The sequence below is a fragment of the Rattus norvegicus genome, chromosome 4 (assembly GCF_021556685.1).
Source record: "Rattus norvegicus strain SHRSP/BbbUtx chromosome 4, alternate assembly SHRSP_T2T, whole genome shotgun sequence".
In the NCBI taxonomy this organism is placed as follows: Eukaryota; Metazoa; Chordata; class Mammalia; order Rodentia; family Muridae; genus Rattus; species Rattus norvegicus.
Genome location: NC_141537.1, coordinates 19,035,931 through 19,108,019, shown reverse-complemented (window position 1 = coordinate 19,108,019; position 72,089 = coordinate 19,035,931). Strand labels below are relative to the sequence as shown.

Sequence of the window (72,089 nt, the reverse complement as noted above, 5' to 3'; positions counted from 1 at the left end):
ACCTTCATTGTTTGGGATTAAAGTGGGTACTAAGGGTGTGTCTATAATCCAGGCAGAGGGATTAAAGATATATCACTGCAGCGGGATGACACAGACTTACAAATTCTTTGGATGTGATACCTTGCTAGAGAAGCCATATTGCAGGAATAAAATTCCACTAGATGGAATCCCAACTACCAAAAATAAACATACAAATAAAACAAAAACCAATAACTTGTAGTTAATAAGTAAAAATTAGACAAAGAGAATGAGAGGAAATAAGACAGCAAATCATACTTCTCCATATCCTCTTTCCAAGATGGTTATAATGGACTTCAAATACATGTTCCACTAAAAATGTTATCAACATTAAGAATGCCACTACTATTTTAAAGTAAAACTATTAATATTCATCTTCTTGATTGTATCAGTTACTTTCCTTGCTTCTGTGACTAAAATCATACAAGAGGAAGGAATTTAAAAAAGGAATTCTTTGTTGTAGCTTACAGCGTGAGGAAGTGGATGGAGAAGGGGTGGACGTAGGGATGAGGCCATTGGTTACCCATTCAGGAAGTGGGATACTTAACTTATAGTCTGGCTAACCCCAAGAGGCAAGGCACCTCTGTAGAAGCTATTTCATAAAATTCCAAAACCTTCCAAAACACTGCCAGTACTAGGGGATCAAGTGTTTAAACACATGACTGTATAAGTAATGTTTAACATTCAAACCAAAATAACTGTTTTAAGATCAGTTCTAATAGAATGGGATCATAAGCCATTATAAGAAAATAGGTGCAGGGTTGGCAAAGTGACTCAGAGTGTAAAGGTACTTGCTTCCCGACTAATAACTTGAATTTGATACCTGCAACCTACATAACGGGAAAAGAGAATTAACTGTTTTCTGACCACTCACATGTTGTAGCCTATTGCTGTGTATAACTACACACACACACACACACACACACACACACACACACACAGCCACAGCCCCCACCAACACACACATGTAAATAAATGTAAAAACAAATTAAAATATTTAAAAAGAAGTTACAGATAACATTACCATTATTTTGAATACAACAAACTTAAATATTCAAATGTAGACTACAACTAGTTCACAGAGTGATATACACTAAGTATACAGAAAGTAATATGGTATAGTCAGTGTCTTTGTATGTTTACACATATGCATATTTGTGTACGTGTGACTTATATAGGTGAGTTTGAGTGTGAATCACAGAGGCTGATATAAGGTATAGATAGTCTTTAGTCACTCTTTTTCTTGTTTTACTTTTGAAAGTGGGTCTAGACTGACTTAATGTTTACATTGCTGTGAAGACCAAGGCAACTCTTATAAAGGACAACATTTAATTAGAACTACATTACAGGTTCAGAGGTTCAGTTCGTTATCATCAAGGCAGGAAACATGGCACCGTACAGGCAGGAGAAAGAACTGAGAGTTCTACATTTTGTTCCAAAGGGGACCAGGAAAAAACTCACATTCGGGCAGCTAGAAGGAAGGTCTCAAGGCCCCAATACTGACACACTTCCTCTAATAAGGCCACAACTACTCCAAAAAAGTCATACTTCTTAATAATTCCACTCCCTGGACCAAACATATTCAAATCACTACACTCTGCTCCTGGCATTCACAGACTTGTTCAAATATATGAGTCTATGGAAAACACATTAATCCAACTTCAAAAGTCCCATACATTAATCTAACTTCAAAGTCTCCTGGACTAAGCAAAAAAAAAAAGGAAAAAAAAAAGAAAGAAAGAAAGAAAGAAAGAAAGAAAGAAAGAAAGAAAGAAAGAAAGAAAGGAAAAAGCCCAAAGCTCAATGTTTTTTCCAAGATTCATCCAACCACTTAACTGTATTCCCCTGTAAAATCAAAATTAAAAAGCAGATCACATACCCTTAATATCACAGAATATATATTATCATTCCAAAATGTCATAGTGAGGAAATATTTAACCAAAACAAGAGCAAAAACTAGCTGGGCAAATCCCAAACTCTGCATTTCCACTTCTTTTTCTTACTGGTTATTTTATTTACTTACAATTCAAATATTAGCCCCCTTCCCAATTTCCCCTCCACAAATCCCCTACCCTGTGACCCCTTAACCTCCTTTTATGAGGGTGTCCCCCCTTCCTACCTCTGCCCTAGCATTCTTCTATATTGGGTCTTCGAGCTACAAAGGAACAAGTAACACCCTTTCCATTGATGCCATATAAGGCAGTCCTCTGCTACATATGCAGCAAAAGTCATGGTTTTTTCCATGTGTACTCTTGGTTGGTGGTTTAGTTCCTGGAAGCTTTGTGGGGTCTTGTTGTTTGATATTGTTGTTTTTCTTTTGGGGTTGCAAACCTCTTCAGCTCCTTCATTCCTTCCCCTAACTCCTCCATTGGAGTCCATGGGCTCAGTCTGATGGTTGGGTACAAGTCTCTGCATCTGTCTTGGTCAGGTTCAGGCACAGCCTCTCAGATGACAGCTACACCAGGCTCTTGTCAGCAAGAACTCCATGGTGCCAACAATGCTGTCTGGGTTTGGTGTCTGCATATGGGATGGATCCCTAGGTGGCGCAGCCTCTGAATGGCCTTTCCTTTAGTCACCTCTCTACTCTCTTTCTCTGCATTTCCTTTCGATTGGAACAATTCTGGATTCATATTTTTGAGATAAGTGGGTGGCCCCACCCTCAACCAGGGGCCATACCTATTCACTGAATATGGTCTCTACAGGTTATTTCTCCCCTTTGTTGGGTATTTCAGCTAATGGCATCTGGAACTTTCTAGTGGCTAACCCCCAGTTCCACATCTCTCACTGCTCCACACATCCTTTCAAATTTCTGACTCTATGTACTTCTCCCCTGTCTCCTATTGCATCTGATCATGCCCCCTTTTCCTCCTTCCCCTCCTCTCTCCCCCCATGATCCCTTCCTCCCTCCACCTCCCATGATTATTTTCTTCCCCCTTCTGAGTAGAACTGAAACATCTACACTTTTGTCTTCCTTCTTCTTGGATTTCACATGATCCGTGAGTTGTGTACCATGGGCATTCTGAGCTCTTTTGGCTAATATTCACTTATCAGTGAATACATACCATGTGTGTTCTTTTGTGACTGGGTCACCTCACTCAAGATGATATTTTCTAGTTCCATCCATTTACCTGTGAACATATCAGCACAGCAGAAAATTTCTTGAACAGAACACCAGTGACTTATCAACAATTGACAAATGGGACGCGATGGGTAGGTGGGGGAGCACCCTCATAGAAGCAGGGGCTGGGGGGGAAGGGATAATGGGTCTCCAGAGGGAAACCTGGAAGGGAATAACATTTGAAATGTAAATAAAAAAATATCCAATAAAATTATTTGAAATCTCTTTATCATCATGTAGACCTTCAGACATTTTTCAAATTATTACAAAAACAATCTCTAGGCCACATACTGAAATTCTTCTCCTCTGAAACCTCTGGAGCTAGAAGGTAGGGCCCCACATTTCAGAATACCATGGGAAACACTATCTTCCATGCTTGTACTAGTATGGCTTTTTTGGTCCCACTTAAAGAATGCTGCTGCTTTACAAAGTCCCAAGATACCCATTCCTTCAAACGATAGCTTGGCCAGGCCTATCACAACTATACCCCAGTCCCCCGTACCAACTTCTGTCTTAGATAGGGTTTCTGTTGCTGTGTAGAAATACCATGACCAAGACAACTCTTATAAGAGACAACATTTAATTGGGGCTAGTTTCAGAGGTTTACTCTATTACCATCAAGCCAGAAAGCACTAGCAGTTGGATCTCAGGGATAGGCTGTCAGCTAAAATTTTTGTGGACCCAAGGAATCCAAACAAGATCTTCAGGCTTGAGCCATGTACAGAAATCGTTGTACTGAGTAAGTTGACTCCTTAAGTCTTGTGCTTTATATATCAGACACAGAATTTTCCCTTGGATTTACATGATGGTTTTGACAATGATAGTATGAGACAAAGAGAGAAGATTAATCTGTCCATTTAGAAATAATAGGTTGTACCTTCCATTCAGCTTATAAATACAGCTTTCCTTTCTTAATTCTTTTTTCCCAACTTGGGTAATAAAGTAATTAGAATAATGTCTAAGAGGCTTTATTAGTGTATATTTTGTTATTGTGATTGGAAAATCATAAAATTGGGATCCAAGTATTATAAACATACAGCATATGCATCCTTACTTTAACATTAATGTTAACCATGTCATTACCAAGTTCGAGTACTTAATATTAAAACATAGTATGTCCTGTTCTTTGAGTTAAAAACCTGTTTCACACATACTTGAGAAAGAAAAGCTTCATATTTTTCAATATTTTGGAGAAAAAATAGTAGAACCCTTTTTTATAGTTTGTTAGTTTTAAAGAGATACATTTTAATAAACAAATAATTGACTATTGATTGATTACTGCAAGAGTTACTAATCATACTTTCACTAGGATTCCAAGTTTCACTTACAATATTATCAAATTTCTTGCTTTTCTAAGATACCGTATGTATGTTCACTACTAAAAAATGTTTAAATTTGTTATAATATTTTGAAATAACAGTTGTAATATTAGTAAATGATGAAATCATAATTGGTATAATAAAATATTCAACATACAAAAATTTATAAATTCTCAATTTCTTTTCCTAAAAGAAAATAAATATAATGTTTATAAGTTTAATAGTTTGTCATAAATATATCAAAATGATGAAGAACATGTTTATTATGTATTCACAAATACAGTCATTAAACTTTTTAATATTAGAATTACTTAAGATTTACGTAGTTAATATAAAGATACACAAAGAATTTCCACACAGACCACCCTCAAATGCCTTTTTGATTAGTATTTTCTATTTGTTGTGTAATTTGGATTTACAATGTTCCCCAAAGGCTTAAATTGAAGGTGTGGTGGTAAATTTGGCAGTAGAAAAATATTAAGACCTTTAGGAGATAGGGCCTAGTGGAATTTTAGGTTATTATGGGAATTGACTTGAAAGGAATAATGAGATTCCAGTCTCTTTTCTTTGTATCCTGTACACCAGGAAGTAATCAGAGGCTTTCCCTAGAATGATATCTTGTTTTGATTTAAGTAACAAGGCCAACTGAACATGAATTTGAATTCTCAAGAATGTGCACCAAAATAAATCTTCCTTCTCTTTTTAGTTGGTTATTTCAAGTATTTTGTTATATGCAATAAGAGAGTATTAACCAACACAATTTAGATCATTTGACACTAGTAATGAATCAATGCTCTCATTGTTAATTAAAGTCAATCCTATGTGCACATTTCTTCTTTCTTATATAACCTTCTTTATTTTTGGTTCAAGAATCCTCACAATAGTCCTACACTCATCAGTTGGACCATCTTAGGTTGTTCTAGTCTATAAAATGCTTCATGCTTGTGTTTACCTGGAGTGTTTGGAGAACTACATATCAGATATTTTCTTCAGTGTCCCCCAATATGAGCATGTAACATTCTCATTTCTCATAATAATACAGATAGAACATTTTCACATGTTTAAAATGTTTTTTGTTTTATAATATACCAATGTATGGTTCTATAATTTTGAAAATTTTATTTATGAAAACCATTACTCTGTTTCCTTCTCCCCTCCAATGAGCCTCACCCCAAATTCATGCTCTCTTTTTCATTATCATTGTTATATCTGTATATCTACTCATATACATAGACAATCTATAAAGCCCATTTAGCATAGCTCATATGCACATGTTCAGGCTTTGCCACTTGGAATTTGATATCCATTCAGGGGCTCTTCCCCAGAGAAAACTATTTCTTCCTCTCTCATTGACCCATTGACTCTTTTCTAGATTTGAGAATATCACACGCACACATTAAATGTGTTTATTTTTCCCTTGTGGCTATATTATTGTTGAATTATTGATATAGTTTATGACCATATATATGTTTCTATCTTATGTTTTATGCACCAATGCACATCTTTTATCTTGTTTGTGCACAGAATCCAGTGTTTATCACAAACTCTTAATTCTGATAGCAAGTTTCTAACCTGCTACCATGGCTCTGTATGGAACCTTTGTTCAGCCCCATCTCCAAGCTACTGAAAGTGGCAAATCATTCTCGTGTTCTTTGCACTTGACATTTTAGAGTAAAATTGTGTTTCCTCTATACTCAGATATACTCAGAAAACAAATGATAATACATTTTCCAGATTCTATTGACATGAACCATGATACCAAGGTACTTATGCGATCTACTAATAGAGAGAAGCAACTTTAATTTCAGTGAAGATCACACAAAACCAATACCAATGTACTTATGTGATCTACTAATAGAGAGAAGCAACTTTAATTTCAGTGAAGATCACACAAAACACTTGTTTGCAGATATCCTTTCATGAATAGCTTTCTAAGGAGTTGAGCAGACCACAGTATGAATGGTACTAGCTAATTTTAACTTTTTAAATGATACTGTGGAATTAAATAAATTCAATGTGAATGCTTTTACTAACCCAGAGAAAGAAGAAATTTGTTGTGTAATGTTACCTTTCCAAGTATTTAATCCTTTGCACCTAAAGATTAAATTTAAAAATGACTTTTATATCATTAATATGCAAGCATGTGTATTCTGAATAAAATTGCTCAGAATCATAGAAATCAATGTGACCATATATGTGACCATATATAATGTGATATATCTATATCTATATCTATATCTATATCTATATCTATATCTATATCTATATCTATATCTATATCTATATCTATATCTATATCTATATCTATATCTATATCTATATCTATATCTATATCTATATCATCTATCTATCTATCTATATATCTATATCTATCTATATATCAGTCACATTTTCATAATTTTCCTGATGGTAGAATGTTATTATTTATAGAAGTATAGTGTCCATAAAATTTAAATTCCTTGATATTGCAGTTTGACTCAGTTCTAAAGAGCTCGCTTAGCATGTACAATGCCCTGGGTTCAATCGCTAGCAATAATCCTACACACCGACCACAACAAACACAACAACAGACACAATAACAACAACAAACATGTTCTCAAGCTCTTAAATCTAAAAGGGAGTTCACTAAGTTTTCAGTAATGTGGAATTTTCCAGCATTCTGATTAATAGCATATAATGTTCTTTGAAAGCTTTGCCCTCATAATTAAAGAAATTTTGATTACATAAAAAACAATAAATGAAATAAATTTAAGGTAGTATAGAAAATATTTGATGTATACATTGGAAGCAGTGAAGTCAGATCAAATTAAAATTTAATAGTACCTGATGAGGGGGAATAAAGTATGAGAACATGAAAGGGCATCTCTTATAGCTCCTCATGAGCAAAGTCCTATCCTGGGAGTAAGCATTCCTGTGCACCTGCCTTAAGAATTCTAGAAGTTTGTTAATTCGATCATTCTTGTTGTACAATAATTGTTACTATGGTAACAGGTAATTACCAGGTCATAATTTTAACAAGTCATATGATGGATGGTTAAACAAATGTATTCGTGTCTGTTGTATGATTACCTCATTGTTTAGTCACAGCTCAATTTATTTTACAATGGCTATCTCCCAAATGGAGAGTTTAAGACCTGAGAAAAATAATGGGATTAATCTCATGGCAATTGATTTAAATAGACTTTTCAGTAATGCCTTTTTTTATAATAATAATCAAACTTGAGGGCCAATCTTCTAAGTTGTTTAATCTGTTCCTTATTCATTCCTTCAGCGGCCCCCAGTACATGGAATTTCAGAGGTCTATTATTAGGTCATAGACCTTCTTAAACTACAGACATTGTCTTGTCAGACTTATCTACATTTCCTTCTTTAAGCAAAAATTTCAAAGTTTACTCTCTGCAAGCATTTGCAAATATTGACTCCCGTCTTTGATAATTTCCTGTAATTACATGCTGTCAGAGAATGGAAAAAATAAAATCTTGGAAACATATTTTGTACAGAAATCATCTTCAGTATTCATTTGAGAGGTGTCAATCCTGACCAGTATTATGCAGAAGAGAAATGCCATTAATCAAATTTCTTGTACTTCATGTAGTGATATTGTCAATTGTACCATTTTAATCCTTGAGGTTTATATATCAAGCAAAGCCAAAAACCTTACAGACCAACCCTCTTAGGCCTGCATCCTTCAAACTGCAAAGAAACTGATCTGAGAATGTTCTTACATCAGAACTATAACTTAACAAATTTGAGTTTCAAAATGATCTAAAAATATATACAGTCATAAATGAAGTTTTTATAAATATTCACAAGTAGTGAATGTTTATAAAATTCACAAGTAGTACAGGGAAATGAAGAAGATAAAAGCAATATAAGCAAGTACATGAGACACAGAGGTCATGTATGTAAATGGCAAGTTATACCATGTGAAGGCTTCTGATCATTGGCATTTAGTTTTTTCCATTTAACACACATCCTATGGAAGTGTGCAATAAACTTTCCAAAAATAAAAAAAAAATAAATATTTTATTTGGGAAGTATGGAGTATATGAAAAATGGAGGAGAAATAGCCAATAATATATTCAACAATACTTGAATTTGACTAAGCCAAAAAGGCTTTTGCCAACATATGATGATTTAGGATCTGCTAAGGTTGTTGCATTTCAGTGTTTTCTCTGAACTGGACTAGGTAGTCCTTGGTTAGTATACAAGAGAGCTAGAGTATAGAGTCATATCTGCCAGGGAAGTTATTTGGCTTAAATTAACAGGGGAAAAAAGAAACGTGAACACATACTTAAGATTTAAAATTTAGAAAATTTCCTTACAATATGAAACATTCTTCAATGTTATTTAAATTATTTTATATATACTCTTCACTACACCCATCAATAAAATATATTCTACCAAATCTATATGGAGTCCAATATTCCATATAAAGTAAAATGGAGCATGTTTTAAAAGCAGATAACTACTGATAAACACAGTAGATAATAAATTAATAAATATATACAATCTAATTATATACTAATAACTAAAGAACAAATAATATAATTTTTCAAGCTTTTAACTGTTAGAGTTCTGTAAAAACTTTGTGTATTAATAATAAAGTCAGAAGGTATGTTCTTTTTCAAACTTTGAAGATCTCTATTCATTATTTTTGAAGAAAGTTCCAGTAACATTAAAAAAGATGTTTGGAAAATTTGGTGAAAAGTTAATTGCAGGAAAAAGATATTTCATCACTCAAGGTTAATATTGTTTGTAAATATAAACACTTTATATTTATTAAAATTGTTTTTAGTAAGTAACTAACAAATATAACCAGACAGAAATTTGTTTTTCCTAAGTGATAATCAACTTAATTGACTTCTTTAATATCACTTTGCAATTACTTCTTTACAAGAGAGCATTGTCCTTCCCCAGTCCTTGCCCCCGTACTTGGAAAAGTGTTCCGTGCACAAGCAATGTTCAGGAAGATTGCAACAGTGTTGGCTTTTCCCATCCATGATCTTCTGTCAGCAACTGCCACCAAGTCCAGATGCAGATTATTGGTTTCTGGTGAACCAAGCACCCAAGAGGTTTCCTAACATAAGTATTTATGTGTGGAACAAAATATTTATTTGCTGTAGTTAATTTACTGTAAAGCAAATCAGAGGCAAGGACTGCCATGCTCAAATGCCAGTGTGAAGCAGTAGGGAGAGAGAATGAGAAGCACAGAAGAGAGAGTTAGAAAGACTGCAAGTGGTCTGGTGGTGTTCTAGTTTCCAGGAGCAGTTGCTATACTGTTAGTAATTCTAAGGTATTGCTAAGTCTTCACATCCTTAAAGTAAGACTATTTTACTCACTAAATGAGTTCTCTTGGCCCCTGTACCTGAACTACAGCTAAATTAACAAGCAAGGCTACTCGACTGTGGGAGGTTCATTTCTGAACTGATTGCCTGTAGTTTTATACTCTGTAGAAAATTGAAACTTAACCTCCCTGTAGACTGTATAATATTAGTGGAAGCAAATCTTTCTTTTGATTAAAAACATTTAAAGAATTTTCTTTATTTAAATGAGGAATTTCTAGTAAGACATTCTGGAGAAATAAAATTAAAGACAAAAATTACATATGAACCACACATATTATAGCACTATTCACAATTTGTATCTTAAGTGACTCACTATAAGTACTCAGACCCCCTAGAACCACCTTACTTCCACAGGCCTCAGCCTTCTTTTGGGGTACCATTGGAGCCAGGCACTCTTCAGGAGCCTCCGTCAGCACACAGAAGTGACACTCTTAGTCTCTTAGTCTTGTGCATGCCCCGAATGATCTCTAGGTATGAATAAGCAATGCTGACAGCCCTCTTTTAGTCCTTTCCTGACACTTCCTTGCCAGTAAACTTATGTCAAAACTCTGTTAAGCACATCCATGATCATTAGGTATGTTTGGCTAAATCTTGCTTTGGCCCTTCCAGAGTTTGGGTTCTTCCATGTTTCTTGCTACTTTTCCCTTAAGCAAAGCTGACAAATGATCAAGATTCTTTTATTGCAGTGTTCTGCCATATCAGTAACCCAGTCCAGTGCCTTACCATACCTTCATGCTGCCATTCATATCACAGCTCTCTCACTTCAGTCTAGCTCCTATGACCTAAAGCAATCCAGTGAAGATTTGTAGCTATGCAAACCTTGGCCATACATACACACACAAATGGCTCCTAATAGTTGTTCAAAAATAACCTAAAGTCACCTTGTATGTATAAACCTTGTATGTATAAATATTAAATTTAATTGCTTCTTCAGATAACAGAAAAAGATAATCCAGAGAAATACAGATTAACATGTTATAAAAATTATTGCTAAACCACATTAAACTATCAACAGATTTTACATTTCATTCCTAGAACAAAATATTTCTGCTGAAACTCTGTGGATACTCAACTTTTTATAACAATTTTATAAAACTAGGCTGACACAATGGTATTTGTACACCTTTTACTGGTTATAACAGGAAAGCAACATGCTCTGTGTCAACACCTCTCTTTTTCTTTTGCATTGCACTAAAATAAATGTGATTGGTTATTAACATAATTACAAGTTTTATGTAGAGTTAGAGAGGTCTGCAGTGTTGATCTGATACTGGATGCTATTGTGTGAGAGCTGATATTCCCTGTTAGGAAGCACATTTTGTCATGATACCATGTATTGGTAAATAACTATTTTGACTATTAAAATATAAATGTAGATATGAAACACAGATCAGCTTCTTAAATCACAACTATAGATAATGCCTTGACTTTCTTATATTTGTTTATTATGCTGAGGGGAGGAGGGATTGTTCTGAGACAGTGTTTCCCTGTGTAGCAGAGGCTGTCCTATAACATGCTATATAGACCAGGTTGGCCTTGAACTCAGATCTGTGTGTCTCTGTGCCAAAGGGCCAAGGACCAGCCTTGACTTGGAGAGGAGTTCTGAAGAAGGGGTGTCTGGGAGTGGTGAAACAAATGAGTCAAAGTCAAATCAAGGGTCTAAGGTGGTGGCCTATGTTCTGCTATAGAAAGATTTTCATCCTGTTTCTCTTTGTTCTGCTTGCTCAGGAGATCTCTAGACAGGTATTACACCATGGTCTGTTCGAGACAGTTTTCTAAGTTTTTCTCTCTTGCTATTTGAAACAATTTTCCAGGAAGCTTATCTTTCTATGTATTCTGCTTGAGACAGTTCTCCAAGCATTTTTCTCTTGCTATTCTAAAAACTTTCTATGAATAGCTCTTCTCCTGTTGATCATAAGCCCAGTCTTTTGTTTTATATATCAGCCTGGTCATTTATGTCAAGGGTCCTTTTGATTATCCTAAGAATCGCCATCTCACTACTCCAGCCCCTTAGTTCTCAGGAGGCAGGAAGCACACATTTTCTTTCAACCTTGCAAAAGAATTTAGAGATCTGACTCCCTCTGATAAGCACAGCTGCAAGGGACCCCTCCTGAATTACCATTTCTACCACACATGAGCCTGGACTCACCCTGTCCCAGGCTGACCTTGAACTCAATAATCTGACTGCTTTTGTATCTTTCTGACAAACTGCTTATAATATAGCTGCCTTTGTTCCTTTAGATTTGTGAAGCCTTTCATAATGCATACTGCATCTTTATATATATATATATATATATATATATATATATATATATATATATATATATCATGCTTTTAGAGTTCTTTCCACAGCCTTAAGGGCTATTCTGATGGTCCCAGCATTTACTACTTTGCTAAGACATTAAACAGAGCTTCACTTCCTAGACTGGTGCTGTCTCCTTATCCTGGAGTCATTTTCTTAACAGGGAGGACCTTCCTCAAAGGAAGAATGTAAAATATGAACATTATTATACAAACAAGCCTTATGCCCAGGTCCCCACCAATCACAGAAGGGGTGTACCATGGTTACATAGCTATTTGTTTATTATTCTATTTGCATCCATAATATTTTAGTAACATGTATATTCAAGAGAAAGTCAGATGTGTTTGCAAATTATTCAAATTATGTTTCATTAGGATGGTAATTAATCTTGTTAGTATAAATGAAATTCTGAATATTTGAATTTTAAATAAAGAAGGCAGACAGTTATCCTCACTCATGGGAGTTGACTGTCAATCTTAACCTTGACTTTAGAATGTTTTCTAGAGAACAGATTCTATGAAAATATGCAATATGATGTCACTTTCCTTAGGGCATAGGTTGTTGATAACTACATTGGAGAACTACATTGGAGAACAAAGAAACAAAAAAACCATTTTTGTAACATGATTTGTATATTGAAATAATTATCCTAACACTAGAATTATTTAGTAGAAAAAGTCATTATAAATAAAATACATTTATTTACTCATAAATACAAACTAAACCAAAATTGTGGTTGTTGTCACAACCAATAGAGGGTGCAATGTTAGACATGAGATGGCATAAGTTTTCTAAGTAAAACTATTATAATTAAAGAAAACTTAACCATTTAACTCCTGGCATGAACAGCTAAAATACATTGTGTTCATAATGATTTTAAGAGGAACTGTTAGTTACTAAATCTCCCCTAAATCTCTTTTTGGATGAAAAAAAACCCTAAATTGCTTATTTATGTTCAATGCTTATTTTCTATTCTACAGGGGATAGGAGGAAACATTTCAAAGCATGAACAGCAAAAAATTAGAGTATAAGATATATTTAGCTCTTTCCATTTTCACATGTTGTAGTGCCTTCTTTAAATTTCTCTACTATTTTATTCTTTAAAAATTCATTTAAGTGATATAAATGAAAGAAATCTATTGTTTTATGTAACCATGCTTATGTCAAGTAATTTATTAAAATTATTTTGTCACACAAAGGAAAGAGATTTATAGTATGATCAAGATTCTAAGATTCTAAGTGGAGGTCTCCTTAAAATGAAAAAGTAGTGAAGATGAATGCTTAGTAAGTCCTAGAAACTAACTAAGATAAGTAAGATAAGAATGACTTGGTACAATATTCACTCTGACTTATGCTAGACACTTAATTCTTTCTAATGATTCAAGCTCAACATAATTTCTCTCTAAACATTATTATTTTGAAATGGCTGGTGACTTGAAAAGGTTTATTATATTATGCATTTCAGCATAGTTTAAATATCAGATTTCTCTTCATTTCCAAAAAACAATCTTTTTCATTGGAGAGTCATGCATTTTTTATAAATATTTCATTTATTTATTATATATGAGTACACCGTAGCTGTCTTCAGACACACCAGAAGAGGGCATCAGATCTCATTACAGATGGTTGTGAGCCACCATGTGGTTGCTGGGATTTGCACTCAGGACCTTTGGAAGAGCAGTTGGTGCTCTTAACCACTGAGTCATCTCTCCAGCTTGAGAGTCATACTTATAATAAATTGTTAATGGTCTAATCTGAACTTGCACATTCTTAAGATTTAAATACGTTTTGTCTAAATAACCCTTTGAAAACTACATTTGACAAACTAAAGTATTTTTGAATCTGGGAAGTAATAGTGTTTTCCCAGAACAAATGATGATTTATGATAATTGAATATAAACAATTAAGATTTTCAACTTGTAATTCATGCCCTTAGAATATTGTTTCTGCACTGAGCTCACTGCTAGGTGAATAGTCACACTTAGCAGGTTATCCCTAGCTACGTGCAATCTAATTCATCCCAGAGTCCAAAGAATTCAGTGTGTTATATACTTTGATTGAAGCATTTCTTTAAATATTGAATTTCCAATGTTAAGAAAAATGTAATGTATGCATATAGTACCAGCTTCCCAGATGTACATTCAGAATTAATCTTCGCTGAAACACTTTAATTTTTAGACAAGTATAAAATACAATTATAAGCTTGATACTATTTAGCTTGTAATGATGTACAATTCTGACAATTACTTCTACCAATTGAATCATTTATACAAGTGAGAACACTAAACAAGTTTTAATTATAAGAGTAAGTGAAGTACTCCTTCAACAAGTATCAAAGTTCGAGAAGTTTATTAAAAGCAAACTGAATCTAGATACATTTCAAATGTCTTAATTCTAACACGAAAGGAGAAGAATTATTTAAAACTTCATGTTTTCTGAATGGCTTCATGGCAGAATTTTTTTCCTTTTGAGAATCTACTATGCTACTGAATCATGGTGTGGCAAGGAGCAAAGATGACCTCATTATACCACACCAAAAGTATATCTGGAAAATACTGAGGTTTTAAGAGTTGTGATTAGATAGCATGAATAAAAAAATCATAAAATTATCATCATCAAACATGACTCACAAGTCTACTATGAATTTTGAAAGAATAAAGACAATAGGTGGAAACACTCAAATGCACAGTCATTCCGTATGCCCAAACACTTGACATATGGGCACATTTGTCTCTGACACTGTTCCAACTGTGTGTTTAAGAAGTTTGTTTTTAAAGTTTTCCAAAATTACTGTGTAGTCAGGTAAATATAAATATAGCTCTATTAATTTTATTTTTGTCAAATAGTTACAGAGTAGTACACTTGGCACTCCTTACTATCTTAAAACTTGCTTTTCTTTGCATTTTTACATACAAGTCAATCTTGGAGATGACAGATTTTCTGGAATACAGGAGACCATTTTATGAGGGACTGAAGAATCTATTTCATAGACACCCCCAACTAAGGAGTAACAGGAAGCAACAAACAGCTGAATTGATTGAAATACATGCTATTCCACAGGAGTCTGATTCCAAGCAGAGAATGACAAGTATAAACAACAGTTATATGGAAAACTGCTTCAGATTTCTGTTGTCAAGAGAAGTAGTATTTGGACAACTTTAGCATGTGGGTCATGCTAATCCCCAAGCCTCAACTGTCAGTTTAGGTTTATTAAATTTATTAAAATGATTTTAAAATCAGAAAGGCTGAATCTAAGGCATTCCAAGTTATTTTGCCATGACTGCATAGCTAGCCATGTATCTGTTTCTAGAATTATGGCCACCTTCTTTTGAGGACTGTGACTGTCTTTCATGTCTCAGCCCTTATTAAGTAGAAAACAGACTTAAGTTCAATGAAGTCAGATTGATGGTGGCTGTCGTGAATTTGTATATTGTTTGATGTCATGAACAACTTAGGAAACACAGTTTGAGATTGTGCTATTATTTTGTATTTAAAGATGTTTTGACAACCAGGCAAAAAACCCATCTCTTATTTCATATAACCAAACTATCTCAGTAGATTATAGTCCTTGTCCTCTCTGCTTACACTCTAAGTTTTTACATTTGAAACTCTCTGTCTTCATTTTTAGTCTCATACTACATTTAGTTTTATTTAGTGGTGGTGGAATAACATTCTGCCACATGATTACCCTATGTCTCCCTATAACACATACTTCAGTAGTATGATTCATTAAAAGAAAGAAATTTCTTAGAATCAGGTGTGAGTTTCTCACCAATAGTAACTAAATATCTCTCTAACACATACTTCAAAAGATTGATAAGTAGAAAGATCCATTCATTAGGCAAGATTTCCATCAATTCTCAGAGAGTATTCACAAAGAGGTTTTTACTCAACTATGCCTCGATTCCCTTCTTGAAGTCTCTTTGTCTCAACAGTAAGGCTACTGATGCATCAATTCTAAGTTCTCCTGCTACAAATTCTAGAACAAATAATAAGACTGATAACCCCTCTGGTTCCCGAAATGTCCTCCATTTCCAGTTTTCTCTCTAAGTACTCTCTCCCTCCACCACCGTCCCAACTAATCCCTCCTGTTCCTACCACACACTGCCCACATTTCTCTGATAATATCTAATCTACTTCCTCTTCGGAGGGTGGTCCTCGTGTTATTGAGCCTCTCTGAGTCTGGAGACTGTAGCATGGTTATGTAGCTCAACCATTTTTCATAGTAACTTTATTCATGATATCCAGAAACTGGAACCCACCTAGACGTCCCTCAGCCAAAGAATGGATAAAGAAAATGTGATACATAGTTGAGCATATTTGACCATAGGTGACCACCTATTTGTGATAGGATGAAGGATTTTTGAATGAGCACAAGAGTGGTATAGCTGAGTCAAGAGGTAGATCAATTCTTGATTTTATGAAGTACTGTCAAACTAATTTCCAAAGGAACTGTACAAGTTCACACTCCCACTAACAATGGATGGGTGTTCCCCTTGCTCAAAACTTCCTCAGCACAAGCCATCCCTTGTGTTTTTGACCTTAGCCATTCTGACAAGGTCCTAGATTTCTTAAAACATTTGATTCATCATAAAATGACTATTTTATAGAGTAATATCTATACATTTTCAAAAGACTGTTTTCAAATGTTATAACTAGGTTTTAAGAATGGAAGAGTCAAAGATAAGTGATACTGAAACATAAGCACATTTTAAATGATAGGCTAATGCAACAATATAGCTATCATATATTGAAATGTAGTAAGACGAGGTATACTATATATTCAAGATGTTCCTGAGGAAGATCCTGGAGTGGAGATTCAAAGGCAAAGGATCGTGGAAGACGTGCAACCACAGAGGAAGACTTCTAATCCTGGAGACTTCAATGTACATGGTTTCTGTCCATCATATCCCCAGTAGGAGATTCAGATTTAAAAATAAGCAAGCACTACAGTTTATTCTTGAGTTCCACATTGCATTTTAAAAACATTTGATTTTCATTCAGGAGTAGTTATCTAAGCTTATTATGTACCCAGTGGATGATACCGTCAACTCCTGACCATTTCTGTCTTCACACCAGTGAGTTTCTCTCTGTGCACAGATCTCAAGAGACTCCTCAATCAGGTATTTAACAATGCCTCAGATGTCCTGATTTTCATTCCTTAACTATGATAAAAGTGTGAAGTGATGTTCTCCGAAGGAACTACATTTCTATGCAAAATGCTTGACCTTGGTTGCTTAAAACACCATGGCTACAGAGGTAGAATGCTGAAATTCAACAGCTGAAATTATGGTGGACCCTTTAATAACCATTTACTTTAACTTTGGTATCTGACCTGCTGACTGATAGATAAATTTTGGAATGCATCACTCAGCTTCACAGACCCTTTCTAACTCAGAACATCTGAAACATGTAGACTCCTCTGCTTTGCTTTGGTCTCATTAGTCAATGCTTCAGCCAATGGAACTTGTATGTTGTTTTATGACTTTCGTTTGGTTGATTAGACTCTGAGTTTGTTTCATCTTCTACAGTGGAACATGCTAGCCAAGGTAACTTTTATCCATAGTCTGTGCCTGTGTTTATGTTACTTGGCTCAGAATAAACATTTTTTCTATTTTCTTTTAAGGTCCATAATCATAAAAACTAAGAATGTGTTTTGGATAAACATTTATGTGAGTTCAGTCATAGCACCGTTAATAAATATGTGTGTCTTATCAAATCTCTGTATTTCTATAGACAAAGAAATGAGTTATGTAAAATAGGAGAAAGCTGGTGGTGCAGGCAACCTTAAAACTCACTTCACAAAACAAAATGAATTACTATGCATTGGGTATATGTGGCATTGGGGACACCCAGTCTTGCTAAGACTATAGATAAGACTAACTTTGCTCTTCAGATTATCCTCATTTTTCAAGCAATAGCCATAATTCTCTTGTCTATGTATGTACAAAACCTGCATGGGACATGTTTATTTTGCATTTACTTCATCATCTAAGTTATCTACTATCTACTTTTCAATGATTGTCATAAGTTCCCTAACAGTGGAAATAGTGCATAAGAATGATACATATTAAATATAGAAAAAGTACTGGGATCAAGAGGCTCAGAAAAGAAGAAAGGGTTCTATTAAAAAAACAGAACTGGATAGTGCCCTAACTGAGACTTTCCTCTTGCTGATGGTGAACACATATATAAAAGAAGATACTGCTTCTTTACTTGAGCAAATATTTTTAAATTTCTTTTTCTTTACTTTTTTAAAAACATTTTGCACAGTTCCCACTCAAGGTCAGAGAGGCCATCCAGAGAACTACTTAACCTGATAAATAACTTCAACAAAGTGTCAGGGTATAAATTTAACTCAAACAAATCACTAGCCTTCCTCTACTCAAAGGATAAACAGTCTCAGAAAGAAATTAGGGAAATGACACCCTTCACAATAGTCCCAAATAATATAAAATATCTTGGTGTGACTTTAACCAAGCAAGTGAAAGATCTGTATGACAAGAACTTCAAGTCTCTGAAGAACGAAATTGAGGAAGATCTCAGAAGATGGAAAGATCTTCCATGCTCATGGATTGGCAGGATCAATATAGTAAAGATGACCATTTTGCCAAAAGCAATCTACAGATTCAATGCAATCCCCATGAAAATTCCTACTCAATTCTTTTAGAGAAAGAAAGAGCAATTTGAAAATTCATTTGGAATAACAAAAAACTCAGGATAATGAAAACTATACTCAACAATAAAAGAACATCTGAGGGAATCACCATCCTTGACTTCAAGCAGTATTACTGAGCAATAATCATAAGTACTGTATGGTATTGGTACAGGCAGATAGATAAGTGGAACAGAACTGAAGACCCAGAAATGAACCCACACACCTATGGTTACTTGATCTTTGACAAAGGAGCAAAAACCATCCAGTGGAAGAATGATAGTATTTTCAACAAATGGTAGTGGGTCAACTGGAGGTCAGCATGTAGAAAAATGTAAATCAATCCATTCTTATCACCCTGTACAAGATCAAGTACCTCCAGATACACTCAAACTAATAGAAGAAAAAGTGAGGAAGAGTCTTGAACACATGGGCACTGGGGAAAATGTCCTGAACAAAACACAAATGGCTTATGCTCTAAGGTCAAGAATCAAAAAATGGGACCTCATAAAACTGCAAAGCTTCTGCAAGGCAAAAGACACTGTCATTAGGACAAAACGACAACCAACAGATTGGGAAAAGATCTTTACCAATCCTACATCTGATAGAGGGCTAATATCCAAAATATACAAAGAACTCAAGAAGTTTGCCTCCAGAGAGCCAAATCACCCTTTTAAAAATGGTGTACAGAGCTAAAAAAAAACATTCTCAGCTGAGGAATATCGAATGGACAAAAAGCACCTAAAGAAATGTTCAACATCCTGAGTCATCAGAGAAATGCAAATCAAAACAACCCTGAGATTCCACCTCATACCAGTCAGAATGGCTAAGATAAAAAACTCAGGTGACAGCAGATGCTGTTGAGGATGTGGAGAAAGAGGAACACTCCTTCATTGCTGGTGGAATTGCAAGCTGGTACAACCACTCTGGAAATCAGTCTGGTGGTTCCTCAGAAAATTGGACATTGAACTGCCTGAGGACCCAGCTATACCTCTCCTGGGCATATACCCAAAAGATGCTCCAACATACAACAAAGACACATGCTCCACTATGTTCATAGCAGCCTTATTTATAATAGCCAGATGCTGGAAAAAACCCAGATGCCCTTCATCAGAGGAATGGATACAGAAAGTGTGGTACATCTATACAATGGAATACTACTCAGCTATCAAAACAATGACTTCATGAAATTCATAGGCAAATGGAATGAACTAGAAAATATCATGTGTGAGGTAACCCAATCACAGAAAAACACACTTGGTATGCACTCATTGATGAGTAAATATTACCCTAAAAGCTCAAATTACCCAAGATGCAATCCACAGACCACAGGAAGCTCACAAAGAAGGATGACCAAAATGTGGATGGTACCATTCCTTTTTGAAAGGGAAAAAATATCCATGGAAGCAAAGTTTAGAGCAGCGACCGAGGGAACGGCCATTCAGAGCCTGCCCCACATATGATATATTAATTAAAACTAATGTCCACAATTGCTAACCTTTAAAATATATATGCATGATTGAAATATAATAGCATATATATTAAATTAATGCACAATGTCCAGAAACTAATCACTATTGTATTTGAATATCATTATAACCTATGTAACATTTTTTCCTTTTTTTTTTGCAATGTCTTCTTTACACATCTTTTTTGACTTTTACATTTTAATCATATTCTATGAAAAGAGGCACAAGGACAAAAATGAAAATAGTATTTATTATGTATAAGAAAGAATCATAATCTAAATTCTAGGCTCTACACTGAAAAAATGTGAAATACATAGCACTATGATTTGAAAATGAAAACTACAGTTTTACTTTGTCAGAGAATGTACTAGGGCCTCATTAAAATTTAAAATTAGAAATAAAATAGTCAGATACACTGTCTATATTACAGTGTTAGAGAATTTTAGAATGGAAAATTATATTATTGTCTAACATTAAAAAACATTAACTGTCACAGGCCTCTGTGGTGATACTGATTTCCAATGGTGGGGAGCGAAATTACTTACTCCACGTATTTATTTAAAAACCATAAAGCATTTTGATCATAGATTTACTGAGATGCTTTTACTTCTCAGTGTTGAGATCATAGATGTGCACCACCTTGAACTGATATCTTGAATCTGTGATCAAAGACAAGGTCCTAGGAATAGATAGAATGCCATTTTAAACCTATAGTCTACTACTCTTCTCTAAACCTAAGCACACCCAGTAATAGGCACAATTCAGTGTCAAGCTTTTGTATTTGTCTAATGTGGTTAAAATTAGTATGAAGAGCAAGGCCCCCTTTTAAATAAATTTTGTTTCTGAACAGCATTGGATCTTAGGCAGAACTTGTTTTTTTTCCTATTAAACTTGTATTTTTCAAGGCCTCAAAATGAAGATTATTTTAAATGTAAAAGACAATATTCCTGTTACTATGTTTACACATAAATGTGCATAGCATTAGCCAGGGCTACAACTTTGTATGAGTCATGATGAGAGCTCTTTTTTTCTTTTGAAGCTATCTGCACGTCTTTTGGCTTAGCTTTCCTATGGCTTTCAGTAATTGGCTATTCCATTTATCTATTATTTATTTATTTAGCTTTTATGTTTCTTATTAGAATTACCTCATAAAACACAAAATTAAACCTCTTAAATTATCTGTGCACACACGACTTAGGTGTATAAGAATGGTTCTGTTTCTAATAAGCAATGTTAGGAAAATATCTCACAGCTATCTAGAAAATATGTCCTCACAGTAGTTGTTGTTTTAGAAATAACATGTGGGAGGGAGATAACTACTTTTAATTTTTCATTATTCCAGTTTGCTGAAATACTGTGCGTCCCATAACTATGGAAGTGTAAAGAGTTCTTTGGAGATTTCTATCACATTGAATGAAGTTAAAGTATTTATTTTAGCATCCTATATTTATTGTGTCAAAATTGAGTGAGTGATTATGAGCATTAGCATTAACAACCAGGAGAGAGGAAAATAGGAAACGCCAAGCTTGTCTTTGAAAAAACATAGTTAAATGGGAACAGTGGAATCAATAGACTTCTAGAAATCGGTTCACTAAACTCAGAGAAAAATTCTTTAAGGGAAAACATTGAGTTTTTTTTTTAAAGAATGTTTACTACATTGTCACTTACTGTACAGTTCCATTATGCACTCTTGTCTTTCCTGGTATTTTTAATGACAACATGCCATAGTCTTTGTGCAAGAGAAATCAAGACCATATGCACTATTGGACTTCATTTCCAAAGAAACTGTTGCTCAGGTCTCGTTCTTGTTTATTAGAAGAACAAAGCTAAGGTTATTCTTTGTTTAATGCAGAACTATACAGTACCATAAAACTGGGTCTATGGGAGTGGGCAAGAGTACTGGTCCCACAGTGTAGGATGCTTTCTCCTGTGATGATAGGTGATACAGCTCAAACAAACAATAGGACACTTGCACATTTGAGGCTGTTTACATGGTCAAGAAATCCCTTATAAAGCTCTGAATTTTCATCTCTTGTTGGCTTTGAAGGTCCAAAGAGCCAACAAATTTGATAATGTAGAAGAATCACAATTCAATAAACACAAAAGCAATCAAACTGATTCACAGAGAATTAAAGTTCAGGGTCGAATCAATGCTACAATAAAATTAATTAGGCAAAACTAAAATAAATCTAAGATCATATGGGCCTATGGGTAAATTCTTCTGAATACATAAAAAATAATACCAATTCCTATCAAACTTATCTCCAGTGAAAAGAGAATATTTCCTCAATTCACGATGCGAGGTTATCTTATTGTAAGTCCAGTCAATAAGATTTTTAGACTTAAGACACCATAGTGGTTGGATAATAAAGAACCCCAAAGTTTGTTGGCTATTTGGTCCCCCATGCTTGTTGAATGCTTGCTTCCTAGTTGGTGGAACTATTGAAAAGAATTTGGAGGTGTGGCCTTTGGAGGAGATATAATTATTCATGAGGGAAGAGTAAAGCTGCATATGCAAATCCATCCTCACTCCTTGCTAGTGAGCGAATATAACATTACTTGTTCACATTACACTAGCATCAAACCGAATTTCTCAAGCCTTCCAACTTTAACTAAAACCTCTAGTTCTTGTAAGGATCTTTAAAGCCTTAAGCTTAGGTTGGGAATGCTGAAGAATTGCTCTAGTCTTCTGAATAGCTACTGAGCTCTCAGCTGTTAGAACAGCTGTTCTCAGCTGATTATTGGGCAAATCAGACCTCATAGTGTAGGCCAAATCAATTTGTAATATGTATTATATTGGTAGATTCCATTCCTGTAGATTACTCCAACTAATCCAGCATTTAAGGGACAATAAGTACATAAGCAATCTCCTCAACCACTGTGGAAAAAAAAATCTCAAATTACAATGAGACACCTCTCAACACCCACCAGAATAAAAATGATAATGCTAATAATGAATAGGAATTATGATAGTAGTAATAGAAAATAAGCTTCGATGACAAAGGAATCTCTTACATATTGTCAATGCGGGCAGTAAATGGTGCTGCCACTGTGGAAACCAGTTTTGCCATCCCTTAAAATGTCATTCATATATTTACTTAGCGACCACGTCTTTCAAACCCTGGTTGCATATGTGAGGTGATTAAAGGTATGTTCATGAAAAGCACTTACACACAAGTATTCACAGCAGTATTGTTCAGGTCCATAAAATAACTACATGGGAGAAACATGAACACACACTCTGTAATATAGAGATTTAAAGGTGGTATATCCATACATTGTGCTGAATCATCCTGATGCATAGGTTACAGTGATGGTCCTGGAAACTCTAGGCTAAGCAAAAGAAAAACATCATGGAAGGGCATTATGCTGGAAAAGTCTACTCATATAACATTTCCAGAAGGTGCAGGTGTGTGCATGCAGAAAAGAGATGTATCTGAAGGGAGTGGTAATTTCCTGGAATTAAATGAGAGTAAGAATGGAGGAAAACAGTTACCTACAAAGGGCCACCAACTCAAGTAGTTGTATTGCAATGGCTTATTTTGTGTTTTGGTAAATAGATTTTAATTTTAAAATCCTAAAATGAGTTAAATTGGATGGACAAAGTGCACGATAAAATCTATACTTATGGTAGTGCGTGATGAATGTTATAATACAATTCCAAGAAAAGCCAAGAACAGAACAGCTAAGCCAGAGGAGTCATCAAGGTTAAGTGGACTTGATACTGGAGTCATTATAGATAAACAGTAAGATAAGCTAGATGAAGAGGAAGTGCTCATTTTTCTATTCTTTACTTTAAAAAATATTTATTCTCTCTCCGTGTGTGTGTGTGTGTGTGTGTGTGTGTGTGTGTGTGTGTGTGTGTGTGTATGTGTAGTGGTGGCTGGGGTTGAGGGATGGGGTATGTGTGTTGGGGAAAGGTGTTCCTGCAGAGGCTGAAATAGGATGTTGGATCACTTAGAATCAGAGGTAGTGAATCTAAGCTGCCTATATGTTTGCTGGGAACTGACCTGGGTCATCTGCAAGAGCAGTACTTGTAACTGCTAAGATTTCTCTCCAAGCTCTTCATTGTTGATTTTTATATATACTTTTTAAAGTACAGTAAGCAGGTCTTATCACTGTATAGTTAAATAGTAACCAATAATAAGGTTAGCAAAGGGTGTAATCACAAATCTAAGACTTCCTATTAAAGCAAAGATAAGTTTATCAGTCAGAGACTGAAAATCACTCCTGTTATCTTGTGGGGTTCCTTTTAACTGAACAATTAATGAGGATATATATTTGCAGTATGGGGACCTGGGACTCTGACATGCCATATGAAGCGAGCTGGATTTTATTCTAGATACTTTCCAGGTTCTATTTTATTGGGGACAGTGAGCCTACTAAGTTACAAGGCTGAATATCTTGAAACAGAGTTCATCAAAGTGGAGAAAGCATGCTCTTGCCCGAAGTCCAGGCATCAGAGATCCCCAAACATGCTGGCAGGCGCTCCAGATAAAACAGAGATGAGCATCAGGAAGTGGGCATTTTTCAGAGCTGCTGTATGAGGAAGTCCCGAGAGACCCGTTTTGAGACTGTTCCCAAGTATTATATTGGACATTATCATGGTGTTTATATAGAAATGCTTCCAGTTGTGCTAGTTTGATCTCCTATGAACATTGCATGTGTTTATCCAAGGATATGTTTCTTATTATTCATGAGTGTTTGCATATGGTGTTTCCTGATCAGCCTTCTTCATTTGTCTGCTTTGCACACGTGATTCACACTGTACTTTCGGCTTTAATTCATTTTGAACTCCAAGGAACAAAGCATTAGTAAAAGCTAATTAAGTTAGTAATATTGTTATATGGAGAAAAAAAGTTGTTAGTGAAATCCTGAAGTGGGACTTTCTGTTTACATTTCTCCAAAATAGACTTAATAGCAAGAATGAAAAATGTAGAAGCTACCCTCGACAGTTATGTGTATAAGTGTTTTACCTGCGTATGTTTTTCTTTTGCCATCAGAGGTCATAAAAGAGCACTGTAGTCTAGAAATGGGGCTACCTATGCTGGACACTGTCATGTGGGTTCTGGGAATAGACCACGTTTCTCTGGAATAGCAGCAAACACCCTATTTACTGAGCTATCTCTCCAGCCCAGATATCAATATTTTAAAGTACAAATTTTAATGTGTTACAGAAAGAATTTATGTAACACTTTGGGCAATTTCACAGCACTTTGGATTTGTACAAAATACCTTTACCCACAACATGGATACACTTTCAGATTTTAAGCGTCAAGCTCTACCACCGAACAATATTAATCCTAACCTTAGGGGGCTGGGTTTTTGTTGTTGTTGTTATTGTTGTTGTTGTTTGTTTTTTTTTTTTTTGCTTGTCTTTCAGGAGTTTATGTTGTTCCAGCCTGCCAAAACTTTACTCCTTTTTAAAATCCATTAGCCTACACTGGTTAATATTTGATAATGTATTCACTATGGGAGCACACAAGGGCTTTGCAGATTCCTCATTGCAATGACCAGAATCTCTCCTACTCACAGAACATGTGTCCCTATGCTTAGTATTTTAAAAAAATATATTACTTTCCAGGTTAATTACTATTTTTATCCCTTTTCATGTTTATTCAGAAATGTTTATTTATATGCTTAGCACCACACTGCAAAAACATAAGAATATGCTGAGTGCACTGCTATGTAGCTTTCTCTCATTTGCTTTGTTTTGTGTCTGTCCCCCAAGGTCACACTTACTTCTCCTTTTTTTCCATCTTTATTAACTTGAATATTTCTTATTTACACTTCGATTGTTATTCCCTTTCCCAGTTTCCGGGCCAACATCCCCCTCCCCTTCTACATGGGCTTCCCCTCCCCATCCTTCCCCCATTACCACTCTCCCCCCAACAATCCCGTTCACTGGGGGTTCAGTCTTGGCAGGACCAATGGCTTCCCCTTCCACTGGTGCTCTTACTAGGCCATTCATTGCTACCTATGAGGTTGGAGCCCAGGGTCAGTCCATGTATAGTCTTTGGGTAGGTCACACTTACTTCTAATTATTACCTTGGCAGATTACTTGCCCATCTTCCTACGATACCAATGGCCAGTTAACTACTGGATAGATTGTTGCCCTAATTTGCAGAGATGAGAAAAATCAATAAGACTTGTTCATCTGTATATCACAAATCCTTAAGGAACATTGTCTCAGACAGAATAAACAAATATACTTGTTAAAAATAAAATGAATAGATTTAAGCTGGTATAATGCTAACTTTTATACAGTTTCCATGCTACAATCAATGTTATTATCCTTTCTGGTGGGTATTATGGTACTATCATCAAATGTAGCATACTTAATTTTTGGATTTAGCAATTACCTCTAAAAATTTACTGTAAAAAAGCATGCACCTACATTCTTATGTTCAAGTTGTGTATGTAGATATGTAGGTGCACACACTTGTGCATGCCATGTATAGGTAAAAGTCAAAGAAGAAGAGAAGGAGGAGGAGGAAGAAGAGGAGGAAAAGGAGGAAGAGGAGACGTTTCTGTTTTCTTTTTATCTTTGCCATACCTCTTAAAATGGATTTTATTTACTGAACCAGAAATTGCCATTTCACAAGAATGGCTGCAAGTAAGCTCATAGGAATGGCCTATATCCATCCCATGTTTCTGGGGTTATTGATATTCACAAATATGCTTGGTCTTTTTATGAGTATTAAAGATCCAAATTCTCATACAGACCAAGATCTACTACACACTGAACTGTCTGTCCACAGTACTATTCTGAGTAATTGCTTCAGAATTTTGAATGGTTTAAAAGCTAAATTAAATAGTTACCATCAAAAATGATTTGATAAGAAATGCTAATGTTTAATATCTACCGATGTTCTAACCATGTATGGACTATAGAGAACATATGGGCACATGATACTGAAATGTGTATAGATATTACATTTCCCATAGTTGTCATTTATACTTTCTGCAGTGGTCACATCCAGCTTGATTTTGACAGTTTGGCTTAAGAAGTATCAACAATCTGTTTGACAAGCTGATATCAGAAGACAAAACCAGTTCAGTCAAGTTCAACCTTTCCCTCTACTGCGAGTTACTGGAAGACGTGGAAGAGCTAGTCATCGTTTCTATCAATTGGCCTATTCTCATTCAAACTGAATGCTTGTTAGCTCACAAGGCAATTAAGTGTTGTTCTTTTTAGCACAATCAACTGATGAATAAATTTTAGAAGGCTCACACTTTAAAAATCTTGTACTATGAATCAAGTAAAGGAGCAAGAGCTATGTAATAACATGAAAAGATAAAAAGAGATGCTTAGTAAGACATAGTTTTGCACACCATTTCTTAGAAAAAGTCCAGTTGTAACTACGTACCACAACCAAATAAACCAGAGAATGTTTATTCGGCTTACAGGTTAAAGTCAATCTTTGAGAAAAGGCAGGGAAGAACTCCAGAGACAGAATGGAAACAAAGACCATGTTAGTGACCTGTCCCTCCTGATGTGTTCACATAGTTTTCTTAAACAGTCTAAGGGAGGCCATTACCTTCAGTGAACTAGGCCACCCTACATTAATTAGCAATTAAGAGATGCCTCATCATGTGGAACTCAAGAAGAAGGAAGACCAAAATGTGCATGTTTCAGTCCTTCTTAGAAAGGAAAACAAAATATTCAGAGGAGGAAATACAGGGACAAAGAGTGGAGCAGGCACTGAAGGAACGGCCATCCAGAGACTGCCCCACCTGGAGATCTATCTCATATACAGTCATCAAACCCAGTCACTATTGGTGATGTCAGAAGTGCTTGCTGACAGGCGCCCGATATGGATGTCTTCTGAGAGGCTTTACCAGAACTCTACTGATACAGATGAGAATGCTTGCAGCTAACCATTGGACTGAGCATGGGGACCCAAATGGAGAAGTTAGAGAAAGTACTGAAGAAGCTGAAGGGGTTTGTAAGAGCAATATCAACCAACCATAACCCCCAGAACTCCCAGGGACTAAACCGCCAACCAAAGAGTATATGTGGAGGGTCTCATATTTCCAGCCACATATGTAGCAGAGGATGGCATTGTCTGGCATCAATAGGAGGAGAAGCCCTTGATCCTATGAAGGCTTAATTTCCCAGTGAATGCCGGTGGGAGGAGGGAATGGGTGACTGGGAATAGGAGCATCTTCAAAGAAACAAGAGGAGTGGGAAAGGGGCTAACATTTGAAATGTAGATACATAAAATATCCAATAAAAAATAAAAAAATAAATGCCTCAAAGAGATGGAAACAAGCATAAGTGACAGAGGCAGTTTTTCAATTTTGTCTTCTAAGTATGTCAGTTGACATCTGAAGCCAGGTATAATAACACCTATAATTGGAGAAATTGGTGATCAAGATAGAAGGACACAACATTGTAGGATAGCGAGGGATATAGAGAGCCAAAATATCTAAACTAAAACAAATAATGAACATTTTTAAGTTAAAAATGGATGGTTGAATGAGATGGTAATGTACATAAACTTTTATATGAAAAGCACTTGAATATTTGAATATAAAATGATGCTAAAACAATAATATTTATGCCAATTAACTAACAATAAATTCCTTTAAGAGCACTGTAGAATTGCAATTAAATACAGTTGAATAGAATTTAAGTTGTTCTCATACTTTGCATTATTTAAATAGTTTTAAAGTATTCAAAATGACCAGATTTTATGAAACTGGAATAATGAAATTATTTGAAGGAATAAATATTCACCTAAATGACAGTGGGTTCTACTAGAGAAATATTTCACTGGCTAATATATGTAAAGCATTCACAAGTTTCAGTGAAAATCTCAGTGGCTAATCATCACCCTATTTATTAAATTTAGGACAAACTGTTGATTCAGGTGCTTTTCAGAACCATGTCAATTTGTGTCACATCATGTAGCCATGGAGACAGACTGACTCTGTCTTTTCTAATAAGTATGCTGTTGCAGTGCCAATAAACCCAACTAATGATCCATATAAATCAGAGGATGGCTAGACCTGAATTGTAGATTCACAATGAGACCAATTGTTCTGTCTTCACAGGTGGGGAAAGTGAGTTGTCTCGAGGTTGAGGAGATGGCTCATTCAGTGAAGCGCTTGCCTCGTACCATGAGCACCTTCATTAAATCCCCCTACTCTCATACTAATCTGGCAGTGCCTTGAATACCAGTAGGTAGGAGACAGCAGGATTTCTGACATTTCCTGACTAGTCAGACTGGCTGATCTTTGACTTCCCGATGCAGTGAGCACCTGTGTTTCCAAAAACAAGGTAGAGAGTGGACTGAGGAAGACACACACACACAGACTTCTGGCTGCCACACTTATTCATACGTGTGAACGTGTTCACAAACACGCAAACAGATACACAAAGACACATGCATGCCACACAAGGACACACATCAAAAAATTGTGAAAACACAGTGGAAAGGGAGAGACACTTCTACCTACCCACCAAATTACACCAAGCTTCTCCTTTCTTGGTCAGTACCTAGGAACTCAGTTCTTATTTGAAATGTTGATGAAATAACAATAGAAATGTGTAGAAAATCTAGGAAGCTTTTTTTTTTAATGAGGGAAATGGTAACAAGTGAGGTATCAGACTCTGACTAGAATTACAGAAGACTACAAGAGATATACTGCATGTTGATCAACATATCATCATATAGGACAAAACAGAGGACTGAGTTCTGACAGTGTGGTTATTCCAAGAAAAATCAAAGCTTCAGTTAAAAGATATTCTTCACACAAAGACAGAAAAGCTAAGTTCTTGCCCAGACATCCCCTAAATTAAGTGGTAAGAAGTAATTGTGTGAGGAAGCAGACGTCAGACAAGCTGTCAGAACGCTGTCCCTTTGAATATCCAAAAGACCATGTTGATTCTCGGGGTGTAGAGGCAACTTAATATTACACTGTGGCTCATTTGAAGCTCAGAGTAATTTAATCACTTAAAAAAACTTCTGATAATGTAAGTATAATTCATAACATGCAGAAATTAGTGACACCCAGCACAGTATTAAGAAAACATCTTGAATATCTATTGGTGACTGTTCAAGGTTCTGTTGTGTCATAAGATGATGGAGACTGAGCAAGAAGTTGACACATTAACAGCTGTGCAGACAGAAGTCTACCCTTGTAGTTTATTAGAACGGGAGAATCATCTACAAATACTTTCTCAGTTAATTTCTGTCACCTTCCAGAGGAGGGAGCAGAAGGGCTTATAGATGATGAGAGCGAAAAGGGCAGACAGTGAAAGAGCTTTTGTTGTAACAAAGAGTCCAAGTGAGAACCTCTGACGAGCGTCAGAAAAGCAGCTGGAAAAATCTACACACCGCCAAAGTAGCAAGAATATTGCATGTGCCCAGGGCTCAATCTACAGAAGTCTCAGCAATTTAAAGCAGCCCCTTAGGCTCTCGGCGTAGCACACATTTTAACTTCTTTACTGTGCTATTTAACACAGCTATTTAAAAATCGAGGTAAGCTTTACTTGAGCACTTGATGCAGTCCAGCTGTCTTAGTCTGTTTCTATATTGAATGTCCTTTGCTGAAAGTCCAGGACCAACCCTTGAGTGTTCTCCAGTCTTATTTGCAACCTGCTTAGCCCAATAGGAAGCCGTCCTTTGAATTTAGCTAAAGAATAGGATTATGTTCTTTTTTTTTTTTAAAGTATTTTCCTAGAACCACCCAACTCTCTCTGTTTATCCTGGTTTTCCTGATACTGGTTACTATTAGTTTTCTTAGACCACAGATCTGGTAACATCCACTGGGTTATAGCAACCCTTGGGGTTACAAGCTGTAATTGCGTGTATGTCTCCTGCTTGAATTTAACCTGGACCTACTCTTATCAGAAATGAATAGTTAATGTTTGAAGACTGACGTAACATAAAATATGTCATAAACTATCATCAGGTAAAAAAACATGTCAATCAAATTTAAGGGTTACTGAGTTTTTATGTGTGGGAAGCAATCAAATTTGAAGTTTGTGGAAAGAAATAAATTATTTGCACCTGAAATATATTGTCAACATCTATGTCTATGTTTGTTGATTAATTATGGTAAATTCATTAAGATTCATTTTACATTGAAGAACTTCAATTAGTTTGAGTTCTTAAGTCAATGGAAAGATATTAATTCCTTTTCAAGTACATGTAACACTATATGTATTTCCAAGTCTACTTCAAACGTAAAATTTAATCAAATAAATATGAAAGGGTGGAAGTTTGGAGCTTAAGTTTTTAATTTCCATAAAATAAAGATATTAAATATGTTTCCAGTAGCAACTTGCATGGCTCATGTTTATTTTTTTATTTCCATATTGAAAGTAATGTCTGAGTCAAACATGTTCTCTTTTTTATGGTTCTCTTTATTTTTATGTATGTATGTATGTATGCTTCCCATGTGCAAGTGCACACAGAAACCGGAAGATGTTGAACAAACCCCTGGAGCTGCAGTTACAACAGCTCCTATGCATTAGGAACAACATGAGCATTTAAATTTGGGTCCTTTGGCTGAATAGTGCTTACTCCTTTGTTTAAAACAAAATTTTTATTAATTATTTGATAATTTCATCTGATGAATTTTAATTAGTATTTCCTCCCCAAACTCTTCTTCTTCTTCTTTTTTTTGATGGTTTAGAACTTAAATTCTTCTTATAGTCATCATCTTCATTATAATCTCCCTGCCAATTCAATTTTAAGGTCCCCCACCATCACCCCGTGGAGTTCATACGTGTTAACCAGGCACTGTTGGGATGGAGCCTTGTTTGAAATATTGTTATCGCACCAAGGGCCACATCATTAAAGGCTACTGATTCTCCTTCTTCTAGTAGCTGTTAAATAGCTTCTCAGCTAGTAGTGGGATTTTCTGCCTATCAGCCCCCATCCATCCTGGGATTTTTTTTTTTTCTGATTTGAGTTCGGACTTATCTTATGGTTGAGATCATAGTCAATGTGAGTTCATATATGAAAGTGGTTGGAAAACATCATTTTCCTTATCTACCAACTCTAGCTCTTAAAATCTTTCTACTCTGGTTCCAGGAGGATTCCTGAGCCTTTTGGGGGAAGGGTACATGACTGCCCTATTTATGTCTGCCCTATTTATGGTTGAATGCTGACTCTTAACTGGTGAACTCTCTAGTTTCAGAAATAAATATTCTTTATATTTAATGGAAACTATTAAGAGTACATATTTTATAATATCGATTAACTAGTAGTGCTACAAAAATGTTCTTTCCTATAATATTATAAAGTCCCTATATCCTGTAGTTTTCTGAAGCTATAACTTATGACTCATTAAAGGTTTAAAAAGAACAGTATAGTGGTATTGTACAGAGAATAAATCACTTTCAGTATGTGTCCTGAATTCCTTTACATCCTCAAAGGTATTAAAATTAATCCCATGACAAAAGAGTGGGAGATATGTACTGCAGGAGTGGTGAGATATGTCTCTGCTCAGAACAGATTATGAAAATGTTGCATCCTCATTTTCATTTTATTCCAAGATCAATCTTTCTGAGCAGAGCCACCCTCTTAAGAAATAGTTTAAGGCAAGCATGCCAGGAAGAATCTGAGGACTGAGCTAGTCAGTGCCCAAAGGATCAACCCCAGAAGAGCTTGGAAGCACTTGCTCCAGAGTTAGGTGCATCTGTAAATAACCGCTAAATTGCCCCCTCCCATGAGCCCCTAAGCCAGAAGAAAAGGCTAAAATTGCTCCCAGATTTTGAACCCAAGGAAGTTCTGAGATAACCTCTTGGTGCAAATGCTGGTGCAACTCTGACACTCCTGGAGGGAGATGAATTACTCTTTTAAAGCCATGGGGTATGCAACCAAACACTTCCATTTATCAAAGTCTATGGAGCAATAGAGAAGATCACCTCTCACCCCCCCTCTCTCTCTTTCCTTCTTCCCTCCCTCCCTCCCTCCCTCATCCAATCACTTGTAATAACTAATTGGTTAGCTTGAGCCAAACAAAAAATAAAGGAAAAAAGATTAATCAATGAATCAATGTATAATTGTGTGCATGTTATTTTATTCAGATTGGTTTTAATGCAAAAAATTTATGAGATGGCACATTAAGAATTTAAAACAAAAACAAAGCACAAATGAGCCTCATAACAAAATCCTTTTTTTTAAACTAGACCCATAATAACAAATTTCTGTCAATTGCAGGCCAAGGATAACAGATTGGATGAGGAGACAGAAGGTGATTATTTATGTGAAAGATAGACTAAGCATCCAGAATGTATCATGTGTTCACAAATTAAACACAGTGGCCACCATACCACACAGAGCATTTATTCATACTATACTGGATTTTGTTTTACCTCATTTAAAGCATGCTTCAAAACTTTGATCTTCACAATGCGAATTATCCTTATACTTTTAAAGAAGAAGGAAATTCTACTGGTGTTTTGTTTAACCAGTGCCCTAGCTTTCATACATGAGCTAATTCTTTTTCCTAGTAGTTTGCTATTACAAGCTACTTCAGAGCTCCTTATTGAAAATGTGCCACTTTGGAATATATTCCACAGGCAAATCTCCAGCTGTGATATTACTGTGACCAAATGTGCAAACATACTTTATACAGTTTGATGAATGGTGTCAAAAAGCCATACAGAAAGATCGCATCAATTCACACCTTCCACACACTGTGAGTGGCCATTTCTTCCTATAGTTTCAGTTACTCATTATGAAAAGTTCTGCATGTACTTAGTCGCTTGACAAAGGAACACATTTTCTAATTAATTACAAGTAGTTTCTAGTGTCTTCATAAGAGTACATGTATTAGCTATCTGAATTTTTGTTCTCTTAAGGGCCACAGTGTTATTTTGCACATTTATTCTTTTATGTCATTTTTCTTTTGTTATCTTCAGTTCTATGAGACATGTTTGTGCAATAGTGAAAGCTAGTAAGCAAGTTTTATATAAGTTTTCTAGGTTTTTTGTCCATCTTAATTATCATTCTAATTAATTCCTTTTAATTGGTTTTACTTTAATAAAACTACCAACATTTTTCCAAAGATTTGTCTGCATTTTGATAGTTAGTTTTGAAAAACTTCCAAGACTAAGAAGTCATTAATAAATAGTTAAAAGAATGGTTAAATCTAGGAAAGTGTGGAAATCTGACCTGAAATTGTCATATGGGTAGGTATGATGTCAATATGCAGAAATTCTGTAATCTTCTTCAAAGTAAACTTTATTGTCTGGCCCAAGTGAAGTTTTTCCAGAGCCTGCCAAATATTTACTAAGCAGGAAGTGAGCATCTCCCCTTCGCAGTGTCACTGAGTGTGATAGTCCTTCCATAGCCCTCAGTAGAGAAGCCCCTCCCAGCAGCAGGGCCCCAGTGATTTAGCAAAAGGAGTCAGATTTTCCACTGGCCAAGTTCTTTCCCAGTTCATGAAAATTATAATTGGTAGACAGCCATCTTTTATAATAGTCTAGAAATTCACACTTTCCAAAGTTTCACTGCAGAGAACAAGCAGTCGTATCTAGCAAGACAATGAAGGCTTTATAAAGAAGGGATCATGGCCAGAGTGAGTGTGTACTGCATGAAACCAGACCATGATGTTATGACCATTAAATCAGCATGTAGTAGAACACACTTTTTCCTAAAATATTTCAAAATAGCAAATGTGTTAAAAGAAATAATTTCAACTTTCTTTTCCTCTAGCCATATACTTTTATCCCTCAAAGATTGCAAAATAACAAATGTGTTTAAAGAACAATTTTCATCCCCCTTCTTTTCCTCTGTCCCCCATCTTTTCAGATTCTTTTTATGAGGCAGGATATTACAGCAGAAGACTTGAGTTATAGAAGCAGGCATCTTGAATTCTGTTAGTTTTCATCTTTGTGGCTTGTATTAGTCAGTTTTCTCTAGAGTAACAGAAGTTATAGAATAAGCCTCTCCATCTAACTACTATTTACCTATCTATAATATACACACACAGACACACACAGACACAGACGCACAGACACAAACACACACAGACCTACACACACACACACACACACACACACACACACACACACACACATACACACACACGAGATAATATTTGTTACAGTGACTTTTTGGCTGTGGTCCAGCTAATCCAATATTGGCTGGCTGTGAACAGAAAGTTTAAGCGTCCACTTGTTCAGTCCAAGAGGCTGGTTGTCTCAACTAGTTTTTGGTATACTCTGAAATCCCCAAGAAATAGAGTCTCAGTGCCACGCCCAACCTCGACCAGCAAGGAAGACACGACCACAGGAGATCTTCTTCAAGCAGTTTTACTCAGGAAGCTTTATACAACCTTCTGACTCTCTTTCTCTTCTGGCTCTCTCTCCTCGGGGAACGCCCTGCACCACACTTAAATGGCTAGCACTGGCCAGTCCTAGCAAGCCACGTGGGTCATGTAGATAGGCTGTCACTATGCGGAAGCTAGCAGGCGAGGCAGACATAGCCAAATAAGGACTTGTTTACTGCAAGGAGCGCTCACCGTTGGGAGGGTGGAAGGCGGAAGCCAGCGCTATCTTTGAGGCGTGGCACGTCGCAGCTCTCTACAGTTCCCCCTTTTTGTTTAATTAATCAAGCAGGCAAAGGCACTGCTGAGCGTGGCGACCCCCCCTGTCTTAGGATCATCCCTTCATTAAACCCGTTGTAGGACACCTTGTCGCCCACAAGGTTCGATGCCTTAGGTAGAAGGGATGTTGCCTGTCGCTGGGCAAGGTCACTCACATATACTCAGGGGCGAGGTGCAACTAGGTCTTCTGAATGACCGTAAGCCAGGCTTGAGGGGACTGTCCTGCTTCAATGGCTGTAAATGTCTGTACCACCATAGCCATGTGCCGCCTCTGAACAAACCTCATTCTACAGAGACAGCACAGGTTCACTAGGGAGACCAGCAGCAAGAGTCCAGCCAGGGCTCCCATACCCACCCACTCTCTAAGAGGATTCATAGCAGCAGCAATCCAAGATGACAATCCCGTAGCCAGTCCAGCATTCGCACGTGTGGAGTTCACCGTCACGATGGCTACATGTAGCTGATCCATTAAGAAATCAAATTCTTCCGTCCAATTACCTAAAAGATAACTTGACAACTGTTTAGACAAATTAGAGGAGTGGGCTTAAAGGTCATGACATATCGGCATGAGTCTCGGGAACACCGAAAATTGGCAGCAGCCTGTTCATTGGCATATTCAGCTATAAAAGCTTTCTAGTCCAAATACTGTCCTAGACTATGACAGGCCCAAGATAGGTTAATCACTAGGAGTCATGCAAAATCTGTGTAAGGCCTCAACCTGAGCTATGGTAAATGAGGCCGTAATGTCATATGTCCTGACTGATTTCGCCAGGGACTTGATCACCTTAAAGTCTACAGGCTCATGATACCTTTGTTGATTAGCATCCACATAAACAGCATAGGCCAGATGTAGTTCTGTGCGGACTGCCTTCCACACTTCTGGGCAGAATGTACTATCCGAAACTCTACTTCCTCCCTCTACAACATTGGCAGGGAGGAGGAGCCGAGGGGAACCGCCCAGGAGGTTCCTCCACCATTTTAAGCTTTTTCCTATTCTTCTTCTGTCTGTTCCTTAGAGACTGTTTCCACATTTGATCTATCAACTCTTGTAACTCTTCTTCTGAATCTGTTTCATCTGTTTCTTCGTCTGTATCTGTCTTTTCTGAGTCTGTCTCCTTTGCGCTTCCCTGCTTTTCTGACCTCTCCTCTTGAAGCATTTCTAGGGCAGCTTGCCCCTTCTCTATAGCTGCCGGACAACATTTCTGATCCTCAAGGCAGCTACGCACTAAGCGCCATACTGGACAGACCCCAGGTCTTAGAATCCCCTGTTCCTGGGCAAAATCAAGGTCTTTCCCTAACTTGTCCCAGCTCGCCACCGTGAGATTACCAGAGGCTGCGAACCAGGGTGTAATGGCATCACATTCACTCAAAAATCTCTCTATGGTGCTTCTTTTTATTTTTAGTTTCTTTCGCTCAAACAGCTCTTGAAGAGCCAGAAAAATTGGACGACACTGTGAGGTCCCCATGACAAAAACTTTCTATGCTGCTACGGCTAAATTCACCGCGCGTCTTGCTACTTTCGGTTCGCTGCTACCGCAAACTTTACTTTCGGTTCGATGTTACCGCGAACTTTACTTGCTCACTACCCTGAGACTTTATAGCCACTTATTTGTCATGGTCCTTATTGTCCCACCTGACCTTGGGAACTTCCAGCGTTGCCCTGACTGCAAGAATTTCTGATCTCGGAGAGAGTTGAGTCCCTTTATGGTGGATTCGAGTAGTTCCTTGTACGGGCCACCACTTGCCGCGCCCAACCTTGACCAGCAAGGAAGACACGACCACAGGAGATCTTCTTCAAGCAGTTTTACTCTGGAACCTTGATACAACCTTCTGACTCTCTTTCTCTTCTGGCTCTCTCTCCCCGGAGAATGCCCTGCACCACACTTAAATAGCTAGCACTGGCCAGTCCTAGCAAGCCACGTGGGTCATGTTGATAGGCTGTCACTATGCGGAAGCTAGCGGGCCAGGCAGACATAGCCAAATAAGGACTTGTTTATTGCAAGGAGCGCTCACCGTTGGGAGGGTGGAAGGCGAAAACGAGCGCTATCTTTGAGGCATGGCATGTCGAAGCTCTCTACATCTCAGGACAGTGAAGAAATGGATTTGGTAACAAGGAAGTGCAAGGAGGTAAAGAGAAAAGACTTCCTTCTTTTATGTCCTTCCGCTGGCTTCAAGGAAAAAGTATTACCCAAATTAGATCTGGATTAAGAATCTGGACTAAAGGTGTGTCTTACGACCTCAATGTTGCAGACTAGAAGTACATCTTCTTACTTTGAATTAATCAGAAATCTGTCTTAGTTGTGCCCTAATCAATTCCAGTTGATAAGCAAGATTGGCAGTAAGTGTGGTCCACCATCTTCTTTTACAAAAAGTGGCTCCATAGGTCTTGGTTTTTTCTTGTTTCGTTTGTGTTTAAAGCAAAAATAACAAGCAAGGAAGAGATCTGATGGAGGTAGAGATGGGAAACACAATAGAGTATTGGCAGTTATAATACAAAAGCAGAATTACCGATAGTAGAAAGATGGAAAATAAAACAAAATGATACCTACATTGTCTTAGTTAGGATTTCATTGTTGTGAAGAGATACTATGACCATAGCAACTCTTATAAGAAAGAATATTTAATTGAGACTAGCCTACAGGTTCCGAGGTTTAGTTCATTATTATCATGGCAAGAAGCATGGCCTTACACAGGCAGACTTGGTATTGGAGGAGCTAAGAATTATATATCTTGATCCATAAGGATCAAAGAAGAGGCTGGCTTACACTGGGCGAAGCTTGAACATATATATGAGACCTCAAAGTCAGCTCCACAGTGACACACTTTTACTCACACTGCTTTGACTTGTATTACCATGCACATACATACATACTTAAATACATAAACCTATTGGTATTTTATTTACTTTTCAATTATTGTGAGGAAACACCGTGGCAGAGGCAATTTATAGAAAGCAGAGACTATGTAAGGATTACTCTTTCAGATGGATAAAAAGCCATTAATATTATGGAAGAGTGGCAGCAGACAGGCATCTAAACAAGAGCTGAGAGTTGAGAGCTGAAGGCTCATATACTGACCTGCAAACAGTAAGCCAAAAGACAAAATTGGGAATACACTGTAGCTTCAAAATTCTCAAAACTTGCCACCTGCACAATTCCTCCAACAAAGCAACATCTCCTGCACTTTTCCAGACGATACCACCCTGGGAATCAATTATTCAACTTCCAGAGTATATGGAAAGGTATCTATCATTCAAATCATCACATGGCTATCTATAGAGACATACGTGTATACAAATATAAAATATATTGCAAAAAAAGTGAAACCAACGGCTGAAAGTGGTATTAAATACTAAAGCGATCCTTTGGGCTACTTGTTAGTTACATATGAACTACTATGGATGGACACTTATTAAGACAAAAGAAAATAATATTTAAATCAAGCCTCAGTGCTGCACATGTATAAATATGAAAGAAGATACACATTCTTTTTATTAGACAGAGGTATTACTGTTCTCCTGACCTTTTATATACCTTCAACTTCAAGTGCCAAATAGAACCATATGCAGGAATATAACATGATCAAAGCTTAAAGAAACAGAAGTTTCAAATAATATTCACAATTAAAGATAGAACCCAGCTGTATGCTATTGCAAAAACCTGAGGTGGCAAGAAGAGTTTTCACTTTTACTTCTATTATTATTAACCCACTTAAATTGGATTCACTTTTCCACCTTAATATTTATTTTCTTGCCGAAAGTGGAACAGATGGGAGAATTTTGAGTAATTGAAAACACTTATTGGTATGTCTTTCTGCTAAGATACATTATCACCAGTATAATTGTGACCTCTTAGCAAATGTTATTCTTTTTCTTCTCATGTCAAACATGTGATCATTTTTTCCATCTATTATTATTATGTCCTGCTATATAACCTTTCAGAACAGCCCTTCTGTACACTGTAGCACACCTATGAGTCATATGATGACACCACATACCAAAAAGATTAAGCTCCAAGGTAGCCACACAACTAATTTGTCAAGCAAGAAGTGAAGAAACAATAAGCTGAGAAAAGTCTGTATTGTTTCTATGTAAAACAAAAAACAAAAACAAAAAACAAAAAACAAAAAAAAACAGAAAACAAAAATAAAAGCAAACAAACAAACAAAAAACCCACCTACAGAAAACAATTAGGAGCAGAAAGAGGCCATAATGTTGGAAGGAGAGCTAGAAGAAGACACCGATCTTATGATGTGTGGGCCTCTGTGCATGAACTCAGGAGTGCAGAAAAGGGTTTACATATGGGAGTATCTCATGAAGCAAAAATGCAGAACCACAAATCACAGCTTCTTTAAGCTTCAAATGTGATCGCAGAACTAAAATATACTCAGCAGTGTTGATAGACCCTCTGGGTACACCCCATCTTTTAGATGATATTTGGATACAAGGATAGCAAATGGCAAAGGATTCACATACATGTGCGTCATTATGGACAGCTGTAGGGAAAGTATATTAAAGCCTCTAGTCTGCCATACTTCCCACCAATATTTTCCAATAGTCACATTACATTACGTTTAATATTAACAAAAAGAAACAGAGAATGTGTGCAGCACTAATGGTGGCCAGGGCTCAGGCCGTCAGAGTACGTGCTATATGATAATCAATTATATTTGTGTTCCGTTTTCATGTCTCTGTCTCTGCATTCAGCAGGCTTCCTCTATTGTGTGACAAAGAAATATTACAAGTAAACACAAAAGCTAAACTCACCCATGTTAAATCGCAGCTAGTTTCAATCCTGTTACCCAAGCACATGCATGTATGACTAGATTCTCTTGCATGTTTCAATGTGCGCAAACATGTATTGTTTCATATATGAGCATAGTACACATTTAATAGTTAAAAATAAACAGGAAAGCATTCATATATTTCCCTTATCTTAAAATTGCCAGTATATTTTCCTTATTGATAATTATAAACTATCCTGTATTCATAGGATTGCAGCTGTGAATCTCTGTCTTGGCAAGATCACCTGACATTGCTTTTACATGCTAATTTTTAGCGTTAAGCATCATGCAGGCTTTAATTGGTTCCTTGAAAGAGTGAGCACCAAGTAGTGTTCTCACCGAGCAATGAGGAAGGAGGATGTTTTCTGCATCCTTATTTAGTACTAACAATTCTACATTTAGTTGTTCTCCCTTTAGTTGTGAAGTACATTAAAATTTCACTTTACAGATGAGAAGTGTGTAATCAAGTCAGGCATCTTGATCGTCAAATGAGATAATTGATTTTTATAATTACATTTTGATAGTGTTATGCCAGGAAACATTCATGAACACCAAAAGACCACCAAGGAGCCATTTCCAATGTAATCGCATTAGAGTGTCTTTACGTTAAACTCAAGATTGGGCTTACTAACCGCAGACCTATAGGATGGTTTTGTGAAGCAGCCCCCAACACTCATCTGGACAAAGGTTTACAGGAAATAGAAATAAATGGGGGGTGGGGTTTGTTCAGCCTGGCAGGGGTCTAACTCAATGCCTATTGTAAGCGGACAGGTGGGTGCTCTGAAGCAAGACTGTATATACTCATGAGCAGTCTGAAAGTACATATGAAACAACCTGACGAATATTTGATTAGCTGTTGCTAGGGAGTAGCCAGGGAGTAACTCTGGCCAAGGACAAGCTGTGGGGTCCTTCCTGGTACTTGTGTGTATCTTGGGTTCAGCTGTGGGCCAAGTTCTCAGGCTTAATTTTTTTCTCTTAAGATGGAGGCCAGCTCCAAGATGGAGTAGGTTTGGCCTCTCAATAGCACTATTAGATTGTACTTTTTAAAGTGCTTTGAATGCTTTTGAAATCTAGTCTGTAAAGGTATACGCAAGAAAGTAAAATAATTATAACAATGTACATTACGGTTTATTGAAGAAATCGCTATGTTTTTATAGACTTAACACTAATTCTTCACAAAGAATTAGCTTAGGTCCCATAAACCTCCAATTCTAGAAGAGTCTTACATATATCAAGTAAATAAATCTGCCAAAAATTAGCCGTTATCTTAGCACAATTTATGAAATATTATTTTATGACCTACAATTGTGAATTATTATTTACAAGGTAGGCAAATTATGTAAAATAAATGTCTTGCTATGCAGCTCAGCCTGGCCTGAAGCCATGATCTTTCTACCTCAGCTTTTCAACTGCTGAAGTTATAGGTATGCAGCACTAAGTGGTCAATAGACAAGGCCATTTTCTAAGGCATCTATTATACAATGCACATAAAGGCACTATGGAAACAAGGTTAGCTGTGGAGTAATGCCTCAGTACACCAAGCACTTGCTGCATGTATCTGAGAATCAGAGTTCAGAGTCTCAGAATCTACATAGCCACTTGGCAGGCATGACTGTTTCCAGCCACCTCAACACCCTGGAGACAGGGGACATCCTCCAAATGCCTGTCTGCAATAGGTAGAAATGCTGAACTGTGGATTCAGTGAAATATCATGTCTTTGTAAATAAACTGGTCAGCAAGGAATGAAGATGTATATCTACCCACCAACACACACATACACACATACCTGATGTACACAGGCACATGGTCATAAAAGCAAGCAGAAAAAGGAAACAAGGTTTGCCTAATCAAAACTATAGAAGAACAAGTGGCCTCCAGCAGTCATGATTCAGGGAAAACTAAGTTTAATTTCAATTTTACCTTCACCGTAGAGAGGTACGTCTTTAATAGGTCAATTTAAATAATTGCATACTAACAGTGAGAAATTCTGTGTTCCTAATGATGCAGTAAAGATTCAATCATTTCTCCTTTGCATCTGCAAAGCACCACTTAGCCCCCTTTATAGCCAACATCAAGTAAACAGCTCATGTGCAGGGATCTGCAGTAACAAGGAACAGATGAGACTAGGCCCCATGAGGACTCGCCATGAGCAAAAAAAGTGCCATGCTGTTCAGAAAAATCTTGGCTTAGGAATGCTAAAATGACTAAATTTGATCATAAAAGGAAAGAAAAACACTAAACAATCTTATCTCATCACTATTTAAACTTAAAATAATGTCACAGCATTGATGTTTCCTACAAAGCTCCAGAAGAAGAAGAGAAGTAGATTCAAAACAGTTATTACTTTTCTTTCTTTCCTTCTTTCTTTCCTTCTTTCTTTCTTTCTTTCTTTCTTTCTTTCTTTCTCTCTTTCTTTCCTATTGTGTGTGTGTGTATGTGTGCGTGTGTCTGTGTGTGCGTGCGTGTGTGTGTGTGTGTGTGTGTGTGTGTGTGTGTGTGTAGCATACCTGTCTACTCAATGTACATACCAGTGGATTCATATGGTCATTTTTATGCCACGTTGGATGTCAGAGGACAGTTGTGGAATTCAGTTCTCTCTTTCTACCATGGGGCTTCCAGAGTGACCTCCGGGCTTCAAGCTTGGCAGCAAATTTTCTCACTTCCTGAAACACGTTGCCAACTCTGGCTCTTCATAGCCTCCTATTTAGTATTAGCCCTACAATAATATAATGGTTTTGCATGCATCCTTAAAACACTCTATTTTGCAGATGCTTCAGGTAAACAAAACCTTAGGTCTAATCTTGAACTTCAGGTAAATGCACAGAACAAAGGGTAGGAACTAAGAATCATCTTCACTGAGTAGATTGTTGTAAGATGTTAAAAACGTGCAGGCGCAATAATAACAATTGATGAGTGTTAAAGGATCTTTTGCCCTTAAACTGTTGACTTTATGCTCTTTTACATCATATAGTTGGGTTCTTATGAAGGTCACATAAGGAATGATATATTCAGCAATCATGTACTTGTGTGTAGTTCTCATAGAGCCAGGGACAAATATTCCAGCTGTAATGTAATTTTACTCATGAACATAATTCAATTGATAAGATCGTTTCTGGACTAGTTGATAAAGTTTTAGGCAGGTATCCCGCCCTTTTTTTTCTAATAAGCAAAGCACCAATGACCACATGATATTTTTAATGATCATGAAATAATGTAGATGAATAGTGTGGAAATGTGAAATGTTCAGCCCATACTATTATTTAATACTTAATGCTCATTACATAGAAATTTAAATCCCAGAAATTGTGCAAAATGTAAGCCATGACTGGCATCAACCTGCAACCCCAATGCTATGCAAACAGGAGGATTACTAGGGCCGGTTGCCATCCAGCCTAACTCTAGGTTCAATGGGTGACTTTGCTCTAGGGGAGTAAGTGGCAGAGTGAAGGGACCAAGATATTTGACATCCCCCTCTACTCAAGCCTTTGTTGTACACAGGCAAGTATGTGCATACACACATGAACATAAATTATGCATATCTACACACAGAGGGGTGAAGTATACATCATCATTCTAGGTAAATGAACATGGAAGAGATAAAATACTTAGACTATAATGATAATGTAATCATATAGTATATAGAGTGTATTAAATCCATATGTTCTTTGGAAAGTTTAATAGTGAAAATGAGTAGCTAGTGAACTAGACATTATAAACTCCTCATGCGTGCTCTTTCAGAGGCGGGCAATCATCTCCAAGGCCCCGCCCCCATGCGCCATAGAAATGTCCAGCCACATACTGGGGCCTAGCTGTGTACATCAGTTCTTGGCTGCCTTGGGAAGCTCGGTACTTAATATCTTCCCCCATTGAGCACCATTCGGGAGATCACTAAGTTGTTCGGACTGTAAGCGGTGAAATAACTTTCTCAGAATTTTCTCCTGAGCTTGAGGCCGACAGACAGAATTGTAAGGAAAGCTGGCAATCTAGCAGATGCTTATGTTTACGAAGTGGGACCCAGGCGCGGGGGAACCACAAGATTCGTATTCAATGCTGATATTGCTGAATGGTTGAAAAGACACAGTTCATGGAGATGTGCTGACATATAAGGTAGAAAAGGTTTTTCCAGACGACATTAGAAGACAATGGGAAAATGATCCTCCAAATGTACATATTATTGGAAATCTGCCTTTTAGTGTTTCAACTCCACTGATTTTCAAGGGGCTTGAAAATATCTCTCTTAAAGATGGTTCTTTTCCCAGCTCCGAAAAAAAGAACCAAAAAAAAAAAAAAAGATGGTTCTTTCATTTACGGCAGAACTAAGATGATGTTACCATTTCCAAAGGAAATGCCTGAGAGACTTGTAGACACTAGAGGAAGCAAACAGCGCACAGTCATCTTTCCATTATGGCCCAGTACCTCTTCAGTACCTCTTGAACATTTCTTTACCACAATTCCAGGAAAGACTTTTTTTTTTCCAAAGCAGAGGTTGATGTAGGAATGGTACACCTTATGCTCTTGACACAGCCTAACATCAAGCATCCATTCAAGCTGGTAGAAAAAAACTTGTCCAGAGTGTGTTTCAGTTTCGAAGCAAATATTGCCACTGAGGGCTTGGAATGTTATTCCCTGAAGTGCAACACCTAGAAAGCACTGGAAGGCTATCACAGTTGGCCGACATCGATCCAACTCTCTGTCCCGCTCAGCTCTCCCTCATGCATTTTATGAGTTTGTGTGATAGATACAGAAAAGGGTGTGGTGAAGACCCACACCTCTTTGCTTATAACTGCAGAGAAGAGCTCAAACAAAAGAAAAGGAGAGGCCAAAAAAAAAAAAAAAGATGTGGACTCTGAAAGCTGCGGGTTCTAACTGGTGACTTAGGGCTCCCACCTGACAGTCCCTATCCACAGTACAGATCTCCACTTAAGTATGTACTTCCCTACCACTCTGTAAAGACAAACACCGATGACCTCATGCCATTTACTAGTCAGCTTGGTAAGAAAATAAATACCAAGTAGATCCAGGGGGGAAGAATAACTAAATAGAATACAATATACAAATGAAAATTACCAAGATATATACTCCCAAGTCCGAAGCAGCGCTGTGAATGGCACAATGGGACATATGTCATCATGAAATGACTTTCCTAGTATTGATTTTAAGGTAGGAATTCAGGTAGAATTTGAATCTGATAGATGCAATGTTACATAATAATGAAATCATGAAGCTAGGCAGAATTGAAATTACAAATACAAATTCCTACCTGCTATTTTCATTGTCCTTGAATATGTCATTTAACAGGACTCAAACTGTTTTTTGTTTTTCTCTCTTTTTTTGTTTTTTTCATTGTCATGGTTGTTGTTATGACTGAGTATTTTTTTGTTTCTTCTCCATAAACTTAAAAATATGAAGGGTAAGACGAACCATTCTCCCTCTCCCTCTCCCTCTCCCTCTCCCTCTCCCTCTCCCTCTCTCTCTCTCTCTCTCTCTCTCTCTCTCTCTCCCCCCCTCTGCTTTCTGCCTTTGTCTCTTCTTCCTCTTCTGAGACTATGTGTGTAATACAAACCTGCGTTGCCGTGATATATGAATGACTATAAATATCTTCTATGGTATGTTAGTAGGTTGACTTGAAATGTTATGGCAGAAAGTTGGCTATGAGAGATGAGCAGGGTGCTGTTAACTGATTGATCCAATGGGGAGGCAGTGATTAGAGAACTGTGAAAGGCAGGTAGGCCTAAAACAGGAAGGAAATGCTGTACCAGAGTCTGTCCAAGTCGTAACAGAAGGGAATAATTTCATATTCACCCTGTTTGTATTGACATTGAATAGCTCAACAAATCAACGTGTCTAGATCTGAGTAGGAAATAAGTACTTCTCATGGATAGCAACAGAGTAAATACAGCTAAGAACCTGATAGTGCTTACTATGGGCACCTGAGTCCAGAATGCACAAGAGCGCTTAAGATGGAAAGATTTGAGATTCAGGGACCCATAGATAATATTCAAGGTCTTGGAAACAGATAAAATATTCCAATAAGTATGTGAAGATAAAAAAAGAGGTTAACTTCTAGACTCATTTCTCTAAGTATTGGCCATTGAAAATTAAGAAGAGAAAGAGAAGGAACAGTCTGAGGAGCAGAGGAGAAGGGAAAGAAGACAGGAGGGTGCATTGCAGTGAGATCAAGTGAGAGGTGCCTTCCTATGTTAACATCAAGTACTGTTTAAAGATAATGTATGAGCCACAAATTTGGGTTTACCAACAGAGACATTATTCTGAGCAAGAACAGTTAGAGTTGGGGATAACAGGTGGAGACCTAGTCAGATTAGGTTTAAGAGACGTTAGCAGGAGAGAAACCGAAGGCAGCAGTGTAGATAATCTTGTCAAGAGATTTGGACATGAATGGGATTAGGAGAACAAAGCTGGAGATACCGTCTCTGATTTCAGAGAGGAAACTTCAACCTTACACTAAAGGAGCTCAGTAATATTCTCTCACACTTCTTTCTGTTCCTCAATCAACTTCTCATAAAAGTACTCAGGACACAGCTACAACTAGCTGTCTAAAGGACCACCCCCCTCCCCCCAAAAAAACTAACAGAAGTTTTTGGAAAAAGTTTTCATTTAAATACTTGACATACAAATGATAGACATTTTCAGACTAGCACTTCAAAGCCAACTGCTCCAAGCCAGGCATTTTCAGTATTTTTCCATTAAAATAAAAACGTAAGGGTGGAGTAATTTGTACATTTATGTAACCAGGTTTTAGTTACATACAGCCCTTTTGGCAAAGTGTTTGCCTTACATGCATGAAGCCCTTGGTTTAAACCTCAGCACTGTAAAAACCAAACCCGGTGGCACATGCCTATAATCCTAACAGTTGGGAAATGGAGGCAGAAGGATCACATGTGATCACCTACAGCTGCAGAGTATGAGACATGTATGTAGAAATATATACTTAGCTACATAAACACACACACACACACACACATCACCACCACCACCACCACCACAACAACAACAACCACAACAATCAACTAATGAAAAAGGCCATGGATTTGCATAAGTGAAGGAGGTTGTTTGGAAGGAGGAAAGGGAATCGGACAACGGTATAATTGTAGTATAATCTCAAAAAAAAACTAAATTAAATAAACTATTTTACTTTAATGTATGAGTATACTACAGTTGTCTTCAGACACACCAGAAGAGGGCATCTGATACCATTACAGAGGGTTGTGAACTCATGACCTCTAGAAGAGCAGTCAGTGCTCTTAACTGCTGAGCCATCTCTCCAGTTTAAATAAACTAAAAAAAATATATATATATATAATCCTCCTTGTCCCTGCCCACAGCAGCCAAGGAAGACACAGAAGAAAATGGCATCAAAGCATTAGTTGATTGTGGTGACTATAAATTACCTAGTGATCAATCCCTTCCTACTTCTTTGCGAATGACATGACACTGTATGTTTGTTAACATGATTTGAGAAATGCTGCTGTTAGCGAATGCTTTTTAAAGTAAAGAGAAATGTAATCTGAAAGGTAGGACGACTCACTAAAGATGCTGTAGTATGACATTAGAATGTCCTAGATTAGGCCCATCTTGGGGGGGTGGGTGGGTAAAGGATATTTCAGGTAGACAGATCCTGAAGGAAATAAAATAAGATTAGAAATCATTTCCTGTCTGTTTATTATTTTCTTTGATGCACCTGGGAGGCATTAAGGGGAAAAAAAGGTCTTTCTTCTGTGACCTTTAATCATTTACAAGAAATGATTCAGTTCAACAAAAAACCAAGTACATGCTGGAGAAAAAACCAGAATAAATGTGTATGTACACATATTCTGGAGACTGGGACTTCCAGAACCTAATATTCTACAAAGTATCTTTAGTCCCAAGAGAAAAAACAATAAAAACTATAATATTTTACAATACAAAACCAGCTAACTTACAAGGTCTTCCATGAATAAAGTGAATGAACTTATTTTTATAACGATTTCAAAACCGGGAACAAGGTAAAGCTTTTCCCCTCATTTTAATGAGGGAACAAAGATTGCCATGTATGTTTTCTAAGATCATAAAGCTAGAAAGCTGTAAAGTGGGATTGAGGCTGTTAGAAATGATTATAAATCCAGCACTGTTGCCATAAAACAAAGCCGTAAGTCATAACAGGCTGCCAGGAGGTGGTATGATTTATGTACCAATTGGTAAAGGGGATCCAGGACACTATGGCTTAAATTTAATTTTGTTAAACTCGGAACAATTCATCTTATCCAACCAAGCAGTGTCAGTTAAAGTGACCGAGTTCTATTTGCTTCAGTGGAGGGCAGCTATGCCCACTCACATAGTCAACCGTAGGTGTTGTGCTATGAGGCTTCTCAACATAGGCAAAGTGGGCACAGCCTTTAAAGAACATCTCACTAACATTTTCCACATTTTATCACAGATTACTCACTGTTTATGCTTGGGTGCATCCACCCTGACTTAATTTTCTAATCGCATTCGAGAGAGACAAGGAGACAGAGACAGATATACATACATACATACATACATACATACATACATACATACATACATATATGCATACATACATACATAGAGACAGTCTCACACACACACAGTGAAAGAGAGAGAGACAGAGACAGAGAGAGACAGAGAGAGAGAGAGAGAGAGAGAGAGAGAGAGAGAGAGTTAGCTATTACAGAAGGTGAATTGGGTAACAACATAGACATCAATAACTGAGAACCAAATACAAGTATAGACACACAGTGAAGCCATTACTTTGGATACAATTAAAATTATTTTGACATCCTGCCCTTAATTCAGTCAAACAAATGATGAGTAAATTGTGTACAGTATAAGTAAATGGATAAAATAATAGAAATGTTAAATCTATAATTTTGGTTATCAATTTAAAAAAATAAAACTTATAGAGGAATAAAAGGACAAAATAAACATATATGATGAATTGGTCAGAAATTGGAAAAATTGAGGCCAAACATATAGAGAGTCAGAGTTCAGTTTGATTTATCTCATTTCTGCTTGAACATTTCTCCAAGTTATTAGTTCTGAACTAGTGGACAGATTTTAATATTTTTTCACATATACCATTTTCTATTTATTTAAATTTTCATTTATATGTCAAATTTTAATTGAATATTACTTTAAACTTCAAATGTTATTCCCTTTCCCAGTTTCCCAGACATAAGCCCCCTAATTCCATCCCACTTTCCTTCTTCTATAAGGGTCTTTCCATCCCCAACCACACCCCTTCCCCCCTTCCCCCGACATTCCCCTACACTGGGGGGGTCCAGCCTTGGCAGAACCAAGGGCTTCTCCTTCCATTGGTGCCCAACAAGGCCATCCTCTGCTACATATGCAGCTGGAGCCCTGGGTCAGACCATGTGTAGTCTTTGGGTAGTGGTTTAGTCCCTGGAAGCTCTGGTTGGTTGGCATTGTTGTTTTTATGGGGTTGCAAGCAACTTCAGATCTTTCAGTCCTTTCTCTAATTCCTCCAACAGGGGTCCTGTTCTCAGTTCAATGGTTTGCTGCTAGCATTCAGCTCTGTATTTAACATGCTCTGGCTGTGCCTCTCAGGAGACAACTATACCGGCTCCTGTCAGCATGAACTTCTTAGCTTCATCAATCTTATATAGTTTTGGTGGCTGTGTATGCGTGTGTGTGTGTGTACACACACACACACACGCATACACACACACACACACACATATATATACATATATATATATATATATATATATATATATATACACACATACACACATGTGTGTTGTATATACATGTGGGGCAGGCTCCGAATGGCCATTCCTTCAGTCTCTACTCCAAAGTTTGCCTCCATATCCCCTCCTATGAATATTTTTGTTTCCTCTTTTAAGAAGGAATGAAGCATCTGCACTTAGGACATACTTCTTATTGAACTCCATGATATCTGTGGATTGTATCTTGGGTAATTCAAGTTTTGGCCTAATATCCACTTATCACTGAGTGATACCATGTGTGTTTTTCTGTGATTACCTCACACAGGGTGATATTTTCTAGTTCCATCCATTTGCCTATGAATTTCACAGTAGCTGAGTAGTACTCCATTGTGTAGATGTACCACATTTTCTGTATGTATTTCTCGGTTCAAGGGCATCTGGATTCTTTCCAGCTTTTGGATATTATAAATGAGGCTGCTATGAACATAGTAGAGCATGTGTCTTTGTTGTACATTGGAGAATCTTTTGGGTATATGACCAGGAGAAGTGTAGCTGAGTCCTTAGGTAGTGCAATGTCCAATTTTCTAAGGAACCTCCAGACTGATTTCAAGCGTGATTGTAAAAGTTTGCAATCCCAACAACAATGGAGGAGTGTCCCAATTTCTCCAAATCCTTACAAGCAACTGTTGTCACCTGAGGTTTTGATCTTAGCCAGTCTGACTGGTGTGAGGTGGAATCTCAGGGTTGTTTTTATTTGCATTTCCCTGATAACTAAGGACATTGAGCATTTCTTTAAGTAGTTCTCAGCCATTCGATATTCCACAGCTAAGAATTTTTTGTTTAGCTCTGAACCCCATTTTTAATAGGGTTATTTGGCTCAATGGAGTCTAACTCCTTGAGTTCTTTGTATATTTTGGACATTAACCTTGTATCAGATGTAGGACTGATAAAGATCTTTTCCCAATCTGTTGGTTGCCATTTTGTCCTAATGACAGAGTGTTCTTTGCCTTACAGGAATTTTGCAGTTTTATGAGGTCTTATTTGCCGATTCTTGATCCTAGAGCATAAGCCATTGGTGTTTGGCTCAGGAGAGTTTTCCCACTGCCCATGTGATAGAGACTCTTTCCCACTTTTTCTTCTATTAGTTTGAGTGTATCTGGTTTTATGGGGAGGTCTTTGATCCACTTGGACTTAAGTTTGTACAAGGCGATAAGAATAGATCAATTTACATTCTTTTACGTGCTGACTTCCTATTTAACCAGCATCATTTGATGAAAATGCTATCTTTTTCCTTTAGATGGTTTTAGGTCCTTTGACAAAAATCAAGTGACCACAGGTGTGTGGGGTCATTTCTGGGACTTCAATTCTATCCCACTGATCTACCTGCCTTTCTCTGTACCAATACCATACAGTTTTTATCAGTATTATTCCGTAATACTGCTTGAGGTCAGGGATGGTGATTCTCCCAGAAGTTCTTTTATTGATGATTATAGTTTTCACTACCCTGGGTTGTTTGTTATTCTAAATGAGTTTGCAAATTGCTCTTTCTAACTCTATGTACAATTGAGTTAGAATTTTGATGGAGATTGCATTGAATCTGTAGATCGCTTTTGGCAACATGGCCACTTTTACTCTATTAATCCTGCCAATCCATGAGCATGGGAGGCCTTTCCATCTCCTGAGATTTTGTTCAGTTTCTTTCTTCAGAGACTTGAAGTTCTTGTCATACAGATCTTTCACTTGCTTGGTTAGAGTCACACCAAGGTATTTTAGGTTATTTGTGACTATTGGGAAGGGTGTCATTTCCCTAATTTCTTTCTCAGCCTGCTTATACTTTGAGTAGAGGAAGGCTACTGATTTGTTTGAGTTATTTTTATACACAGACACTCTGCTGAAGTTGTTTATCAAGCTTAGTAGTTCTCTAGTGGAACTTTTGGGTTTACTTAAGTATACTATCATATCATCTGCAAATAGTGATATTTTGACTTTTTCCTTTCCAATTTGTGTTCATTTGACCTCCTTTTGTTGTCTGGCTCTGGCTAGGACTTCGTGTAGTACATTGATTAAGTAGGGAGATAATGGGCAGCCTTGTCTAGTCCCTGATTTTAGTTGGATTGCTTCAAGTTTCTCTCCATTTAGTTTGATGTTGGCTACTGTTTTGCTGTATATTGTTTTTATTATGTTTAGGTATCGCCTTGGATTCCTCATCTCTCCAGGACTTTTATCATGAAGGAGTGTTGAATATTGTCAAATGCTTTCTCAACATCTAATGAAATGATCATGTGGTTTTTTCTTTGAGTTTGTTTATATAGTGGATTACTTTAATGGGTGTCTGCATATTGAATCATCCCTGCATCCCTGGGATGAGGCCTACCTGATCATGTTGGATGATTGTTTTGATGTGTTCTTGGATTCAGTTGGTGAGAATTTTATTGAGTATATTTGTGTTGATATACATAAGGAAAATTGGTTTGAAATTCTCTTTCTTCTTTGGGTCTGTGTTTGGTCTAGGTATAAGCATAATGGTGTCTTCAAAGAAGGAATTAGGTTGTATTTGGTCTTTTTCTATTTTGTGAAATAGTTTGAACAGTATACACATGAGGTCTTCTATAAAAATCTGATAGAATTCTGCACTACACCCATCTTGTCCTGGGCTCTTTTTGGATGGGAGACTTTTGATAACTGCTTCTATTTCTTTAGGAGTTATGGGATTGTGTAAATGGTTTATCTGATCCTGATTTAAATTTGGTGCCTGGTATTTGTCTAGAAAATTGTCCATTTTCTGCAGATTTTCAAGTTTTGTTGAGTATAGGGTTTTGAAGTAGGATCTGATGTTTTTTTAATTTATTCAGATTATGTTGTTATATCTCTCTTTTCATTTCTGATTTTGTTAATTTTGATACTGTCTCTGTGCTATCTGGTTAGTTTGGCTAAGGGTTTATCTATCTTGTTGATTTTCTCAAAGAACCAGCTCCTGGTTTTGGTGATTGTTTTGAGTCCTTTTTCTTTCTACTTGGTTGATTTCAGCCCTGAGTTAGATTATTTCCTGCCTTCTGCTCTTCTTGGATGTATTTGCTTCATTTGTTCTAGAGCTTTAGGTGTGCTGTCAAGCTGCTAATGTTTGCTCTCTCCTGTTTCTTTCTGCAGGCACTCAGAGCTATGAGTTTTCCACTTAGCATTGCTTTCATTGTGTCGCATAAGTTTGAATATGTTGTACATTCATTTTCATTAAATTCTAAAAAGTTTTAGTTTCCTTCTTTATTTCTTCCCTGATCAAGTTATCATTGAGTAGAGCATTGTTCATCTTCCATAAATATATATATGTAATATATATATATATAATTATATGGAAAGCCATATATATATGGGCTTTCTGTCATTTTTTTGTTATTGAAGGCCAGCCTTACTCTGTGGTGATCTGATAGGATTCCTGGGATTATTTCAAAATTCTTATATCTATTCTATATCTATTGAGGCCTGTTTTATGACCCAGTATATGGTCAGTTTTGGAGAAGGTACCCTGAGGTGCTGAGTAAAAGGTATATTCTTTCATTTTAGAATGGAATGTTCTGTATATATCTGTTATATCTATTTGATTCATAACTTCTGTTTTTTTCTCTATATCTCTGTTTGATTTCTGTTTCCATGATCTATCCATTGATGAGAGTGGGGTGTTGAAATCTCCTACTATTAGTGTTTGAAGTGCCATGTGTGCTTTAAGCTTAATAATATTTCTTTTATAAATGTAGGTGCTCTTACATTTAGAGCATAGTTATTTAGGATAGAGAGTTCATCTTGGTAGATTTTTCTTTTTATGAGTATGAAGTGTCTTTCCTTATATCTTTTGAAAACTTTTGGTTGAAAGACAATTTTATTCGATATTAGAATGGCTACTCCAGCTTGTTTCTTCGGACCATTTGCTTGGAAAGTTGCTTCCAGCCATTTATTTGAGGTAGTGTCTGTCTTTGTCTCTGAGGTGTTTTTCCTATATGCAGCAAAATTCTGGATCCTCTTTATGTATCCAGTCTGTTAGTCCATGTCTTTTTATTGGGGAAATAAGTCTATTGATGTTAAGAGATATTACAGAATAGTGATTTTTACTTACTGTTATTTTTGTATTTAGAGGTGGAATTATGTTTTTGTGTCTCTTTTCTTTTGGTTTCATTGCAAGGAGATTAGTTTCTTGCTTTTCCTATGGTGTAGTTTCCCTTCTTGTGTTGGAGTTTTACATCTGTTATCCTTTGTACGGCTGGATTTGTAGAACAATACTTTATAAATTTGGTTTTGTCGTGGAATATCTTGGTTTCTCCATCTATGTAAATTGAGAGTGTTGCTGGATACAGTAACCTGGGCTGGCATTTGTGGTCTCTTAGGATTTGTATGACATGTGCTCAGGATCTTCTGGCTTTCAGAGTTTCTGGTAAGAAGTCTGGTGTAATTCTGAGAGATTTGCTTTATATTTTACTTGATCTTTTTCCCTTACTGCTTTTAATATTCTTTCTTTGTTTTGTGCATTTGGTGTTTTGATTATTATATGAAGGGGGGAATTTCTTTTCTGGTCCAATACATTTGGAGTTCTGTAGGCTTCTTGTATGTTTATAGGCATCTCTTTCTTTAGGTTAGGGAAATTTTCTTTTTATAATTTTGTTGAAGATATTTACTGGCCCTTTAAGTTGGGGGTCTTCATTCTCTTCCATACCTATTATCCTTAGGTTTGATCTTCTCATTGTTTCCTAGATATATTGGATGTTTTGGGCTAGGAGGTTTTTGTGTTTTACATTATCTTTGAAGATTGTGCCGATACTTTCTATGGTATCTTCTGCCCTTGAGATTCTCTCTTCTGTCTCTTGTATTCCGTTGGTGATGCTTGTGTGTATTACTCCTGATTTCTTCCCTAGTTTTTCTCTCTCCAGGGTTGTTTCCTTTGAGCTTCCTTTATTGTTTCTATTTCCATTTTTAAATCCTGGATGGTTTTGTTCAATTCTTTTACCTGTTTGGTTATAATTTCATGAATTTTTAAAAGGATTTTTGTGTTTCCTCTTTAAGGGCTTCTTCTTGTTTACTTGTGTTGTCTTGTATGACTTTAAGGGAGTTTTTTATGTCCTTAAAGTCCTCTATCATCATCATAAGATGTGATTTCAAATCCTAATCTTGCTTTTCTGGTGTGTTTTGATATCCAGTATTTGCTTTAGTAGGAGAAGTGGACTCCGATGTTGCCAAGTAGTTTGGTTTCTGTTGCTTGGATTCCTGTGCTTGCCTCTTGCCATCAGGTTGTCTCTGATGTTAGCTTGTCTTGCTATCTCTAACAGTGGCTGACCCTCCTGTAGGCTTATGTATCAGCACTCTTGTAGATCTGTTTTCTTTCTACCAGATTTGGGAAAAGAGAGCTCTTCCTGGGTTTGTGTGACCTGAGGCCTCCAGGTAGGTTGCTTGGTGCAGAAGAGTTCATCTTACCTCTGCTATCAGGTGTATAGCGCTCTTGGAGACTGGCTTTCAGCTCTCAGTGCAGGCAGAAACCCAAGGGACCTTGACTGCTCCTAGGCCCTTGTGCCCAGAGGGCATAGATAGCACTAGGGGGTTTCCTCTTGAGTCAGGGATGTGGGCCGAAAGTAGTTGTCTCTTCTGAGTTCTCAGATAGTCTGTACTTCTGAGGGTCAAGCCCTCTCACCCATGGAATTTTGGTGCATGGAGCTGTACATACACCTGTAAATATATATATATGAAAGAGAGTGTTTGGTCGTCTAGATATGTAGTTTAGAATATCACAACTCACTAAGTAACGCAAACAGACTTTGAACTAGCATTTCTTCTGCCAAGTTCCTAGGGTTACAGGCAAGTTCTAAATATTGGTTGTTTGCCTATCCATTCGTTGGTTCCCAGCCTCATTTTCGCTGGAAACAAATGGCCTGCCCAGTAACTGTCTTGGGGACATTTCTTAAGAAGGATCTCTACAGAATAATGAAACAGGATTTTATAATGTAAATTCTCTTTCATAGTATGCATACTACATATACATTTTTATCTGAGGTGAATAGCCTCAGATGGTAGAAGACATGTTTTTTGTACTTTGCTTGGACTTTGAAATTTTTGTCTTATCGCCATTGTATATTGTTTCTAAACAAATAAACTTTCTCTACACTATAAAACTATTAGATTAGTGTATGTTATCTGTGGGGACATAGAAAAAAGTAAATACTAATAAATCATGACCTCAACTTGAGAGTATAAATAATACCTCACAGAGGCTGTTTCATGAATGATAGATGAGACATCATTTTTATTTGGGCCCCGAGCTATGAGCAATGCTTAAGGGAAAACATGTTCAAAATTCAAATTGGTCTTGGTTATCAGGAGGAGGATCATAAATAAATGTAATGGGGCTAAACTACAAAGTCATTGTAATACATCTTAAGTGTGTGGCGGGGTGGGGGTGGATGGGGAGAGAAGCAGAGTGGAAGTGCAGCTAACCAAAAGCAGGAAGTTGCTTAATCTGCATGAGGGTATTCAGTGGCACTCTCCTAGGCAGAGTGGGACTCAGATGGGGTTGTTTGGTGCTGACCCTTAAGTACTTCTTTCCATTGCATAATGGAAGAACTAAATAAGAAAATAAGTTATAAATACAAGTTAAAATGCCCTTAAACTCTGGATAGAGGCATATAAAAGTAGAGAACATGAACTATCAATTCTGGACTGGTTATCAAGGGATCTTCCTTGTCTTCCCTATAAGTTGCCATATTGCTACCATGCTTATCTCCTTATTCCAAACTCCTAAAAGTAGCAGAGTAATTTTGCCAGATAGTCTGAAGGGATATAATATTCTGTCCCACTGTATTCCCACTCATTAGCACTGGTAGGTATATGATTGTGTGTGTTTCCCCAGTATCTATTGTGCATTCAATTAGAACTTCTAATATAAAAGAGAAAGGTTAAGTTGTGCTTGATATGTTGTCCAGTCTGTATGAACAATAATTTTATCTCGTCCTTGTTTGTTTAAAACCAACTAATTAAAACTCCACATCAATGACCTGTTTGGATGTTGCCCTGAATCCATTACATTCAGCAGGTGCCTTTCCTTTCTTGTCTGTGCTCACTCTTTGTGTTTTACCTAATGGCAAGTTGTGTGGCTCTCAAGAGCTCCAGTGAAAGACTCCATAGATAGTCACATTGCACCAGTAAAGCCCTGTCTGCCAGGGAAACCTATGATAGGCTACCTTGAAGGAGACCATCTAGGAAGATTGTCTACCATGCTGTTTTACCAGGATCTAGCCCTTGTGTGGCTGCAGGATACATAAGCGAAAGCTGACTGGATGGAGGAAACTTCATTTCTATTACTGGGCTTATTAATCCGAGTAAAAAGCTACATGGCATTGTGATGATTCCTGACATGTTGGGAAATCACATAATAACACTTCACCCAAAACAAAAGCAAACTTTCCTTGTAAGACCAAATTCGAGACACCTATATATGTATCTAGTACTGTTAATAGAAAAGGAAGCAACTTGAAAATGTTAGCAAAGATTATATCCCAGAAATACTAGAATCCACTGTGAGTGACCACATGGGGGTAGTACCTAGTTAGGATACCTGCAGTATGTAAAAATCGTCATTTAATCCTAATCAGAACATTTACGAATCTCTGTATCTCAATGTCCCTAGCAGATCTGTAGTTCCTATGAAGGAAAATCCAATGTATGGTCACATATCTTGGAGTAATTACCCACAGTTCTTTATCATTCTGCTTTAAACTTACAGGAGGATGATGTATTTCCTGACTGCAGGAGTCTTCTCACAAGTGCCTTTCCCTTACCTCACTTAGACAGTTAATATGTCACTAGGGAGATTGTGGATGACAAGAGCATAATGCTGACAGTAGTCCTGTGTTTATAGAAAGAATGCCTGCTGCCTTAGGGTCAGAGGTTGGAGAGCTGTGGTTAGTGGGAGAAATTAGTCAGGAAAATACAGCATAGCCCAGCAGGGATTTATTTGCATGAAGCACTTCCATTTCTTTGTTTATTTGAAAAGACTTGGATTGTGAAAGTGTTGAAAATTCCTCCTGTCACATAGCTGGAAGGGAGTGAGCTCTCCTCAGCGCATCATGCTGATAATGATTACTTGGAAGATGGGAATGCTGTCCAGGACAAAGAATAAAGCAAAGATTTCAACACACAGGGAATTCAAAATGTATAAACAGGAATGTTACCACACCTTTAATGCTCAGCATGGTATTCAGAAAGTCAACATGCGAACAGGGTAGTTTTCAGAAAGAAAAATAAATGTGAATTAACTCCCTAAGATTCTTCTGTGCTAAAGGTGAATTTTAAATTTTTGAATTTTGTTACTGGATGAATTCCAGTCCATTTTCAGATTTTTATGGATGAAACATTATAGCCTTTTGTCTTTCCCTTCAGCCATTTGAAGTTTCAAATGAATCCTGTTCTAGAATTCTCACATAGTTCATTGGTGTGTTAAAGGTATTAGGAAAATGTTGAGAGCATCTCTGTGATGACAATGGAGTGAAACTCTTTACTTAAGACTCCAATACATTGCACATGTCACCATCATACCATATCCCACTGTATATAGTATTCACTGTACTATATTCATATGTCATTATTTATTGATATAGTCTGCCCTTTCTCAATAAATAGCTGTCATTATAAGAGCTTATATATCAATTTCATTACTAAACCCTTTCATTGTTTAAATATTACTTCTCTTTCATATTCCTTAGGCTCTCAGTCTTCCTTCAAATGGAGAGAGTAATATAAATATTCCCACAGGTATTCCTGATTTCATCGAATAGTCTTTATAGGATTTGCACATCTTAAAGTTAAACAGAGTCCTTGAGAAGGATGAGGGATAGGGAGCAATTTGCTGATTGGGTGGGTTGCATTCTGTTAAAACACCAAGACCACAAAATTATTGCTTCTGGTGTAGGCTTCATTAGACTTTCAACCATCTTATTCCGTATCAGTTAATGCTCTGAAGTAGATTCCCGTACACAATAGGAACTGTATCTGTGATGTGCAATGAAACTATGATATCATGTGTTTAAAGCTACTCTAAATTTAGGTGTTTTGTTCAGGTGGCGATGAATGCATTCTTCTAGAGTCAAACTGTACTTGAACCATGACAAAATGAAAACATTAAGTGACAGAAGGCAAAGGCAACAGCAAGTGTGTGATCTATGATTTCATCCAGATGAGCTGAGAATGAAGTCAAATTAGTTCAGTGACAGAATTCCGAACTGTGAAATTGACTTTGGGAAGGACATGGATACAGGGAAAGAACTGTTTTGGAACCATCTTCTGTCTCCCAACTCCACTCTGTGAGTACTATTGGGTATATGAGAGCACATATACCCTACCCTCTACCCTAACACACACACACACACACACACACACACACACACACACACACATCCCAAAAAATCCCTGATTTAAGATGGTTTCCTTTGGTTCATGATTTTAAGTAATTTTCTACTGGTATGTGAATTAAAACTATTGGTTTATTGGTAATGAATATAGCACATAAAATCACTCCCATGATTTTGTTATAAGAGATTGTGGTTACTGACTTATTAGGAATCTCACCCTTTCGGTGGGTTACTTTGGTGATGGAGAGACTCATTTGACAAGGAACATACACCCATTCCATAAAACCAATCAAGGTTTCAGTCCTAATGCAATAGCCCTGTCTGAACTCAGTGCTGTTAATGATTTAATGATGACAGAACATTGCTGAGGCGAAATGAATCAAATGAGCCAAGGCCAGTTGTCACCAGTTGTCATCACCAGTAAGTCTCACTACAGCCACTTCAATGACAATAACACTTAAGGGAGAAAAAAAGAAAATAGTGCTATCCTAGGACAATTTTGCTTCATACCAGAAATGGAAACTAATAATTCAAAACTTAGAAAGGGAAGAGGAGGGGGGCCTATGCTATCACTACTTCAGCCTCTCTCTCTCTCTCTCTCTCTCTCTCTCTCTCTCTCTCTCTCTCTGCCTCTAAACACACACACACACACACACACACAGGTCTGTTACTAACTCTACACACATACAACTCTTTGCTACATGTTACACATATTTCACATTTACTCTTGAGAAGGGTACAATGTGAAGGTTGTTTAATAGACTTTATTTACTTATTCATGTTGAAAGATGTGTACCAGTTCTCCACAGGACTTTACTACATGCTACATGAGAATGGTGCAAGTCAAAAGTTGTTTAGTAAACTCTATTTAATTATTCACATTGAAAGAACATGAATGTTGAAATTACAAATGAATGCATTAGAATTAATTTCGTTTTTTCATTACATTTTTTTCCATTTATGTAAAAGGCAAGGTATGTTGCTAAATGTGTCGAAGCTAAGAGCTAATTAGTAGTCTCCACGAAGCAGATCTGGTATTTTTTTAACACTGGGTTGTGTCACTAGAAATTCTGGGAAATCAAGAAATTCTAGGAAATTCTTGTTAAAATGCCATTATTCTATCCAGGAGAAAAGGAACACTTAGTCCACACCACCCATTCAGTCAATAATATGGCTAAATTACCACGCATCTCCTAACTGTACTCTGAAAAGGAGCAAATGTGGAAATCAGGAAAGTATATTTTGCTAAAGCCTTCATGACCTCTTTCCTGAAGAACTGCAGTCAAGCCTTGTGAGTCTGGAAAATGGTTTGGATGGTAAATCCAAAAGAAATGTCTGTATTAAATATCCAATGAGCTGTGTGTTTACTGCATGCTTAGTATTGAAGCTTTGTTTAAAATTTTAAAATTTTGAACCTGTTAAGTGCTCTGTCATACTAAAAATCACTGAGGCATAAGAAAGAAGTAGCACAGTCTGGATGTGCCTATAGAAAGGCTGAAATGTAAAGGTTTTCTTCAAACGACTGATCTTTGAAAACTTCTTCACCTTGTAAGTATATGCACTGTTTATGTTTTTTTCTTTCCTTTTAATCAAGCAGCATATGTTCTTATCTTTATAGCAATCTGATCAATTCTGTCTCAACTAAAGTTTTAGAACACTGGAATGCTTGACATTAAGATAAGACCAAACTTATTGAAGCAGATAATTTTTTTAAAAAAATGACAGCTGCATTATAGGAGAACTAAAATAACTGACAATATAATGATCTTAGAAAAAACGTTTGAGTAACCACTGTAACTGATTGCATGCGTTGCGTATTTGGTAGAAAAAGGAACACAGAAGCTCACATATACTGTGCTTTATGAAAAGTAAGATGGCCAGCATTATGGTCATTGCCGTTATCATCATCATCGTCGTCATCGTCATCATCATATCATCATCATCATCATCATCATCATCATCATCATCACTGAGATTGTGGAGTACAAGGTTTGGCAGGGCATTGGTAAATGTTGTGGATTCATTGCAGCTTCAAAGTGCAGCTCTGACAATTCCTGTCCTTATAATACAGGGAGATTCCTTGACCTTTCAGTTTCTTCAGGGATAATGAATTCAGCCATTATCAAATTCTAAATTGATTAAAGTGGCACCTAGTAGAAAATTTCAGTTGTATAAGGTGATTTTACAGTGATGGCTCATGAAAATAGAAGGTCCTCATCTTAAAGCTGTCTCTCCTCAAATTCTTAAATGGAAAAACAGAATCTCATGCTAGAGAATATTATAAAAGTAATAATGGACATAGAAATGACATACTAAAATTTCTCAGTTAGGTATTTCATCACTATGAGGAAACACCATGATGAAAAACAGTTTGGGGAGGAAAGAGTTTATCTCCCTTACATCTCTATGGCATAGTTTATCATTAAAGACAATTGGGAATGAATTCAACCATGACAGGAACCTGGAAGTAATACCTGATGCAGAGGCCATGGAAGAGTGCTGGTTACTGGGACGTCATATTAGTCACTTCAATATGTCTTCTTATACACCTTAGAAACAACGACCCTAGGATGGCACCATCCATAATGGTCTGGACCCTTCCATATTAATCCCGAATTGAGAAAATTTCTCACAATCTTGCCCATAGTCCAGTGTGGTGTGAGCATTTTCTCAGTTAATGTTCTGGCCAGTATAGGAAATAAAATGAATTAAATAGATATACTACCAAATTTTGTTTAGATCTCTAGTGTCAACGATATATAACTGAGACATTTCACTGTGACTGAACATGTAACTCACTAGTGAACCACCAGCACTCTGAAAACAGAAAGCCAGTAAAAAGAAGATGGTGTCTCCAAGTATTTATTTTATTGCATGGACACCTCATCATGTGGCTAAGTATGATGATGGAAAAGAAAAGGTTGCTGGCATAGTAATGCACATCGAAGCTACTTCTAGGAAACAAAATTGGATGCGTGCCAAACATACTCTCCAACTCAGTATGGCAAGCCAGTAAGATGTCTGCCCTATGGGATGTTGAAGGGCCTGCAGCTTTGATCTTTTATTTCTCTGTCTGTAGTCTACTTGAGTTGTTCTGAAATCAGTCCACCTGCATTTCAATCCATATTTTTCAGAGTTCAAAGGACTCATTTGCACACAATAAACATCATGTCTACTGAAAGAAAATACTATATTGGGTCCTGGAAATTTATCCTGATTAAATGATGCTATTCCCTTTGAGGGACAATGAATGTATTTGCCAGATGGAAGGGAAATAATACATTGATTCATTGAAAAATATTAGTTGACTAAGTTATGAGTCTCATCATTGTTTCTTTGTTTATAATTTATTAATATTATATTATCTAACAGACCCACAAGGAAAAATCTCGAAAGTGTTTAATATTGACCTGTTTCCAAATTCCTAGTGTCAGAAAAAATTTTCCCCAGAGGTAGTGTTTACTCATGAGCTCCAATTCTATAATTGAAAAATATCGATAATAGTTGTTTGCATGACAAAAAAGACTGCTTATTCATTTTCCAAACTATATTTGACAAATACCCAATTTTTTAAAACAATCATTTTGTAATTTATTCTTTTACAAAAACAAATGGAGCTTCATGAAGGAGTGTCTCCTGGAACTTACAACTTGGTTAGAAACTTACTTTATGAGAAATTACCGTAAGAAGTCTAATATGTGGCACAACCTGTTTATGTTTCTCAATTTTTATAATGGAAGAATACTGAAAAGACAATCAAGGAAATTCAAGGAAGTGATAATCATTGATATATTGAGGTGGAACTGAGTTATTATTATTTCTTTCATTCTTTTGATTACATCCTCTAAAGGTTAGAGTCTAATGTGAATGATTAGATCTGATCACAGGATTCTAAAATATAGAGACTCATAAAAGTAGACAAGAATTTGTCTTCCTTCAAATTTTGGTCATTTGCACATTCTTCAAAAATGACCAAAAGTCCTTAAGGCCATGCCATTTTTGACCAGCACTCCTCAAGCTCTAGAGAATTTTTGAGCCTTAGCTGAGATTTCATTTGGAAGATCTACTACTTGACATTGCTATTTTGGGTGTGATTATCCTTATTTTGGACAATTTCTAATTAAAACACTTGGAATATGTCCCAGATTTTAGCTCAGGTGAACACTGGTACTGTATCAGACATACACAATCCTATGCAGTTGTGAATACAATTAAGCAGAAAGCCATCTGCCTGTCTGAGTGGACTGTGAGGGTTCATGGCATTTGTGCAGCTGATTGGGTCAGTGACCTTTGGGACTGCGTTTTCAGGTCAGCACTAAAAGTGAGTACTGCTGCCTCATGTCATGCTGGGGAAAGCCGTAATTAAATGATATATGAGACAAAGTAAACAAGGGTTTTTCCAGCTCTGTTAATGTGATTAGTTATTATCTTCAACACAACTGCAAATTCGCAGGGTGATTAACCTTAGGAACTTTGTGGTTTAGAAAACAAGAGAAGCAACAATTGCTTCATTTTTTGGAATCTCATGTAAGTCTCTCTCTCTCTCTCTCTCTCTCTCTCTCTCTCTCTCTGTCTCTCTCTCTGTTGTATGGATGAAATTGTTTGAAAGAGCACTAATGTTGCTTTGCTGCATACTATCATTCTAAATGTATTACTTATGGGAGGTAGGGACAATGGTTCCTTTAAAATGAAAAGAATTAAGGTTCTCCTATAAATTGCACCTTTGTCTGGGATGGTACCAGCTGGTTCTGACAGTGGGAATTGGAAGCTGAGAAACTAGTCCAAATGAACGATTATCCCTGACTAACTGGCATGCTCCTTGTGGTGTCTTTTATTATTCTATACTAAAACAGTTTTGTATGTCAGCTTTCTGAGTAAGTGAAACGAAGAGGCCACTATCTGGTAGGAGAAGAATCAACTCATAATAATTTTATTACCTGAATTACAATCTCTTATTTTTATGACAGGATTGATCTCCTTTGGATGAATTCATATAGCTACACGTTAAAATGCTATCAGCAGACAAACACTATGTGTATATTTGCTCAAACTTCATAAAGTTGCCTTTATAAAAATTCATCAGTGAATCATTTGAAATAAAATGTTAAAATCTGCCACTGAGATGCTATGCTAGCTATGTTTAATACAGAAAGGTCTTTTTAATGTGCCACTGGTTACTGATTGCCATGCTCTTTGCTTGTCAGTACACTGTTTGGAACGCTACCCCTCCTACTGGTTTTCTTCCTCACCCCTTCTGCTCGAAATAATAGGTATGAGTATTTCCATTTCTTGTGTTCTATTGCTGGAAACTCCTTGTAATTTTTAAGACTTTTTTATATTCTTCTTTCTTTGTATAAAGAAGTAAAATTTAAAGTATGTTCACAGTTCAGAAATGGACATCTTATCTCATCGAATAGAAGATGTTTTAAAATACATTTTGAATTTTGTTTATGTGACGTTAACAGCCATGTCTTGTTTTCTTGTTTCGGATAACTTTTCCTTTGAGATTTGGTATAAGCACACTGTTTTATTATTTTTTAAAGAATTTTATAAATGAATGTAATTCATTTCATCATATTGAATATTACTTCCTCTTCCAGTTTCTCTCACGTTCTCCTGCCTTTCCATTCTGCAGTTTATATCCTTTTGGGTTAATGGTATATACTTGACTATGGTGCTGATCTCTAACCATTAGGCATGAGTGCAGGTGCATTGGGAAACTGTGGTGAGGAATCATCCCTATTTTAAAAAAAAAAAGGACTATTCATCTCTAAGTAGAAGCTGACTGCCTCTAGATCTTCAACCATGGGTGGGATCTGTGAGCCATTCCCTCTCCAATCTAGAATATTGGCTGGCATTGTCTTGTGAGATCTTATGAGAGTTTATGAGTACATCATCTCTGTCATGTCGACAAGACATTGTTTCTCAAAAAGTCCTCCTGGTCTTCTGGCTCTTACACTGCCCCCCTTTTCTTTGTTTGCTTGCTCTTCCAAAATCCTCCTAGAGCCTTCTGTGTAGTGATTATGTTTAGACACATCGAAGGTCACCTGATCTCTGCAGTTTGAGCAGCTGTGGTTTTCTGTGAGAGTCACTGCTGCAAAATGAAGTGTCATTGTTGAGCTGTGAGAGCTGCATTAGTCTATGTGTAAAAAAATTAATATTTAAAGAACACTGTTACTGCTTCAATTTAGCAATATTGTAATAGTGGGATCTTCTCTAGGATTTATGACTTCTTGTGCTATAGTTCTTTTATGTGCAGATATGGAATTCTGTTGCTTGGGTATGTTTTTTTTTCAATTTGAAAAAGTTTCCATTAATTGTTTAAGTGTTAGCCACCAAACTCCCTTTGAGTATTGATTTTCCATTATTTCAACCTTACAGTAACTGAAAAGTGTATTGTGTATGTAACAATTCTCACTCTGTCCATTGTATTTCTCTACTGTATTATCAAAAGTATGCAAACATAGAGGACCAGTATTCCTATTCATAAATCAAATGCCCTACGAAATTCTAGGCTGGGTTGGAAAATATTATAAGGTGTATTGATTTGAGACATCAATATTAACCAGGATGAAACTGACTTAATTTGAAAAGTCCTGAGAAGGATGTCAGATGAGAGTAAATCATGGCATTATGTCCAACACTGAGAAGGCTTAGACTAGAAGATCATGGAAGACTATATGGTGAATGGTCCGACTTGTCTACAAAGAAGTGAATAGACAGATGAGCTCTTATGTCTTTAATTGACAGAAGGGTCTCAATTAATGCAAGATGGTGGAGGGAGTGAGATATTTTGGAGATCAGGCATTATAAACAAAACTACACCAACAGGAGCTAAAGAAATAGAGAAAAAACCCACAATGTCTAATTTTAAAGTAGCTATCTAAAAAAAATAGGTCTAAGACAGAAAAGAATGCATTCCTGCATCACCCAAACCCAGCTTTAAGGAGTCAAGGTCAAAGAGCAAATCTGTTCTTTGGGAGGGAAAGGCAGAATTAAATCTGAACCTTAGACTGGATCCCCATGCCACATTCATACAGTGAAACGCCCTGCTGGACAAGCCCTGTGACTCATATTGCAGGATCAATACCCATGGATTAGGGCACTGAAACTCTAAAGGTCAATAGTCTTTACTTTTAATCCACTGTGGAGGGATGCACTCAAAGCAAGTGTTACATTTTTACCCCTGAGTATACGTGAACAAGCATCTTTGTCTCAGGTGAGCCACGAATGACAGACCAATAAAGTGATTGTATCCAGGTCTAGTTAGGTAAACTAATTAATTTATTGTGGTTACTTCTCAGAACACAGGTAAACAGGAACAGCTGAATCCCAAAAAATGTGTATCCCACATGAGTGGGGACTCAGGAAAGCTTTGTCTTTGGAGATCTCTGCCTAGTATGCAGGGGGATTCAGGGAAGGGAAGTAACTGTTTACTGCTTATACAACCTTTGGTCTTATGAGTTAATTTAGTTTCTGGGCTGGAGGTGGGTGGAAGCTTCATCCATGCTATGGGTTTTCTCTGTCCCCTAGAAGAGGAATGCTTCAATTTGGAGAAAAGAGAAAACAATAAGTCTCTTTCCACTGAGCAGCACTGAAAAAATACTTGATCAGAGCTTTTTCTTCAGTTGATATCAGGCCCATTATAGTGAAACAGCATCTAGTTGCCTGAAGCCCTACTGAGGACCTCCAGATAAAACCTCCACTATAGCATAGAGAACAATATGAAATCTATACAGGGCAGACATGAATTATCAACTACATCAATTATAACCTTGGAAAAGATCTATATGAACCTGCCTTCCTTATAATATGCTAAGAAACTTTGTGGTGTGAAAATCACGCTTGGTGAATTTATTGCTTTTTTTTTTGGTAGAAAAAGACCAGTCTTTTAATATTAGGTGTAAAGGACAACCAGTGCTCATACATAGGGTTCTAGAAATTTCCTGGTCCAGCCAAACTATTGAATATGCTTGGGTTTGGGTCCAAGAATTCTGGACCTAAAACACTCTTCATGTTATACAGGCCCTTGAGGTTATGCCTTGAGTCTACAAGGCAACACCAACACTATTTCAAATGTAGGTAGCAAAGCTTTGGCTCATCAAGGATAGGACAAGGTAGGAAAGAAGATATTTTACCTCAGATCTTAATACAGGGCTGGTAAAAGCTAACACTGAGTAACCTTCATCCTCAAACCTACCTGTGCAGGAAGAGTGCAGCAGAGGCAGTGCTGAGGGGAGACATGTGCTCCCAGCATATCATGTTAGACAACATTACTCACATTGTGAACTACATATAAAGGAATTGTGTCTCAATATAGTAAATGTCATGCACAATAATACAAAGGCTAAGACACCACTAAACGAGGACATGCCAGAGCTTTCTCTTAGAGATTTAGAACAAAATGAAAATTCCTAGGTTTACCATTTTTATTAAGCAGAGTACAAAGAGTTCTAAGTAAAAAAAAAGCAATAGAGAGCATCCAAGGTGGAAAAGAAATTGAAATAATATTTACAGACAACGGGCTCTCTCTCTCTCTCTCTCTCTCTCTCTCTCTCTCTCTCTCTCTCTCTCTCTGTGTGTGTGTGTGTGTGTGTGTGTGTGTGTGTGTGTGTGTGTGTATTTAAACAACACCAAGAAAATTACAGGATCTACAGAATAGGCATAATAGCCATGCTGACCAATGGGCTTGGAAATGAATGTGCATTCAGGCATCAACAAATCAACAAATGCTGTTTGAAATAATTGCCAAGGCCACTCATTAGAGAAAGTCTTACCTTAACAATAGTTCTAGAAAGACTGGGTGTTCCTATAGAAAAGAATGTAGCTACATTTTTATTCGTTATCTGTAGATTTAATTTTTTCAAAGCCTACTTTTAATGATGGTTCTTAAATACTTTATCTTCCCTTTTAGTTCACTACCCACCAGAAATAATGGAAAAGAAAGATTATTAGGAAACTGGCAAAATGAACGTATTTAGAAATGATTCTTTTGAGCAAATTCCATCCGTTTTGCCAGGAAATCAGCAGTATAGTTCACAAGAGTCAGCAGCAGCAGCAGCTTGATCCATAAGAAAACACTTCACATACATACTAGCAGTCCAGTTAGGTTGTGTCAGGATAGCAGCAGTAGTGGCATGACTTAGCAGGGACAGCCAGTCCCTCAGTCAAATAAGTAGGAGTCAGCAGGAGAGACCAGGATCAACAAGGATTCTAGGAGTTCTTTTCTGTGCCTCTCTCAATGAAGCAAAGATCAGGGAAGTTTCTAGATCAAGAAACATTGCATAGCTAGGTCTACAAGCAAGCCAAGCCTCTGTCACTGTCAGTTCAGTCCTATTTATACTCCCTCTGAACACCCCATGTCCTCCATAGGTTGTGTCTTACCATGTGTTTTGCCTCAGCACATGAGTCTCCCTTAGCACAACTCCTTGTGGGTCTGTGTCAGCTGACATCACTCTGCCAATTGGCTGAGTCTCTGGAAGCAGCAAGAAGCCGCAGCACACCACCAGAAGCTTTGTGGTGCTTTTTGCTCTTTGGCGTCCTGACAAATGAAGCAAAGTGAGGCAGACTAATAAGTGATTATCCTAAGCAAAGAAGCCTTTCTCACACATCATTTCATGTGCTTGCAGAACATCTTTTCACCTGTCTGCTTCAGCGAAACATTCCTTCATGAGTCTGTTTTAGTGAAACATCCTTTTAGCTGTGTATACATCACAGAAATATGTCTTCACATGTTTGCCCCAGTAAAACACCATCCCTTTGAAAAACACTTTTCAAAGTACCCCTGAAGTTTCCACTTCAGCCATCAGTTTACAAAATTCAACCAGAAATTAATTAAATTCTTAATTGATTTAAAGCTATTCATAACCTTATTTTATTAAAATTGTAAGGACAGGATTTTTATTTATTTTTTCATGAACAATGATAAAAGGAGTACTAGACTGCTGGAGTGCAATGAAGATTGTTTTGCCTGCTATGCTTAGCTTGAGAAGTTAGGGTCTCAGATCTCAAAAGCTACCCAGTAGAATTCACAGACCACAAGGGTAAATTTTGGGGGAAAATATTATAGCACTCTTTTTTTTTTTTGGTTCTTTTTTTTTTTTCGGAGCTGGGGACCGAACCCAAGCACTCTTAATAGAGAAAAAACAACACAAAGTCCCTATTTAGCAATGATTCCTAGATACCACTGAGTACTGTCACCTTGGAATTAATGTGTCTTTAGTGGAGGAATGAGCTTAGTCAAACCAGTTTACATTCAAGATTTCAGGGTCCTGCTCAATGCAGTTTTTCATAAAAATGATATTTCTTTAGAGAAAGGAAATAATGGAAATTAAGACATCTTTCTGGCATCCTGATATAGTTGTCATGGCAAAACAAGAGGAAATTTTGCCTTTGATACTTCTGGCATTTCTGGCTTCTGCCAAGGACAAGGCTACAGACATTCTTGGGGTTGTTTCTGGCTTTCAGCTGAGAAAGAAACTGGGCAGGTTTTGTTGGTATCTTTTAAAACCATTTTCCCCTTCACATTCTCATCAATAAAATGCCATAACCATAGGAAATGAAACAAAAGTAGAAAATAAAATAGGAAAATATTCAAGTTAAGAGCTAGTGAAGCCATGGTTATGGGGGAGAATCTATAACTATTAATTTATCAAGCCAGCATAATCTCTTATAACACTCTACAAACATTTGTCCTTATACCCATAGGTAACCTGTAATCCTCCTCTCTTATCAAGGAAATTTCCATTTTCAACAGGCAGAGACCACTACAGAAAATGACAACCAATTAAAATGCAATTGTGGAGCCCAATCCCAATGGATATATCTGCAAAGCATTCCCACACTGAAGACTCAGGGAAGATTATAAAACAGGGGGTAGAAAGACTGGAAGAGCCACCTTGTTCTGAGATTGTATCTTTTATTAATGTCACAAACTACTATTATAACATTTCACCAACATGATCAGCAAAATGTGAACTGAATAAGAATTACACCAAAGATTATACCAAACTGAACAGAGAAAAGACAACATGGTCTCAATCCTACAACAAGAATTCCAAGCAGCTGGGGAAACCTGTGAGCAGCAGTTGTCACTTCACCAGGGAAGAGCACAACAATTGGTTTCCCAGTGAGTTATATTTGAGAGTACATGGGCCATGAATCTGAAGGAGGGTGGGAAGGATAGACAGGAAAGTTTGAAAGGTAGAAGGGAAAAGGAGAAATATAATTGAATTATAATAACAAAAATAAAAATAAGTGAAGAAATACTGTACAGAAAAATAGTTTATAAATACTATTTCTAAGTAGCTTACATCCAGAAAAAGAAGTCAATGCAAATAACAAACAACAAACAAAAAACTCAAGCAAAGGACAAATCAAAAATCAACTAGTAAGCAAAACTCAGTAATTCTGAAAAAAAATGACTTATATACCTAAGTGGACATTTCTAATAAGAAGGCATATAAAGAGTCAAATACATTAAAAAGTACCCAACATCACTGGTAAGGAAATTCAACTCAACCCAAATCCACAATGAGCTATTACTTTATCCCAGTTACAAACAACGAAAGGTAATAAATTCCAAAAGGATATTGAAAATAGAGATCTCTCAAAACTCTTGGTAGGTGTATAAGTTAGTAAGGCCCATCTGGAGAAAAGTGTGCAGGAGACTTAAACATTAAAATAGACCTGTACAGCAAATATAGAGGCGAATGCCAGCAGCAAACCACTGAACTGAGAATAGGTCCCCTATTGAAGGAATCAGAGAAAGAACTGGAAGAGCTTGAAGGGGCTCGAGACCCCAAAAGTACAACAATGCCAAGCAACCAGAGCTTCCAGGGACTAAGCCACTACCTAAAGACTATACATGGACTGACCCTGGACTCTGACCCCATAGGTAGCAATGAATATCCTAGTAAGAGCACCAGTGGAAGGGGAAGCCCTGGGTCCTGCTAAGACTGAACCCCCAGTGAACTAGTCTATGGGGGGAGGGCGGCAATGGGGGGAGGGTTGGGAGGGGAACACCCATAAGGAAGGGGAGGGGGGAGGGGGATGTTTGCCCGGAAACCGGGAAAGGGAATAACACTTGAAATGTATATAAGAAATACTCAAGTTAATAAAAAAAAATTAAAATGTGCTAATATTTATCCAACCTCAGTCTCAATCATGATAGCCTACGTGGAATTCCATTTGTAGCTGTTATGTCTCCCAATAGGAAGTGTAACATTTAAAGAAAATAATAAATTTAAATCAGGAAAGAAAAAAAAATAGACCTGTGGAAGTGTCTTACTGTTTCAATGTGTGCAAAGGATGGTAGCATTTCAAAGAGACATCTACACTATTATATTCATTGTTCCTTCATTCATGACTGTCTGTAAACACAGATAATTGTGTGTATCAACTGATAAAGACAGAATGAAAA

General features: G+C 36.9%; 1 pseudogene; it reads left to right on the top strand.

Annotated features, from left to right (window-relative positions):
* The first annotated feature begins 37,266 nt into the window (after positions 1 to 37,266).
* On the top strand, positions 37,267 to 46,758 carry LOC148006231 (dimethyladenosine transferase 1, mitochondrial-like; annotated as a pseudogene).
* The last annotated feature ends 25,331 nt before the right edge of the window (positions 46,759 to 72,089 follow it).